The 72,089-nt window shown below is 48.4% G+C and overlaps 3 protein-coding genes across 3 annotated transcripts; 1 reads left to right on the forward strand and 2 right to left on the reverse strand.

Annotated features, from left to right (window-relative positions):
• Window positions 1-34,520: 34,520 nt before the first annotated feature.
• N7446_014166 (uncharacterized protein) lies at window positions 34,521-35,067 on the forward strand (the record flags this gene model as incomplete). Its single annotated transcript, XM_058522905.1, has 2 exons — window positions 34,521-34,692; window positions 34,748-35,067. 2 exons carry the CDS (start codon window positions 34,521-34,523, stop codon window positions 35,065-35,067), a joined length of 492 nt encoding a protein of 163 aa, XP_058364781.1.
• Window positions 35,068-36,178: 1,111 nt separating this feature from the next.
• N7446_014167 (uncharacterized protein) lies at window positions 36,179-36,701 on the reverse strand (the record flags this gene model as incomplete). Its single annotated transcript, XM_058522906.1, has 2 exons — window positions 36,179-36,363; window positions 36,416-36,701. 2 exons carry the CDS (start codon window positions 36,699-36,701, stop codon window positions 36,179-36,181), a joined length of 471 nt encoding a protein of 156 aa, XP_058364782.1.
• A 3,843-nt stretch (window positions 36,702-40,544) lies between these two features.
• N7446_014168 (heat shock factor family protein) lies at window positions 40,545-41,934 on the reverse strand (the record flags this gene model as incomplete). The annotated part of the gene is made up of 3 exons (XM_058522907.1): window positions 40,545-40,884; window positions 40,941-41,349; window positions 41,412-41,934. 3 exons carry the CDS (start codon window positions 41,932-41,934, stop codon window positions 40,545-40,547), a joined length of 1,272 nt encoding a protein of 423 aa, XP_058364783.1.
• Window positions 41,935-72,089: the final 30,155 nt, after the last annotated feature.

The raw sequence follows: 72,089 nt of genomic DNA on the forward strand, positions 1-72,089 counted from the left end.
AACATGCGGGATTATTCGCAGAACATTCCACGAAGGCTATGCTATTCCAGATGTAAGCTACTTTCCATGCGGTAATTCTCTCTCAATTACAATGTTGTCATATTATTGCCAATTTGGAAAAGTAAGACCTAGGACAATCATGAATACATATGCAACCCTTCACCCTTCTCTTGCGTTGTCCAAGAACCCTGGTACATGTAGATTGAGTCTGCAAGGGTGATCCCAGTCATCGAGGATTCTAGTCAATCGACCCCGAGATGATTCCAGTGCCTGCTCAAAGAAGCGCAGCCGAGACAGCTGCTTGTCGTGGCGAAGCTGAAGTCCGTCGCTCTCTTTAGTCAGGTGACTGCTAGCCTCCTTCAAGATCCCATTGCTCTGCTCTAGCTTCTGGCCATCGATGTGTTTGGACACGCACGACTCCCATAGGCGTCGATAGAGTCCGACAATTCGACCTGCTGGAAAGGCAAACCTGGGATCGTCGCGTTCGAGGTCTGCTAGCACCTTCAAAATAGGTTGAAAGGGCTCAGTCGCCAAGGTATGTCTTGTTTCTGCTTCCTGTTGCGAGGAAGAGAGCTGCGACGGTCAGCAAGAGCATTAGAAGCTGAGCCGCTTTACTTACCAGTGGAGGGACATGATCAGAAGCCTCCTGCGAATTCTCTTTTTCAGAAATGATTGGCAATGCACTGGGCTGTTGTTCTCCTTCTTTTTCCTCGTCTGGCGTGCTGTTAGGGGCATCCATCTTGATCGCAGGGGAACGAGTATCTGGGCAATAGCATGTCCACTAATTCTTGGAGGCTTTTATAGACTAGAGGACATCGGTGGCTACGTACTCAGTCTCATTTTCACCATAAAAGTCAATCAGCGTAGTCAGCTTTTCAATCTCAGCACTCTGTTAGCAGCCCATTCAATGGTGGCGTTGATGATCAATCTCGCGGTGTTGATGGTTGGTGAATATGCTTCATATTAGTGGCTTCTGGTGATGAACAGTCCAGGAAATATATATTCAATCACAACGCGTTTTCCACATTCGTTTGAGAGCTCAGAAATCCCAAAAGTAAATAGAGTAAAATCTAAGGACTGAAAAAGAAAATCGAAAAAACAAGGTATCCATCTCAACCATAATCACAAGTTCAAAAGTTGACTCCTGTCAACAAGGACGGCCAAGCTTCAACGGGTTGACGGGTCAAGTACGTACCCGCGCCCGCGCGACCGTGGCCTGACGCTTTCCGCAGCCTAAACGGAGAGAGCCAGACACAGCTCAGACAATCAACACTCGAGCGAGGCCAGCAAATTTCCATGTCCCTTAGATGAAAATGTGAGCGCTCTTGGTAAAACCAAAGAATGAACAGCTTCATTGCCTCAATATTAAGACCGTAGATTCAACGGTGACCCAACGTTTCTTAACCGACTCACTTTGACTCATTTTCAACATGACTTTAGCATGTTTTCTCGATGAGCATCTAAGATCGCACCACGAATTTCGCTGCTAATAGTTGCGGTAGAATGAAGGCATGGGTTGCAATAGGCCTCACTTAGGATAGACATCGTGTTCAATGTTTGCTCTCTAGTAGAGCCCGCGTGCTACAGGAGCCGAGAACCTATAAATACGTCCTCTTCCCCCAGCAATTTGTTCTCCATTACCATCACTTGGCTATGCAGAGTCGAGCAGGTCTTCGATTCTTGATAAGTTCTTCCCTTTGACCTACTGGAATTTCACTTTATTGACATCTACAGTTACATCGTGGACCGACAAGCTAGAAAGTGCTTGTGAGACGCGACGACCACCAGGTCCACTATGTCACTCATGCCAGCCGATCAAAGAAGCAGATTTGGGTTAGCTAGTCAAAGTACCTATGCAAACATCTGTCCACCATAGCAGCCGACCACTGTCCGCTCCTGAATATATCGATGCAGAAGAGCGGTCGAGGTAAGTCTGTCTTCGCGCGACCCTATCCGAGACTAGACTGACTTCAAAGACGGTGCGAAACAAAGATCCATGCATTCCATCCAATATACACCAGCCACGGTGCCCTTTCCCGTGTCGTTTTTCAGAACATGTGAGTCAAGCATTGCTTCGCCGATCGACAAGCTAACGATGGACAGGAAACCGTTGACAGCGCACCAGACTGAGTCCGAACCAGCTCTCCGTCAGTGCTCCGCGCAGGGTCATGGCTTACACGCCATTTCTGGCCCTATCACTTCAAACCATGCAACATGTCCTATGTGAAATACTGCAAACTAAGGCCGCGGGCAAACAGCAGGATGCATAAGCCCCAGACGTTCGTTGTGCACGACGAGGTGAGTGCAATATCACGCCTCCTGCTGCGCCGGGTCCGATGATTTGTGCCAACTCTGTGCCGGAGACACAAACACCACTGACATCTCTATGCCATTGCAGGAGCAGCCAGCCCATCGCCAACCGCGACAATTCTTGTGGCGAGTAACCTATTCCCGCCGAGTCAGATAAGACCCAGGGCCCGACGCGCCATCGCGTCTTCCCCTTCCTCACCGCCTTCACACCATGAACAGCGGAGTGCCTCAACCTCTCGCTGTTTGCACGAAGCTGTCTCCTAATACAACTGTACAAATTTTTGTCACACGTGAGTTCGTCATGCGCCTTTGCCGTGTTGTGAACTTGTCGGTTCATCCGGCGCGACTTCTCGAAGCGACAGCCGGAGAGTGTGACGAACCTGGATACAACATGGCATATTGGTGACTGTATCGCAGAACTGATTTGGCAGTGATCTTGTTGGTAAGCAGGTATGATCACGAATCTTGTTGATTATCTGTCTCAAGCATACACTCGGATTTTTCATGAACGGCGTAAAGTACAGCACCTTGTCCAACTGAATCAACACTTGCTGACTCGGGTCTCACCACAGGAAGACGCCGTCAGATTCCCATCACACGAATGCGAAGCGAGCAAATGTCTTGTCTGCTCAACCTTCCCCGCACCAACACCATCGCATGCTCTGTTTCTTCCACATGACTACTGGTGGCATCGACGAGTCGTTACCTCGACCTTCTCCCAGTCGGTTTGGTTCATCAGATCACGCGTTGGTGTGCCTACCTGATGCAAGACCCAATGGAGCGCATAGCAGTGTCTGACTCTCGGCATTTGAATACCCACATGGGATAGCCACTTGCGGCTTGGATCCCTGGCGTCCAGTGGACGACCATCGTTGTCCTCAGATGGCGTCTAGCGTTTTTTGAGCCTGAAAATCTGAAGATACCGGGAGGAGCAGATGTGGTGTCTTGCTAGAGCCGTATTTTCGTACACGGCGAGATTGTTCGTCGAGTCTGCTTGCGAGGAGAATGTGAGATGAAAGTCCCGTCATCTCTAGCCGAATCAACTAACAATAGCCATGCCAGCTTCAAATCGATGGACGAAACCAGGACGGCCAAACGAAAGAGAGGACCCATGACCCAAGAACCACGCCTGATAGGGTCCCCCTGATTCCTCTTCCTCTCCGCGTTGCTCAGCTTATCGACATATTCGAGCGAGCGGGAACCACTCGGACATACACGGAGCTGCATGCTATCAGGATTGTTTGCTTTTCCCTGTTAGACAGAAGCTTGGCGATTTCATTCCTAAGCCTGTGCTTTTCTATCCAAGCCCGAGCACTACGTGCAAAGCCCATACACCTTGAATGTCAGAGCAGCTGGAGGTCAGTCAAGTTATCCAGTTCCTTCGTCCATTGAGACCGTCGTCTAACATATCGCAATTGGCGGCGCAAGCAGGTCTTGTCAAAATCACAGACTGCTCTACCTCCCGAGCGCATTGTCCTTTGAGCATCGATGATGTATTTGTCACCGCGTCCAGGACGATATCCGGCATATTACTGTTTAAGCAATTCATCGTGACGGTGGGTTTGATATCTGTAACAGCACCACAAGAGCCCTCGGGTTGTAGGAACTCTGAATGTCCCGTACAGCCAATACTTTATTTTCTACCCGTAATAAACCCTTATGCCATATTTGCTTGAGGACGAATTTCAGCAGACGCCCTAGGGCCGGATGTGGATTACAGCATCCCTGTACGAATACCACGCGGTCCTGAGCGGCGATCGTGGAGAGTATCTTTACCAGTTCTGGTTCTAGATGGCTAGTTGGACTCCGATCGCACTTAAACTATTTCAGCAGCAGAGCATGCTGTGTCGCATGACTCAGGAATACGTTCACAATAGTAATGACCGTCGCTTTAATCGCCGGACTGGACTTCTTCGAGAGATTGGTTGGACTATGAATCGTAGTTACTGACGGGATATTATTCACAAAGATGTGACGGCTCTTACATGTAGAAGGAGCGGATCACATATTCCTGAGCGAAAGCTCCCAATGACATGTTGACCTCGAGCGAAAGCAACTCTCACTGAGAATGTAGGCGTTTTATCATAAGGTACGTTTGAGCGACACGCAATATTCATGTGGAGAAACAGCTCTGACTACACAAGGAATAGAGCCTATCGTACCATAATGTTTGCCCGCCATTCGTGTTTTCGAGCGAGACCTCATCACATGGCTCTACACTCCGTCGTTCTGTTGAGCGTACAGTATATTGCGTGATCATAGTTGAGCAACTTGTAGATTAAATCATCTCAACTGAGTTGGAGGCCGTAGTCAAGGCGTGACCAACAGGGATCAAAATTGCTTTGCAGGATCAAAAAAAAAAAAAAAAAAGCAATTGAAGTTTCTATGATGTGGGGGACATGGCAAGAGACCGCGTTGCCTCTGTGAGACGGTGACCAGCGCTCCCTTCACCGCCCGACCATTCACCACATCAACATTAAACACCAACATCAAACATCAACATCAAACATCAACATCAAACATCAACATCAAACATCAACATCAAACATCAACATCAAACATCAACATCAAACATCAACATCAAACATCAACATCAAACATCAACATCAAACATCAACATCAAACATCAACATCAAACATCAACATCAAACATCAACACATCAGCACATCAACACATCAACTCTCAACTCTCAACACATCAAAACACCAACACATCAACACTCTCACCAATTCTCACCAACATGTTTGCTCTACGCCTGAATGAAGGGTGTCAATTTCCGAAAGGACTATCGGATCGCAAACCATCAGTGCAGAACATTTGGGAACCCCCCCTTTGATAAAAATGACACTTTCGTTGTTATATAATGTTGGCCATTGAATTTGGGACTATCTATCTAGGGCTCATTCTATCTGTCCAATGATGATCCTTCGGAAAAAGAAACAGACTATGAGGAGGTTGGGCAGGTCTTTGCTTCTTCGAATACTGTTGAATATCGAATACTGGTCTCTAACACCACGAAGAGGTGCCTGCACATTGCTAGAGGGCTTGTTAACGCAGCAATCCCCTGCAAAGCACGTCTGTTTACGCAGAGCTCGTCCTGCGAAGCACATTTTTACAGTCACAGGGCTCATTGGCTGTGAGGGAGCACATTTTTACATACACAGGGCTCATTGGCTGTGAGGGAGCGCAAATCTTACATCGCTGGGCTCGTGGCAGCGACAGCCGTGGTCACGGAAGGTCTGGAGTACTTGGTTTCGCAGAGCCCATCCTGCGAAGCACACTTGTTGACGCAGAGCCCATCCTGCGAAGCACACTTGATCACGCAGAGCCCATCCTGCGAAGCACACTTCTTGACGCAGAGCCCATCCTGCGAGGCACACTTGTTGACGCAGAGCCCATCCTGCGAGGCACACTTGTTGACGCAGAGCCCATCCTGCGAAGCACACTTGTTGACGCAGAGCCCATCCTGCGAGGCACACTTGTTGACGCAGAGCCCATCCTGCGGAGACTCTTGTTGTCGCAGATGTCCCTGCGGAGACTCTTGGTGTCGCAGATGTCCCTGCGAGGCGCTTTGTTGACGCAGGACCTAGGCTGCGGAGAACTTGGTAATGCAGCGGTCTCCTGCAGAGAACTTGTTAACGCAGCGGTCTCCTGCGGGTCTCACTTGTCATCACAGCGCCCCCCTGCGAGGATTATTGTTGACGCAGACCTATCCTGCGAGGTAGTCTTGTTTTCGCAGCACCTCCCTGCGAGGATTGTTGTTCACGCAGGCCTATCCTGCGAAGCACCTTTCTACACTCGCGGGGCTCATGGCAGCGAGGGAGCACAGTCTTACATCGCTGGGCTCGTGGCAGCGACAGCCGTGGTCACGGAAACTCTCGAGCCCGCAGGCAAGAGAGGGACACTACGATGCATCAAAGTGTGAGGATCAAAGTGTGAGGACCGAAGTCCTGAGTTTTTTGGGCTGGGAATCCGGCCCCTTTTATAACTTTTCGGTCAAGTCTCTACCATGGAACCATTGCGCCGAGGGTAGAGAGGTCACTGTCCTTTGGTTGGCGTTGAAGCAAGTCGAACGACGTTGAAACGGTGTTTGGAGGATTTGTGGCCTATAGACTGAAGTTTCGACCTGGGATCATTTTTCTCAATCTTGCGTTGAGTATGGTGAACCATTTTCATCAACTGTTGAAAGAAAGCAACGCCGCAAAAATGCGATTCCTACATATTGTTGAGCTTGCAATTAAATCGCTCAAGGCGGTGGCATTCTACATCTTCCTGTTTTAGCCACGGTCACCTTCTTTCATGAGGGTTGAAGTGCTTCAACAGATGCCAAAATAATAGGTTGGAACTTTTCTGGCTGACAGAAACGCTGGACTGTGCCTGCGGTTGGCTGGAGGATCCTTTGGTCTCGCTCGAATCAGTCCTGTTCATCCTTGGCCCCGCGCCGCTGAATGTTGTTTCTTCCTTGTCTACTCGCAGCCAGCTAATGTTGCTTTACTAGAATCTCTACTCCCTTACCGCACAGATATTGACATACTCTCAAGCTCAGGATGAGGATTGTCCTTCTTTGGAGGGCATAAACAAAGCCCAGAGCTTATTGGAAAGTTTCCATAGGAAACCGAGCCTAGGACAACCATGTGAAATGTGCAACCAGGCCCACGAGCTAGGTTCGCGTGATCGCCACCCCCTCGCAAGATTGCAACGCTACTATCACATTGATGAGACTCTGGATACAAATAGCGCCCGACGGACCCATCAAACACAATGCGCGAATTTAGACAGACGCAGGTACGGTTCTGCGATGCAGATCCCAGCGACAACCCACGGGACACTAGTTCAAGGAGGTTCTATTTATGGCCCGGAGAAGAAGTGAAGGATTTGCAAAGGTCCAGACCGACCCACAAGCCCAAACTTGACGGCCGTCAGTGTCCGATCGAAAAGGACTCTGTTGCTTAGGAGGTACGGCCGAGGTACGGTCCAGGCAGGTGAGGTATTTGGAATATCGCGCGGAATTCTGGCAACAGAATGGTAGGCTAAATCCCGATCCGTGGTTATGTTTTCCTGGTTCCTGTCACAGGAGAATAATTCTCCTGTCAAGTGGCAAGTTGCTCCTTGTCTATCAGGTCTGTCGAACGTTCTAGAAGCTCTGTCTTCTGTCCTGCATAAAGCTTTCCCGTAGAGATTGTACTCTCTGAATCCGACACAAACCCCCTCAATCGTCAGTCCCATATCCCTAGCGGATAGCTTGTAGAAACTATGCCAATCATGGACAGAATGAGCTTATGTAAAAATATCTCCGGTTTTTGCACTAAAACCGAGGAACCGATTGGCTGCCGTAAATGGGTTGAGGTTGTGGGCCGGCCCTCCTGCGGCCCCTAAACTTTATCTCAATTACCCTCCGCAACTTGATTACGACTGTAGCGAGAGAGAATTTTTCTAGTACACTGCTGGTCTGTTCATGAGCAGGTCGAGACTGTCGTGAATCTGCCCCAATTCTATGGACTTCTTTTGGGCTGTAGGGCTTAATCACGAGCAACCGAGAACGCAAGTGGGGCAGAAGCCCGGGCCTAATCCTTCATGACGACCGCATTGTCTCACCGAGCAGGCGATTCCATGGGTCGTCCAAACTAAGCAATCGAATTATTTGCGGTTCCGCTAATGATCGTCAGCTGCGCTCGTGATTCCACGGTCTTGTCAAACTAATTTCCTCCTGACTTGGGTGTAGGTCAAAACAAATCGTACGCTTCACCCCAAGATTACCCTGCTTTCGACCATCAATCCAATCAAGTCCAAGTAGACGTATTACCTTGAGCCGACAAGAATGCCGTATTTCCATTTTCCCAGTGCCCCCTTGCTACCATGTCCTGTCTCCCTACGGGAACACTCATAGTATCGTGAATCCTTATACGCTGTCCGCAGTACTTCCCGGGCCACATAACACCCCGATGAAATCCTCCTGGTTTTGCATTACAAGGATGAAAATATGTAGGCGGGCATGTTCCAAGGTCACCACCATCGTGCTCAAATCCTTACCTTTCGCTTTAGGACTACCACTATATTGTTGTCATTTCGAAGAAGGGCGATTGCTCCTTTCTATACGGCATACATGGAATGGTATACAAACACGCTTATATTCCTCATGCTGAGGCTTTGTTGCTGATGACAGCCTTTGATATAGGAACATGCACCAGGGTCACTGTTCCTTCGACATCGCAATGTAGCACCCGAACCGATGAAATGCTGCCAAAGTGGACGTTCTGCTCGCCTGTATCTCAGCTTTCTGGCGGTACAGACACGATGTACATAGTCCCACCTCCAAGATGACGATCGTGTACTTTTAGACCGGTACGGAAGCGGTGCTGGCGTCAAGCGGTCTATGCGGGACACTAACAGATGATTGTGATTTCTCCTCTGGGCCAAAAATTTAACCTCCTTGATATACTGTCCCTTGGACCGCGATGAGATTCCAATCGTCGGTCCGCATTCAAGCGCAGTATTTTCGACCACTTAACGAATCATTTCACCGTCTATCCCTAGATACACGTCAACAGAACGTCGTATTTTAACATCAGGAATTTGAACCAGTGAGTAGATGTCATCTGAATTCACATTGCAGGAACCGTTCCACTTCCAAATTGTACATAGCCTCAATCCGGTGAAGAACTCTCTGTGTGTGTTTCGGCAGCGACAGAAATCGGTCTTTGAGACCTTCGAGGCGCATTGTTGACGAAGAAGCTTGGTTTTTGAAATTTCGTCTTGGCTGCGCTCGACGGCGCTCTGACTTTGGGAGTCTATCTTCCAGGAACTTCAAGAGACGGCGAAGCTTCTCCGCACTTGGAAGTCCGCCGATACAGAGAGAGAATTCAATGGCGACGCGGTTCATTTGGAGGAGAGATTCGCGATCCTGTGAAAGACGGTGGACAGCAGCGTGGCGGATGCCAGAAACCAATCTTTGCCATTTTTGTATGGTGCTAGCGGCTTGATGGCAAGAGCTACACTGTATCTTGTCCCGATGTTTGACCAAGAATTTGAAAAGACCGTGTAGCTCCAGTTCCTCTGGGCATGTCCACCCAACCATGAGAGACTCCTCTAAAAGCCATTTGTGAACGAATTGAAATGCATCGAATTCAAGATGTCGCTGTATGGCTTGGAGAATAAGATTTTGTGCACGGAAAGGGATGCTTGTTATTGGAACTCCAAGAAGTGAGTATAGACCTTGTAGGACTGTTGTTCGAGCCCATAGATTAGTTGGCGCGCTCCTAAATTTGTAACTTGAACTTACTGAAGATGGTATCGATCTTCCCTCGGCAACATTCAATCAATTGTTTTACCAATCTGAGAGCAGTGCGTTAGTAACAACTTCCAAATTGAGAAGATTTGTCGTGAGTTCTTACCGCTTACCCACAGGATGAGATAGCCAAGAAGATCTGGTCGAAGTGCCTCCGGCCACATACCGACTTACTGTGAAAGAAACAGTGCTAGTCTCGGACTGGCCTTGTTTGTTGGTCGCTGTATCATTCTGGTTCCACTGCATAGAGGCACTTGGATGCGATCGCACTTCATACGATTGGCCGCCGCGCGGAACATCCTTGGCTGTCAAAGCTTGGTCTTCCGGCAGTTTTGGCACCTGTACATGGAACGTTCCTTGTCGCTGGTGCCGACTTTGACGCCTTGGGCGTGCCATCCTGGGAAAATTGAGAAGACGATTGGTCTCCTTGGTGGGAGAGCAACTGGAATATTAATCGGACTGAGTTTTACAAACAAATTGCCATGTGCCTGAGTGAATTTAAGGGTCATTAATTACGGGATCCATGGAATCATTGTCTGCGTGCGACCAGGGTACCAGCAGAATGTGGTGGTAGCGTTGCAGTCTCGCGAGGTGGGTGGCGATCGACGAGGAACCAGATCCTAGCCCTTGGTAGCTCAACTGGTTCACATGGTTGTCCTGAGAACTGGGCTGGGGTTCCTATCGTTGGCTTTGCAACAAGGTGCAAACTTTAGTCCACTTTCTGTCTAAGGAAGACAATCATAATCTGGGATTTGGGGCTATTTTCGTCGTATCTGTGCCGCCAGGTAACATAAATCCCGTGGATGGCAAAATGAGTTGGCTGCAAGCAGGCATAGGAGATAAATTTCCCTCATAAAGTGCGGTGCTGTAGCATGGAAATAGCTGATTCAAGTGGTGCTCTGAAAAAGAAGCCAACCACGGGTATAATTGAGAGTGACTGCCGGCCTCAAAATCTCCCAAACTGTAACTTGAGCTTCTGTTGAAGCACTTCAACCTCCATTATCGAGAAGGTGGGACTTTCTGTGGCCGCAGTTAAATACAATCTCTGGCCAGCCCAGCAGAAAGAAGAAGCTTGAATTAAAGCAGCCTAGGCAGATCTTGACTTCTTCACTCGTCGATATATTAGAAGTTTGAACACAGCCGAAATCTGCCTCTGATCAACGTTGACCTTATTAACAGTTCAACGCCGCCACCTAAGAAGCACAGCAGTTACTCACATCAAAGGTCATCATATCGATTTAAAAAATCGTTATTCTTTGTCTTCGGGCAGCCTCGCTATTCGGAAAAGGTGTCACTTTTGCCTGCAAATACTCAAAGACATCCAGAAAAATTTGATTGTACTTCGGTATTGTATAAGAAAGCAAGATGCGAACGGGCTTCATAACACTAAGGTGTCATAGAACATCGAATCTTGACTATGATGGAAAGGGTTATTAGAAGCGTTCAATTTGGATAATGATTATTACGGCCACCTTTTCAACACCTCAACAGCTCAACACCACCTAGCTGAACCAGATGCTGCGACCCTTATTACATATATAACATGGTCGACTAAATTCTCAAGTGCCTTTTATTCTGCTTCAGGTTGTCTATCGCCTGATACATAACGACCAACAGCTTTTGGTCCGTTTAGCCCAAGCAAATTGGAGAAATCCCTTCATTCATTCTATTGAGTGACAGGTCAGCCATCTATCCAAGCATCTCGCGATGTCTCTTCTCTCTCTCCCACCGGAAATTATTTTGCTCATTTCAAGCAATTTGGATTCGCCAAAAGACCTTCTCGGCTTCCTCCGAACGAGTCAAAAGCTCTACCATCTCTTGATCAATGAGCTCTACCAACATAATATACGCTTGGACGGTGGATCGGCCCTTTTATGGTACGCAAGTCGTGGGGACGAACTTGGAGTCCGGAATATGCTTCGTGCGGGTGCGGATGTTAACATCCGATCACCAACTCGCGCACAGTCGACAGCTCTTCTGGAAGCGGTTTCTACCAAGCATACCAATGTTGTACAAGCCCTTCTAGAGAATGGGGCTTTGCCAGATGTGGCCGATGCCCGATCTAGACGACCCTTGGTTTTGGCGACAAATGGTCGTAGCGACGTGGCGATCACCAAGTTGCTCCTAGATCACGGCGCCATAGCCAGTTCCGTTGCGTTTGACAAACATGCTCCATTAAGGGAGGCTGTCCGTTCAAACCAGGAGTCCAAAGTGGCATTGCTTTTGAAGCATGGGGCTGATACACATATCTTGGACCGCCGAACTGGGATGAGCCTCGTGCACCTCGCGGCTTCCAAGAACGCTACCCCCGGAATTATCAACATCCTCATCGGCTCCGGTGTTCAATTGGAGTCTCAAGACAACATGGGCAGAACGCCACTTCAAGTAGCAGTTGACCATTCATGCACCCGCGCTGTGCGCCTGCTATTAAAGCTTGGCGCCAATCCAAACTTCAAAAACAATAATCAGTACTGGAAAGGGTGGAGCGCACTTTTCTACGCTGCAAGAAATCCAAGCATTCCAGGGAATGGCAGAAAAAGCATCATTCGAGCGTTATTTCTACATGGGGCTGAGCTCGATGCTAGAAATCACGCTCAGAAGACGCCTCTACTCCATGCAATCTCTAAGAGCGCCATAAAACAGGCGCAAGCTCTTGTCGAATGTGGTGCCAGTATTATGGCTACAGACGCCAATGGAGAAACGGTCCTCCATGTGGCTGCTTCCTCATCGAGCTGGTGTCCCAGTATGGTGGGCTGGCTTGTTGAAAACGGCGCTGATGTAAATTGGGTCGGGGGTACACATATTGAAACCCCAATTTTCTACGCTATCCGGAACGCTTTTAACCGACAAGGCATGGAATGTGTTCGGACGCTTCTGTTGCTTGGAGCTGATGTTCAATTTCAAAACAACAATGGGCTGACGCCTCTTTCCCTTGCTGTGCGCATGGGATCTATTGAGTCAACAAAGATTCTGCTCCAACATGGAAGCTGTGCTAATTCGAGAGACAAATATGGCAAATTCCCCCTGCATTATGCTGCCGAAGCACGGAATGTTCACAAGATTGTTAAACTTCTCATTCAATACGGGGCTCATGTGAACTCTCGGGATATGCTTGGATTCACGCCATTGCATCGAATTGTCGCCAAAGAAGAGACGTGGGAAGCAGCGGGGGAGTTGTTGAAGGCCGGGGCTGATCGATACGCCATAGCTGATGATGGAAAGTTTCCTCATGACATGGTTCCTGATGGCCCCTGGGCAGAAACGAAACGTTCTTTGATTCGTTTTTACATGTCGTGATTGGCGTCACCGCGCTCAGTCACCTCCGATATAATTCTTAAGTACTATTCATGTACCCCTTGCAGGAGGGCTGTTGAAATTGAGAATACTTAAAAAATTAAAACTGTAATAGAAATACGCTATCGCTAGTCATGGCAAAGATGCGCTTGTTGCCTGAAAAATAAATTTCGGGGACCGCACATGCTCGGGAATTACATGATTTGTTGGAGCCCAGATGCTGAAAGATGAATCCAATAAGGTAATCACAGCCTACCTTTAGTTCAAGGCCAGGTGCGAAAGTTGCCCTCCTCATCCAAATGACCTTCAAGGTAGAGCGCAATTCTACAGTTGGAAGCTGCTCCAATGGCCCTTTTCACATCACTAGCGCATTTTGCACGAGTATCCCTGTAGAGACGCTTGACAACCTGTTCGTGTCCATTCCGAGCTGCTTTGCATAACGCCGTGTCCCCGAATTTGTCAGTAGCGGTAACATCCAGCCCATTTCTTTCCAGCAAAAGATTTATAATAGCCAAATTACCATCGTAAGCGGCCAACGAAAGTGCAGTGTCTCCCATATAAGTTTTGAGATTGATGTCGGGGGGTGTTGTGTGTTCAAGGAGTAACCTTATAACTTCCGGGTGGCCCATCTCGGAGGCAACACAGAGAGGCGAGCTGTTCCAAAATTGCTGATTGACGTCGATGGTATCAAATTGAAGTAATCGGCGTACAACTTCCACATGACCCTTTTTGGCGGCATGGAACAGTGGAGGGGCCTGTTGCACGTTCACTTGTATGTCTTCCCTTGCAAGGAAGAGTTCCACCATGCGTAAGTTACCATTGAAAGCGGCGTAGGTCAGGGGGGCCATCCCTGGTCGTCGCGAACGTTGGGATCTAGATCCCCCTTGGCGAGAAGGACACATGTGATCGGTATGTTTCCCGTGCTCGCCGCATGGTGAAGAGCTGTCCTGCCAGTTTGACCGGCCACGTTGACGTCTACATGGTCTTCTGCGAGAATCTGTAGGGCTATAGCTGTGTGTTTTGCATCTGCAGCTAAGCAGAGTGCTGTTGCCCCATTAACATCTCGGGCATTGATATCCACAGCACCATATGCTAAAAGAAGCCTTGTGATCGACTTATTGCCATACTCTGCTGCGATGTGGAATGCGGTGCGACCGTAACTGTCTCTTGCGTTGGAATCTATACCGCATTTGGCTAGCAGACACTTGGCTACCGACGTGCATCCATGCTCTGCTGCGATGTGGAGAGCAGTGCAGGACTGTCTGTCCGTTGCATTGACGGAAACCTCTTCATAGGCAAGCAATTGTTGGACTACCTCCCTGTCACCCTTTTTCGTGGCTTGATGCAACAGTCTCTGACCATCTCTATTTCTAGAATTGGGATCTGCGCCATGGGCAAGGAGTAGGGCGATGACATCATGAAGGCTTGCCTGTACAGCCTGACGGAGCAGACGGTTTTTGATAGTGACATCCTCCAGTAGGGTCTTTCTTGAATTGGAATCTGAATGAAGGAGTAACAGCCGGGCAATTCTCGGGGTCTTCCGGGCAATGGCAAGGCTGAATGGTGAAAATTGTTTGTAATCTGGCGTTCGTATATCGCTGCCCCGTTCAAGAAGGACTTGCACCAGATTCTCATCGCAGGACGCGACAGCGTACCAAATAGCAGACCGGTTCTTGACGTCCGTTATATTCAGACATGGATTAAAATCCAGTAAAAGTGATGCAGTAGACAGAAGATTCCTTTCAATGGCATATACCAGTGGGCTCTGCCTGCGCTGATCTTGCCAGTTGATATCCACTCTCTTGTCGACAAGAAGCGTGCGAATAATTGTCTCGTTCTTAGTGCGCATTGCATGAAAAATTGGTGTGCGAGATTTATCGTCCGTAGTGTTGGCGTCCGCTCCGTAGTCGTCCAACATCATTTTTACAAATTTCGATTTGCCTCGGCGAACTCCCCAAAATAAGGCAGAGCTGCGTTGGTGTCGGACGTTGAACGTGTACAGATAGTTGAGGAAAAGGTCATTCGCTGCATGATTGAGACAAGCCAGCGCAAACAAATCTCTGGCTTGATCCAGGTTCTCCGCTATGCAAAGAAGCATTTCAACGGGAAGATCGAGGAGAAAGATCTATCCGTTACGTTAGTATTAACTCATACACCAAGTCGTGTAGTAAATAGTGGAGGCGGGCATACTCACATTGAAATGTTGGGTTGAGAGGAGCTGATTACGGCTTGGTTCGTGTGGAATTGGCCTGTGGGTGACTTGGATAGAAAGCTGAGAGATGGAAGAGAACGCTCGACTGTCTTATATGTATCATAAGATATATCTTGCGGCAATCTGTCTGAGCTCGGAATACAGGATGACTTGTTGTACGCTTTAGGAAATTGATAGGTGGGAATCAGGAACGATTTAAGCTCCCGGGAGGCAGGATCTACCATATAAGTATTCTTCTCACAATCAAATGTGGTGGATCTCGGGTGGAAAGAAAGATTCTTAGTCGTCAATAGATGGCAATGCTCTAGACTTCCCGGTGTACGGCCTGGTCATTAATGCGAGGAGTTGCTACCTCCTGGAGCAGCCGATCGGGCTCCCAGGAGGAATGGTCTTGTATGTGATGGTCTCACGGATACAGAGGTTGATAGGGTCGCGGATCAGCAATCAACATCAAGGACAACTATATCTGACGCTAGACAAGTCGTGGCTCAAGGAAGCAATAGAGAGAAGCTTCCTCGCGTTTAGGGAGACACATATGTGGAACAAAACTGGGGGCGCACCGAGTCATAGCCACGGTTAGCAGCAATGTGAGGTGCAGGACTATTCAGGTGTCCCACCAACATCGTATGCACCCATGTGGGTCCCGCGCAGACCACATCTCCGTCCGTATGCTTCGTAGGGCTAGGGGCTCCTTGAGAGCTGCTTCTTGGCTCCCACAAACGTTTCAGAGGCTCCCAGGAGCAAGAGAACTCCCAGGGCCCAGAGGTTAGTTCCTAGTACGGATGGAACCGTCTGCAGGAGCGTGAACAGTTCCTTGATGGTGATGATGAAGATGTGCATCTTGTATCTGGATACTGCGATGAGTATCTATTTGAATAGCATACGGACAGCGACAGAAAATACGCATAAAACTGATATCACCAATCAGGCCTAACAAGTATGGGTTTCCCGCTTACTTCTGGAGGCAGTAATGGGACGGCGAGCGACCGAGATAAAAAACACTTGCCGGTCCTACCCATAGCGAACGACCGAGCACGTGAAAGCAAAGAAAAATCTTGACATGGAATGCTCTTTTAATGGAAGAAATGGCATCTCCTACTAATTCATGTCAGCATAATAGTGAATCAATACAGCATTTGTGGGCTACAGGAAGCGTTATTGGGGCCGCGTCTCGTTCCCCGAAAATCGGCAAGTCGTGTTTGCTTCCGGGAAATAGTTTTGCCGGGGGCGGATCAGCTGACATCAGTCAAGTGGAGACAGGCCATCGATGCCTGTCGCAGGATATCACTCTCTTCTTTACTACACATCAATGGCTGACCCCAGCTTCCCAGATTACAAAACTCTTTATCTGCAGGCGGAAGAGAGACGGTGTCAGGAAGCAGAAGGGAGGCGGCAGGCGGAAGAGCGCGAGAAGCGAGAAGCAGAAGGGAGGCGGCGGGCAGAAGAGCGCGAGAAGCAAGAAGCAGAAGGGAGGCGGCAGGCAGAAGAGCACAATAGACCGACTACTTTCACGGAGCTCATTCAGCACTGCCATGTCCTTCTCTCCCGATCGCTGAGAATCGATTCACCATCCCGCTCAACAACTGGGAAAATACCTCTACCCACCGGAAAATACTGCCCGACTCGATTGGAACATTGGACCGACTGCCCAGAACAGCTCTCGGAGGTCTACAGGTCCGTCTGTCAATATCTTCAGCCCGAGCCGGGAGAGGCACCACGTCTATTTTCGTCTGTGGCTGAAATAGAAGGGCTCGGTCGTCGATTTGCTCGCAAACCACTTAGTAGCGAGCAAGAACTTGAGGCCTACGAGCGGTTTGGCGTGGAGGAACATGTCCACGATATAATCATCGAGCTGTGCAAACTGCCAGCTGCTCGTGAGGAATTTGGGCTCGGTGATGGAATCCAGTTCAGCAATCATACGAATTCCTTGAACGAGAACGACCCCGTTGAAGCTGACGCAAGCCAACTTCCGAGCACAAGTCACCCACGACCTGACCAGTTTTGCATAAATCGTGTCGACGGTAACTCCACCACCGTCCTGACGACGGTCGAGTACAAGCCACCTCACAAGTTGTCTGTTGCAACCTTTCGCAAGGGACTGCGACCAATGGACCTATGGAATGATATGGTCAGATCCAATAAAATACCTACCGACCAGGAAGCAAAGTTGAAGCACAGTGCAGAGCGCCTCGTCTGCTCCGCCATTGTGCAAGAATACCATGTGATGATTCAGGAAGGACTCGAATATTCATATGTGACAAATGGGCTTACCCGTGTTCTCCTCCGTATTCCGCGTGACCAGCCTAGCACGGTCTATTACTTTTTCTGTGATCCTCACAGCGAAGTAAACCCCGAAAGCGATACGGTTGTCCAGCTATGGAAGTCCTCTGTTGCGAGGGTGTTGTGTCTTTGTTTGATGGCATTTCGCTCCCCCATCCGTGAGCAAGAATGGAGAAATCGAGTGCGCCCAAATCTTCACAAATGGAAGACAAACTTCGATCACACGCGTTCGCAGATTCCGAGAAGCGAGCTACAGCAAATCTCCCACTCCGATAGCACGAACCCTGATTTTCCAAGTCCGGAGTCTGGTACATCCTATGGACTACCATCGTCGTCTCCGCTGCCGTCTCCCTCGGAGGGCCGTCGAGTGCATACACGATCTCAAACCACTTGTGCACCCTCAGAGATTCGACCGCGCTCGCAATCACCGGACTCGTCCGGCTCTGACGCCGATCAAGCAGCTGGCCATAAGCGGAGGATCAGCCAAGTCACGCCTTCACCGTCCGCTCGACGATCAAATCGCCAGCAAACGACTGGGCCTAACCAAGACGACCATCATCGACGCCGTGCCGCGCAATTCTGCACGCAACGATGTCTGCTCGGTTTGCAGAACGGGGATGTTCTTGATGAGTCGTGTCCCAATGTAGGCCATCACCGCCGGGGCAAGAACCTCGCGGCTCAGCATTTAATCTCGGCCACGGACATGATACTTTTACTGAAGAATGAGTTGGACGAGAATATAGATCGTTGCATCCCCCTGGGGGTTGCGGCTCATACGGTGCCCCATTCAAACTTACCTGCATGGAATATGGTTACACGGTCATCGGTAAAGGCACCACGTCAGGATTATGGGAAGAAGTTTCCCGCGAAGCGCAGGTTTATCGAGTGCTGCGCAAGGCCCAAGGATCCGCTGTACCTGTATTCTTGGGTACGATTGACTTGGCAAAAATCTATTTTCTTCATGGCGCTGGAGAAATCTGCCACATGCTCGTAATGGGCTGGGGAGGCGAATGCACAGCGGCGATGGAGCTGACGCAGTGGCTTCGCCGCGAGATACACAAATCGAACAAGGAAATTAGAGCCCTTGGTATAACACATGATGACCTGCGGCGAGACAATGTCCTTTGGAGTGAAGAGCTTGGCCGTGCTTTGATCATTGACTTCCATCGCTCTACTTTGAAATGTCGACCGGCTTTACAACGGTCGGGGGCAGCCAAACGACGACGACTATGTCAAACAGAGGCAGGAGATGCAAAACGTTTTCGTATCTCTTGACAACGGGATTTTCTTTTGATCTGTTGAATTAGCGATCTTATATATGATACCCAGATTTTCAATCTCATCCAGTCATTCTAAGTACTGTACAATAGAGCGAATCACAAATCTTAAACCTCGGACTGAATTCTTTCAAATTAGAATAAGAGAAACAACGACACAAGTTCTCACTGAGTTTGATTAGGCATCTTGCCATGGTCTTCCTCCTTTGATTTTACGTCAGCCTATACATATGCGCCCTGAGTGCTCGACACGTATCATCTATAGTCCTAATTACGGCGAGGAGCACGACAAGAGGAAACCGAAGTTGGAATGCGGGCAAGAGCGGTAGACGTGGTAGATGAAACAGCCTCTCCAAGCACACCCTTGGTAAGATCAGGAATAGTTGACTTGATGGCTGCCAAGGCACTGAATGTAGGTGTTCCGGTGCATGGTGGCTCACCTTCGCGAAGAAGATGATCCATTTGGCCATTGTGCTCCACAATGCTTCCTGGCCGAGGAAACCGAATATCCACGTTCTCTTTGGTGACGCAGCCATTTATGTTGGCGATGAACATGGGTGGGAAATTAGGCCTTTGCTTTTGTATGCTCTTGTGACATTGTTGCGACGAGGCACTAGCCACGGTGATTGGGGCACAGTTCATATACATCTCACGATTCCCAATACGATTGAACCACGTCCAGGCCAACGTATATTTCCCGGGGTTAATGCCTTCGGGGATTGCGAAATCGAGGTGAAGGGCATTGTCGGCAGTGGCGCCTACGGCGAGTTTCTCTGCCTTCGTGGGGCAGCCTCCTTCATAGGACTTGATGACCTTCCATTCAGAATCTTTGGTTGGCTCACGGTCTTCGGTCAGGCTCAGTTGGCATGAGCCGCCACCGTGTGTCGCGCTTCCTTTGAACTTGATTATGTTTTCAATGCCGATCTGGTAGACAGTCTCTGTTGAAGGAGCCAAGAATGCATCTGTGCGTAGTTTACAGGGAAAATCGCTACCATGTTCAGCGAGAGGAGAGTTGTTGAGGGTTTCCTTGCTGTAGGGCTCAGGGTACATCATGATCAGATGTGCGCTGACCGCCCGTAAGACGATCGCCTCCAACAGTAGGATATATCTAATGAGCATCATAACGGTGGCAGGTTAGCTTGATCTTCGCTATAATGGAGCACCACTTGACGGATCGAATCCCTTGTAGAGGTCTAAGAATTTGGAAGCCGGGGAGACGATTGATTTATAAAAGATAAGAGGCAAAAAACATAACCCACGCTGGTGGCTCATCAGAATCACTGTGAAAAGAAAGCTGATGTAAGTCAATCAAAAGTGTGCTCAGAATAGTGATGCCGCATATAAGTGCTTGTTCGAAGCTCATGAGTCCGATAGATTAGTGAGTTGAAAGCGAAAACTCATCACATATCTGAAACTTTGGTCAATATTGGCAAGTGCATGTGTTAACCGGATGGTGCGGCTTTGTTCGTAGTCTGCTCCAGGTTCATATCACAACATGATGAAATGAGCACATTAGGAATGCAAATTCCAGTTTGGCGCCGATACTTTTCGCTCCTATGAGTTGGACTGACAGTGTACTGGTGAGCCAATTTAACGATATTGGAGGGCTCAATTGTAATTCACCGGAGTCAACGAAGCTAGAGGGAAACGTGAAATCAGACCACACAGTAGTATAATGATCACAGGGTTCGAGTCTACTGTGTATGAGATTCTAGAAATCTTGGAATCAACGCTTGTTGTAGGAATATCTGAGATGCTGTTGACAGCGTTTGCGCTAGAGGCATCATAAATGTAGTCTGTATTGACGCAGCTTTCTGCGTCTTACTTACTTGCATCTTGATCATGCCAGGATCATGGCCAATGCCAAAGTACACATGCGCAATTGGCTTTATTTAGAAGTCCATGGCTAATTATGGTCTACTTTCAGTTCAAATTGAGCCTAGGAGATTCTGTCGTTCTCAATAAATTTCTACGCAGCGCTGGTTCTCTACAAGCTCCTTGAAAATACATCGACCATAACCAATCTCAGCCGGTAATATGTCTCGGAAACATAGAAAACCTCTTCCCCCGTTGTTGCCGGCTCAACCTTTTCCTGAGCCACATGTTCAGCATGATGCGGGTTCGAATCCTGTCACTTTCACAACTTTTACCCTAGAGGCACCTACCGAAGAAAGCCTACGCCTTGGTTGACTTGGCTAGGACCTGGACGGTAGACCCGGGGTAGGGGTAGCTACTGCGGTACGCAAATAAAGGCGGGTGGGGAAAACTGTCACCGGTCTAGCCTTTCAGCTTACCTTCCGAAGTACTAGCCGTTTAACTCGGGCCGCTAGGAAAGAAGGATGTCCCCTCTGTGGTAGCTAGATTGAGAAAAAGGTGTAACAGTTCTGCAAAGCTCAACAAAGTACGATCTGAGTTCCGGGGGTGCCCTGGATTGCATTGAACAAAATACAACATACTGAACAATTGGTCACTCGGTCGCTTTAAAGCACTAGGATAGACCGTCCGGTCATTTCTATTGGGAATTCGGCGTTAAGGAAGGTTTCTTGTGGTGCCAGTCCGGGTGCACCGACCTACATAGCTTACCGCACGCTTAGGCAGGCTCCATTAGGTATAAGAAATATCATCATCATCATCATCATCATCATGTTCAGCATGATGATATAAAATTCTCAACCGTCAAGCCGCCGACCGCAGCGACCGACCCTTTCTATTATCTGGACTCACAGGTCCTGTCAAACTGGTCCAACCTCGATGACAGCATATGGAAGGCTAACCGCACTGACGCTGCTTCGCTGCAACGTGACGATCGGACAGAGCATGGAGTCATCCAGGTCTACTACTGTTCCCCGGTTTCTCATCATCATACGCCAATCTTGCTCAGGGACCATGGCATTCCCAGCCTCTATCTTCCTCGGGAAGCAGACCACTCCCTTGAATCGACCTCCATACTTTGCCCGCCACCATTGAGGCTTTGTCAGTTGCGACGGATTGACTCGATCCCAATGTCCAATGTAGCTGAACGGCTGCCGGGGGCTGATTTCTCGGCAATGCAGAATATCGACCCTGCGCTGGGTTTTCCAAGTACTTCGACAACTACTCCTGAGCCCTTGAGCTTTACGGCAAATCTTGGCGAGACTGCTGAAGTCCGTCCTCGCGCCGCTGATACCGGTATCTCCCCTTGGTTTCTTGATCAACCACCAGGGCATTCCCAAATAGTCCATGACAATGAGCACGTGCATAAACGATCTTTCACTGCCTGACTGTCATGTCTATGACAAGCAATTTGATCATAAGCCGGAAGCCAAGGACCAGGAATTTGATATACACAAGCGAAAATTCAAATGCAACATCATTGGCTGCAGAATGGGCTTCACGCGTCAGGACCACCTCGAGCGTCATACAAGGAGCCACTTGAAGGAAAAGCCCTATGTCTGCTGGGTGCCTGGATGCCACCGTGCCTTTTCACGCCGCGACAGCCTCAAAGTCCATTGTACGAAGACACATGCGAGACCGGGTGGTCGCAACCGTTATGTTGCCACCCTCGACGAGACGAGCCCCGACTACGATCCAGATTTCCGTGGCTAGCTGTCGTTTGACGGGCGCCCACTCGGATTTCCAGAACCTACTTGCCCCCTATCTGAAGCTAAGCCTCAGCAACCATAACTTTGCGCAGGATTGAAAATCAATGGCTGATTCTTTCAGATAACAAACGAACGAAACTAAGTAGCCTGAGTAGATCCCCTTCATCCCGGCTGGTCTCCTTCCGATGTAGCTAGGGCCAGTTCTACGGTACAACACCACGTCGCTGTGTCGACAGCTTCAAGAGTGAAGAGATGGCTGTTAGATGAAAGAGATCTCTCCCTGCAGTGCATATAAGTGCCGGTGTTGTGGGATGGTAGACGGGTATATCTCACCGAGGATATCTCAGCGTTTATGGATACCTGGTGAAGCGGCCATACGGCCGACGGTGACGTTTCGTTTATCCTGGTGAAAAATCAACGCTTCACGAAGACTTCGTAAATTAGGCGTTTCTATTTTCTTTAATAGTTGACATTTGATTTATTGGTCCTCTGTCTGCCACATTGGAAAGAATGATTGGCCTCCGCCATTATATTAAACCTCCACCTCCAGCAACCCTTCACTGCCAGTTCAAACGCTGCTGCCACTTCCCCCGCGACGACTATACCAAGAAAGTTTTGAAACAGATGGACAAATTCGGTCAAGATGGTTCGTATAACTTTATTTCACCGCGTGCCTGTGCTCACAACAGACTAGATATCGACTTCGACCTCGACCTTCACGCAATCTGGCGTCTTCAGCCACAATTGGCTCCATCATACTCTCGTTATCGACACGGATAGCTCCACAGCGCACACGGGAACTCAAGAAAGGCTTTCTCCATGGTCCGCCTAACGCACCTCTGAGCAGCCTGCTTATCCTAGCGGCGGCGAGAGACATCCACATCGTGCCACACTGGCTCCCCTCCGGGGAAAATACATTAGCAGACGCGCTCTCACGTAACTCTCTTGAAGACATTGCTAACATTTGCCCCAATTGGCAGGACCTCTCGGTATTGAACCTCCCTCGTGGTTCTCTTCATGAGCTCCTCAGCTCAACGCCGGCCACCTGAAACTGCTCTGGAACGAACTCAGCGCCAACATACGTTCCGTTTACCTCTCTGTTCAGAGCAACTACGAAAAGCACTGCGCGCTACAAAATTTCTCCGTATGGCCGGTTTCAAGACAGTTATTGACCTCATGGCTAAGCTCACGACTCCTTGGTAACGCCAGCCAAAAGGCCGTCAAGCCTGACACCGCACTCGCCGACTAAGCCGCTCTCCGAGCCTACCATATCGATAATTTCCGTAACGATAAACTCTTCGATAACAAACATTTTCGACGTCTCATAGACGGCGCGAGAAGACTCAAACCCGTCACAAAAATACGGGTCAGAAAACCTATTTCTCGTGACACTATTACGAAACTATCTGCGAGCCTCGCCGCACTCCCGCCACAGCCATTGGAGATGTCTGCGTAGACCTCCGCACCGGCCCACAAAGCCCATAGCCCAACCCACCCCAGCCCATAAATGGGGCGGGTTTTGGGCCTGGCATTAGGCCCACTGGTAGGCTATGGGCCTAAGGTAGAAGCCCAATATGGTTTAATGGGCCCCCAAATGGGCCCCAAACATTGCAAACATGCCAATTCTTGGCATTTGCATAAGTTATGTAGACCTTCCTAGTAATTTTGAGTATTACAATTACCACCTGAGGCCCCTAATTGACTGAGATCTCATGGAAATCGACGCAATTCACTGTTTTATGAGATTGATGAGATTAACTGATGAGATCAACTGATGAGATCGATTGATTAGATCCCAAGAGGTAAAACTATCTACATGCTAATAATGCTCATACAAATCATCCTCAACATGCCTCCTCTTCCTCCCTGATGTCCGCACTTGAGACGGTGCCGCATGAGACGGTGCCGCATGAGACGGTGCCGCAGCGATAGTAGCATCGTCATCGTCATCGTCAACATCTATCAGATCACCGGATCTATCACCCTGCTCTTCAGCATCACTGATCGCATCAACGTCGACGACAGCTAGCACCTCAGCTGGCTCCTCGGCATCATCACCTGGCTTTTGAGCCGCCTGAGCCTCCTCCACCAGGATCTGAATCTCATCAGAGCCAAAGAACTGCTCAAATTCCTTCGCCTCTTGCACTTCAAGATCAAACCTTGACGTACAGAGGCACAACATCAGCTCTTCGATAGTTTGCGCCTTCAAAGAGCCCCGGCGATAGTGGCAGATATCGCGTGCAGTGTTAAACAGACGTTCAACTCCAGCACCTGTGGCTGGAATTGCAAGGTAATCTCTTGCAGGTGCGGCAATAGCAGGGAAGCGATATTGATTCTCTCTCCAAAAGGAGAGCGGCTCATCAGATATAGTTAAACCTGTAAGAAATTAGTATCATGAAGATAGGGATGGGTTTTCGGCCGAAAAACCATCTCTCAAGAAAGAATAAACATAGAGATTAACTTACTGCCGTCGAGATACTGCGTCATCTCATCATCTTTAGTCGGGCCTAGCGTTGCTTTACCAGCTTTGCCTTTGCGTTTGGAGAGAGACTTCGGGGGAGCCATCAGGCCAAGAAGGAAGGATCTTGGCATCGATCCAGAGGAAGACACTTGCGGGCTATTTAAAGTAGTAAGACGCTCCTGGATAGGAGTAAGTGCCTCACGGAAAGCCACTCGATACTGCTCACGGATCTCTTTGGCATCCTCCCAGTTATCAGATAAAAAGAACTGGAATCTACTATCCGGCGATAGCATCGTACAAACCGCATAGATATGCCCGCGCATATGATCCGTCTTCTTATAGTACTCCGACAGTTTTGAATGGCTTGCTCCGAGGGAGGTAAGCATCTGCTGTTTCCATGGAACACGTTTTCGTTGTAGCTGCGACTTGCACTTCTCAAGGTGTTCAAAGAGCTGGTTATAGATCCTGAAGACAAGAAACGACGTCGCCTCTCGTGTCTTCGAAAGGGCGAGCGTAAAGTCAAAGAATGGCTTTGTGAGATAGATCAGATAGTCAATTTGGCGCCATTGTTCATCATCAAGTTCGAATTCTGTACAGTTGAACTGACGACAGTATTCATTGATAGCAGTACGGAGTCTCTTCGCCCGGCGTAGCATCAGAAACGTTGAATTCCATCGAGTTTTGACGTCCTGGATCGGCATAAGTCCTTGCCCTGGAACTTTGCCTTGGCCTTTGTCGAGGTCGTGTTGGACTTTGAGGAAGTGATCTCGACGCTGAGGGCTCCCGCGGATATAAACAGCAAGAGATCGTATCCTCTTTAAGGTATGCGCAATGTCCCGTTTCTTAGACCTGGCCTCCGCATTCGCCTTAGCAAGGCTAATCTGTTGTTCCTCTGTCCAGACAGTCTCGGCTTGTTCATTCTTTGGGCGTGCTTTAAGTCGGTGAAGTAGTTGGTTCAGACTTAATTGGATGACATGAGCGAGACAGGGGACCCGGATGACGTTAAAACCAGTAGCCGAAGCCGAAGGCTCTTGTTGTAAAGACTGTTGTAGTGCCTTAACCAGAGTCTCATTATTCGATGCGTTATCGGTGGTTATTCCAAAGACTCGGTCCTTAATGCCATGTTCGGTAAGCGTCTCCATCAGAATAGCACTTAGGTTTGCACCTGTATGCGAACTGTGAAGGGGTTTAAAGCCGAGTAGCACCTCACGGTAGACCCATTCGGCATCGATGAAATAGCCAGTAATAGCCATAAATGCCTGCTGAAATGGAGATGTCCAACAGTCTAACGCAATCGAGATCTTTGCATGTTCTGGAAGCATTCTGAGTGTATCATGCTGTCGTTCTTTAACACGGCCAGACAGGCGACGTCGAATTGTATCAGCGGAGGGCACGATCGGAGGGCTTAGGGCGGATTGTGCCTAGATTCAAGACTTAAGATTTAGTTAGGTGACGAGGCAAATAGAGGCTGATTGGTAAAGACGGCGGATTTGGAGGACTTGGGCGATTTGACGCCTACCGACTGGCGTCTGACGGACTTACCTCTGCGATGAGCTCACGAAATGCTGGATTTTCAACGATTTGGAATGGAAGCCGGTTAGTAGTAATAAACTCCAAGATTTTACTCTCAAAACCTTCTTGCGAGAATGTCTGGCTATGACTACCCTGATCATGATGCTAGTTAGTAGGGTCTAGTAGAGCTAGGTATGATAGTATACCGTTTGAAGGAACCTCGTCAATTCAGCCCTCTGCCGGCGTCCACTTGTAGCCTTTTGGCAGGCTGAGGTCTGAAGATGACGGGTAATTGTTGTCGTGCCATGACGACCAACCCTCCCATTGGCATCCTTCTTAGTAGTATAAGGGTGCTCAAGAATTGCATCGCAACGCTTACACAAGACCTTTGGGTTTCCAGTCGCCGTATGGGCCACTTGCTCAAACTGTTTCCAGGTCTCCGAAGCGGAGCCATGCTGTGACTCCCAAGCGATCTTGTTTTTAGATCCATAGTCAGTCTCCAACCACCAGTTGACCCAATCAGTGTGATTCATCGCGTCGTAAAGGAAAAACTGGCCTCCTCTCCTACCAGGACCGACACGTTGGAAGCGTTCAAGGGGATCTAGGGCGATAGACGAAGGAACAGACGGCTCAACGAACGAGAAGCTATCAACCTGCCGAGAGGTGGACGGAGTAGCTGGGCAAAGAGAAGGCGTAGCAATTGACGAATTGTCGGGCTCAGTGTCGAACAGGCCCAACTGGGAGGATCTAAACTCCTGGCTTTGCGACATGATCAGGATGACAACTTGATAGTAGGTTCAAAATTGGATGAAGGGCTTCAGGGGAATAGCTTCAGGAGGAAGAAATCGACATACCTTCTTAGTGAGAGAACTGTCGACGTATCGACGCCGTAGCAAACAGATATTGTAAACAGAGATCACCGTAGCAGTCGACATTAAAACGGAATATCTTGATTCTAGCATCTGATTGGCTAGATCATGCATATGCAGTGAATTCAGCCCATCCAAAGCCCAAGAAAAGTCCATGGATAACCCATCTCCCCGCCCATTTTACAATTTGTTCGCCCAAAACATTTCACCCCATGGCTCATGAGATATCTTCAAACCTCTCTCATCTCTGTAATCCCCAGAATATTACGTTTCTGTGAAGACAGACGTTAAGTCTGAGAGATTGGCTATCTTTTGGTATAAATTTCAACTCTATAAACCTATAATTCATAGATTTGACCCTTGAATCTACAGTTCAACAGAAACATGCACCTACTTCTAATTATATGAGACATATATCTCTACATGTTGACACTTTGGAACTCTCTAAGTACCAGAATACTACGAAAACTTGGTGAAATTGGATTGTTTTTTGGATGACGCCGGTAAACTATAGTGCCTACTGTAGCTGGCTTCATCTACGACCTTACTTACTATGTCGTCGCCGTTGGATCTTGAGATCTTGATTCTTGGGGGAGTTGAACCCCCGGATTGGGAGTTGAAATACTAGATCAGGCCTGGTAAAACGTCGGGCCTATGTATGCCTTGTAAAGGCTTACAGACTGGAACATGCGTAAAAAACAGGCATTAATCAGCGGTTTTATGAGCGCCAAGATCGTAGTTATGCATAGAAATGGGCTATATTGGGGGCCTCATGGGCCCCCACTCATGGGCTATGGGTTGGGGCGGGCTATAGAGGTTAGGCCCACAGCCCACTGCTGGTTGGGCTATGGGCCTAAAGGTCGGGCCCATTTATGGGCTTTGCGGAGGTCTAGTCCTGACCATCCCTAAGCGGTATCCCAACGGGCGCAGTAATTCTTGGAGGGCGGATGGAAGCCTCAGAGACGTGCGGGAATAATTCAACCCAGCTTATGGTGCAAACCCAGTAGACAGTTGATTCACTAGATTCCTAGTGAGGAAGACCCGGTGAGAGGCAGACTTGTTGACCAGATTAGGCGTTGAGAATCGTTGATCGTTGACTTCCCTGCGTATCATGTATGCTTTGTTTGTAGCCCTGGCCATATCGATGCCAGTGAAACCATCAGCAATCCGATAAACCCATCATCAACAGGGTTGCAGTAAACATTTTGCAACGTGTACCGCGTTGACTCAACAATGGCGAAGCAGAGCCCGGAACACCACCGACATTTCAATTTGCGGGCCGCCTAAATTGAGAATTTTGGACCAACGTTGCTGTTTCTTCAATGTGTCACGGAATCCAACTTCAACACCCAAGGCAAAAGAACGGACGGATTAGTCAGGAGAGCAAGATACATAATGTCTGACGCATTGACTGATTCCTGGGACCCAGCGGTCGCTCTACCATAAAACCCTAACATCCGTCTCGCTTGGTTTGCCTATGATCCTATCTATACCGACGGGTCTCCTCGCCAGTAAAACACCTCTTCAGCGCGATGTTTTCAATTGGGACAGACTCAGACCCGTCATCTGTTCCAGTATCGCGGTCTTCGGTATGTCTTCCCCGGATGCAGTCAATTGATTCTCACCTAAGAAACGACTTACAGTCTTTCGCTGGCCACTCAAGGATCGTTGCTTTGGAAGCTGGACCGAGAAGTCCCTCGGCCAACCTCACGCGGTTTGCACCCGACCGCCGACATTGGGTGCTCTACGAGACCGCCCAGGAGCACGAATTCTTATCGTGGTGGCTGGAGACCGAATATGGACAACAACTGACCAAAAATGGACAATACAAATTCAGATGGTCGACTGAGTCGCGCTCCTCGGAGGTGTGGAGGCACTTTGACCAGGTGGCAGAGCTCAGGTCTGGTCGACCCAAGGTAGTGTGTCGGTCTTGCCTCACGCCGCTGAATCACCCACATCACCCACATCACAAATCTCATGGAACGAGCGCAATGGGTAAGCACCTGAAATCCAACTCTTGTCGGAGAAGCAAGCAGAAGGTGTCCGTTTCTGCTGTCACCCCAGGCGCAACCCAGGAGGCCCGTGCGGGCTTTCCCCCCGAGAGGAGCAGATTCACCAAGGCGCAGCTCAAAGAACAGCTTCTGCGGACAATTACATCCGCAAATCTTCCATTTGGGCTCACGGAAGAACCCACATTCAGGGAATTGTTGAACCTGGTCTATGCCGGACCTCAAGTTTTGGAGCTTCCCTCGTCAAAACAACTCCGCCAGCATATGCACGATGTGGCAACTACCTACCAAGAGTCACAACAGCAGGATCTGCCCGGGGACTCCAAAGTTTCGATTGCCTTGTGCTGTTGGAAGAGTCCACTCGGATGGGACTTCATGGCTATTACTGCGTATTACTTTGATAAAGAGTGGAGCTACCGAGAGGTGCTGCTTGGATTCGAGCTACTTTGCAGGCCCGAGACAGGGACTGACCCGGGTGATCAAATACTTGCACTGATCGGGAACAAAGGGCTGCTTGGTCGGATATTCAGCGTGACAATTGACTATAGGGTCGACGAGAATCTGGTGCTGTCATTACAAGAGACGTTGATTTCCTCTGGTGGTATCAGCCGTCTGCAGTGCTTTGTTGGGCTTCCTGGCACAGTGCAGGCCATCCAGCTCTGTCTTCGGCGGTATATCGAAAACATCACAAGCTCCCCAGAAAGGGAAAGGGTTGAGAATGTGCGAGCAATATCACACGCCAATGGTTGGACTGAACCTTCAGATGGCGAAGAAATAATGTGTGTTTTGGAAAAGGTGAATTTCCTCCGTCCTCCTGACGAGAAACAGCTCTGAACCTTGTGTCTTGCAGATTCGATCGTTTGCAAAGTTTGTCAACGAGACCCCCGAGAAGCGCGATGAATTCTTGTGTCTTCAGCCCCCAGGGATTCGACTCTTGCCGTTGGACGATGCAAACGCCCGCTGGAATTCGGTGTTTTTGATGTTGAAGCGAGCCAGCAGATTGCGAAGATTTATCGACCAGTACTGCCAAGAAAGGGGGAATTTACGGTACAAATTGACGAATACGGACTGGCGCAAGGTTGACTACGTCCTGCAGCTGACAATGCCATTCATCCAGTTCACTACAGCCCTCCTGGCCTCGAAAGAGGCGACAGTCCACAAAGTCTGTTTCGTGTTCAAGATACTAATGACGCATATCGACCAGTCAGCTGAAATATTGAGAAGAAAATCAGCTCCATGGAAGCGAACACTACTTGAGGCGTCGCTTGTCATGAAGATGGAACTTGGAGAAGTCTATGAAAAGACATTTCAAGACTTTGGGGTCATGTATGGCACTGGAACTTTTGTTGCGCCCCAATATAAGGTGTCCGCATTCGATGGCGCCTCGTCATGGCAAGGCTTGGGCCATCCCGAGCGCTACATTGAATATCTCAGGATCTTTCACCTACAGTATCGGCCGCAAATGCCCACAAGCTTGTCTTGTGTGAATGGACTGTCTTGCTCTCCGCAGTTATTGGGGCTCGACCGGCTTCTGCATCCACTAGCTGGTCTGGCGGGTAGTTCAAGGAGTGGGCAAGACGAAGTTGATCAATATCTTCGCGAAGGTCTGAACAACTGCTCACTATACTTTCTGCTGACTACTGACACACAACAGGGGTTGTCAATACTTCGCCATGTGCTTACTGGAAAGACCATCAACACGAGTGGCCTGTTCTCACTCGACTGGCTCGAGATCTACTCTCCATTCCGGCTACAGGTGCTGGCACAGAGCGACTTTTCACAGTTGCACAAAAAATCTGCTATGCGCGTGGGGAATATTTAGATGAGTCGGCCATGCAAGACCTAGTGATGTATGCGTACTCGGAGGAATCTGAAAGAGGGACGCAATTGATCAGCCGGGTAGAACGTAACAAGGCAGGTAACGAAGAATGGGAGGAGTTCGAAACAGAGGCAGAAAGGCCTGAACCAATCAGCGAGGATGAGTGGAGCCCAGCTGAAGCGAGTATTGACGAGCGCCCAGAGGACGACGAAAACAGCGAGGCAGACACAGTGATTCTGGAAAGCGCACCTACGGATGACCTGGGCCAGGATATGGCGGATGAAGGCGATGAGGACTCATTCCTGCCCCCGCCTGTCACGCGGCTCATCAATAGCGTTCGAAGAAGATTCTCAGGCGGAATGACAGTGATCTAGCAGGGCGTCTCATCATTCTTCTCCGGTTTTTGTTTGTTGGAATTCACCCTGCCTATCCTGCAAGAACGATACTCGCATTACAACTTCATTGTGGCTGATTTATAATAAGCCGCGCCCATGGAAAGGAGAAAACGTCATATCAACAGATCCTGTGGAAAGCGCGTATGCAAGACAGTCAACGTTACAATTATCACTTTTAGCACTGCCAGTCTTGTTACGACTTCTGAGAAATGTGGTGGCCTTTAGCTTACGCCCCTCCCCATCATGGGTTCATCAAAACTACATCGTAGCAGTAGTCTAACGCCAAAATAAGCACGTATTTCAACTTTGAAAGCAGAACACATGATACCATGCAGCTCTCAATTAGATCTTACTTTGCGGTTTAACACACGAGATAACGCGACTATCTCAAACAGATCAGCGGACGCGTCCATATTATATTGTCGTGTTAAAATATGGTAAAAGTGACAAATCAGTTTGACGATAATCAACATTTCTAATTAATCCCTGAACGAATGATATAAGTATCATTATATGTCTTGCTGGCGCAGTCGAACGTAGTAAGACTGTCAACCGTTGAAAGTATGCAGCTTTTGATCATCAAAATGACCGGTTGAGCGAATACGGGTCTCCATTTCAGGCTTTAGCTGTGCATTAATGTTAATACAGTACAGATGGATTAAGAGAGCAAGATAACCTGTTGAGGCCGCCAACAATCAAGCTGATGGAACTATCAGCAAAACGTGTTGACCTTTGCTTGTGCAAGTATTGTCGGGATATATCCTTCTGTCAGAACACGCGAGCCGTAACTTACCGCTAGCGACTGATAGATCACATTTCTTTGCTTGGTGTATGTAATCTTGCGCTAAGCTGCGGCTCTGGCGCTGAGACGGATTCAGGGGTAGTTGGAAAGAGAGGAGACAGAGACAGAAGAAGGATATACATGAATCAATCAACTTTCGCTTTAGGAGCATGAATACTGTTCACTTAACTGCGTACACGGTACCTAACTGGTGATACCAACAAGTATAAAGACACTAGATGGGAGAATGGTAAGAGTTTCCAGATTTGCCTAATTCATGTACGTCTCTGCCACTCCTACGTCATTCCTCCGTTTAATGGTGCGGCGGTTCTGTCAGCAGCAAGCCTCTTGCTTTAATATCCTGTTGTTATTACCTTTGCTGGCAAATTAGCATCGTGGTAAGATTTTACAGCAACCCAAGTATGGCATTACGAGATGAGGTTGTTAGCGTACGCGATCCTCTATCGTCTGCACTCGGGCAAGATTGTACAACAAACGAATAGTGCATTATTACCATCCCAACGTTCAAACAAGCTGGGATGAATCTTACTTTCGATTCCGATATTAACAGAGGTTTTGACTAGTACAGGAACATGGGTTATAGGTGGCTGCGCTGACAAACGTTTGTCTTGGGGACGTAACTCTGTGTAAGAAAAAGGGATAAGAATGCATAGACTCCTTTAGTAACGAAGAATCACAGCCTTCAGAAACACAACAGGCAAACTATGGACGAAACCTAAGTTGGGAAGGTGCTGGAAGATTCCCCCGTAGACACGACACTCAGAGAAGCCCAAGCTTTTGCAAAATCCAGGCCCGTTTGGCACCTTTCATGGTTGCCCCATTCTTTTTGAGATATGCTTTGGTAAATGGGAGGCCTTTGCAATCAGGACGCCCGGCGTGTTCCAGCCACGAAAATGGTGTCCCGTACATATCGTCGAGAGCATTGACTTGGGCTCCATTTTCTACCAGAATTCTCGTTGCGTTGTAAGAGCCATACTCAGCAGCCCAGGAAAGAGGGGTACGTTTGTTTTGATCGCGATCGTCAATTGGCGCACCAATATCCAGAAGTCGTAAAAGAAGCTCAGTACAGTCCCCCATAGCGGCGTAATGAATCAGAGACCTCTTGAAAGGGCCCCTTGGGTTGCATATGCCCCGGGATTGGACCGACTTCTGAGTTGCTTCGAGGAAAGCCATGATGTTCTCGTCCAGCGCATTCATCTGGATATTTTTGAGGCGCTTGAATTCACCATCCATGGTTGTGGTGGATTGAGAGGACATGGCCTTTAGACACTTCGAAAAAGCCAAAGGTCAGGGTCGCGAGAGCCCGTGACCAAGCTAAAGGATCATAGGCTATATATTAATGGTGGGAGAGGATGTTCCATGTCTCCCAAAGTATAAAATATGAATATGCTTTCTGCTATCCATGTGCTTTTCGGCGGGTTCTATTTCATTTTAGTGATGCAGGATGCTACTTGGAAGCACAGGAGTAAAGTTCAAGGGCATTCTGTTGTATCAGTATGTGTTTCATGGCCTCGACAAAGTGCGGCTGCCGGCCGCAACATACAGTATGCAGCGGACTGTTGGGTTGAAGAGACGAAAAGGCTAACAAAAAGCCAGAGGCAACTCACCCGCACCGTGTTGTAGTGCCTCAGAAACATGAATTGGATCGTTCAACACAGCGTGTTGTGGGGACCAAGGCTGGGCCTACTTCCGGAACAAGACCGCCGACCACACACGCGGCCTGATACGCCTCGTAATTGGATACATGGGTCCTCGGTTATGAATAGCATAGATCTATCAGAATGGACAAAGACCAAGGTCGAAATCTATGGTTGTGCATTTCGCGCCCCGCGTTATCGTAGACGCGGCAGGTCACGTCGATAACAGCCTCATACGCCGCAAGAGTCCACCATGTATACTCAACCCACCACTTCTCCGCCCACGGGACGGAATAAGACTTTACAAGCAGCCGTTGGTCTTCAGAGGCCCTATGTGGTGTGAGCTGGTGAGACGTTGAAGATATTACCTCAGAATTCAGGAGCTCATCAGTTCTGGAAGTTTGCCCGCATGTTCTAGCCATAATATGCCGAGGAATATTGGTGAAGCTGACGTTGCCTTAGTTGGGATAAACTAATACAATGCCCTCTTGACTGCATAGTCGGCCTCAATAAGCAACTGTACTAAAGTAATGATCTCCGATGCACCTCAACTTTGGCCAGAAGACTGACATTTTTAATTCAATAGTTGCCACCTACAGGCAACCTGAAGCCTCTCAGAAATCTCAGGATTATTCTATAAAAGCCTCTGTTATCCTTCCTCGTTTTGCTTGACTACACACAACGCCAAATCAATCGGTTAAGAAATACAGGACACAATACGCAACACACAATATTTTCGAATTTTAAGTTCCTGTAATTCGTCTAAGACAAGGAAAATGCGTTTCTCCATCGTTATGATTCTCGCCAGTGCCTATGCAAGCGGATCTCTCGGCGGCACCCTTGAGATCATTGATATTGATGGTCAATGCGCGATATGGTCCTATGACAACCATGGCTGCACGGGATCTTCAGCATTCTTTGGCCAGCTTGAGGGAGAAAAATGCTCAAGTAAGTGGACTTCTGGCATAAGAGTCAGCAAAAAGAGTTACTAATAAACTCGCAGCGGTGAACGAAGTCGGAGACCGTACCCATCGCTACCCTGTGCACGGGGTGGAGGCTTGTGGCACGGAAGACAATTCGTCAGCTGCATGGATTCAGGTGAAGGATACGGGGGTGGTCACCTTCTCCAATCACCAGGGAGAAATGTCGTCATGTACATTAGACAACGGACTCAATCATGGCAGCCGATGTATTGCTTCTGACTCGGGATTTTCCACCAAGGCGTCCTCCGCTTTGACGACACCGAGGTCTTCGTCATCAGTGTCGGAGTCATCCTTGACTACCTCCAAGACCGCACCTTCTTCTGATTGTTCCGCGGATTGAGGAAATATGAAGAACAAGTGCAACTCTCGGGATGTACCAAACATACCCTTCACTACTTTGCAGGTGCATGGAATTTTTGGCTTTCTATTATTTATGTTTTTCAATGTCTGGTTTCATTTCCTTTTTGAACATTATATGTATTGAGGGCAAATTAGACGGAGACGTGGACAGCAATGCATTGAGTTAGACTGGATGGGTGTTCTGATAGATTTATGCTGATTCATAGGTTGTGATTTGATTCTGCATTTTGTCCTTTAGGTTCAGTTGGGAGAGGAGTAATAGCTTGTGCTATAGCTATGCTTTGCTTTCCAATTTGGGCGCTTCTCTTGAAGACTTCCATCGATATGATAGTATTCGAGACCTTGTCCCAATCCGACGAAAAGCAAATAAGGGACTTCCCATTTTCGGAAATTTGGGCCATGGTGATTGAATATGCCCTTTGATGTTGCAGGTTAGTTTGTGCGTTATATTGTCGTCCCAGGGATTGAACATACATATAATATGACGCTTCTTGAGTTTTCCGACGGTCTTCGAGCTCGACGACAAACAGCTCGCCAATCACGGGAACACGGGTAATGCAAATACCAATGACAGGCTCAAGAGGTATCTTGTTACCTTGAGAATCTGCCAGAATCTGTTCCGAATTCGCATGGTTTGCTTGGAGCGATTGCCTGCTTGTCCTAGCGCATTGTTTAGTCTTTCAATTTCCTTTCTTATCACTTGGACCGAGGAATCACATACAACAGATCGCCCTGTTGGGAGTAAGAAGCTATGTCGATGGAGAAACCGTGCTTGAGATTTGCAAGTTGGGGTTGGGTTGTATGCAACTCCCTGCAGTGGTATTCGACCTCTAGCACCCGCACGTAAAGTGGGTTTACGAGTGCAGCCTTGCTACTAACATCGACGGGCGTGGCGTACGTTCTTGCTACGGTATTTTTCCGGAAGCCAACATATCCCGGACGACCGCTACGGAACGTGCTATGACTCGTGGATTGCTGATTCCGCAGTGCAAATATTTTTATCGGCAGGGACTCTCGCAGGGCGGTCTTTGGGCCGATGGCTCGGTTTTGGGGCCCTAACAAGGAGTCATCAGCAAGCTGGTAACGATTTCTCAGTTCTGGACCGTACTCAAGATCTCTTGAGAGTTGTTAGATTGAGGGTCCCCAATTGTGAATAACCGGTCGACTATTGTGAAACAATTTGTTGTATAAAGCTCCCCGCTAACTTTGTCGAGTACTCTCGCAAGGTCCTGGTGGTCGTAGTTTCTCATAACGCATGCTAGGACTTCGGATTTCTCTGGGCATACATTAGTATTAGTGTTAAAAAGAGTGCACGACGTAAGACTGACCGGATTCTTGCATACCTGAGGCGTCTTTGAAGCCCCATTCAACGCTAGTGGGCCACCACCTAGGTTCCTCTTCCAGTCTCGATTTCACAGCAGCCAAAACCTCGTCATTAATAAAATTCCAATCAACGGCGCTTGGCCACCAATGTGGTTTGTTTTCCAATCTCAGTTTCGCAGTCGCCAGAAAGTGGTTGTAGAGCACTTCTCTATCGTTAGGGCAGCGTGCTTGGAACTCTCCATAATATTGGTCGGCGTAAGTTGGAACCGAAAAGTCGACCTTTGCGTCCATTGTGTTATTCATGGATGGGTAAAGTTTGGACGTCCAAATAGTAGGAGGGCAAGGGATTGTTTTAAACACAAGAGCAACAGATCAATCGTAGGGAAAAGTCACTGCCCTGACCTAGCTGCCGAGCTAGCTTGGAGGGCATGAAAGCTGGACCATTCCTATTTGGAGAGCCGCTAGGGGCCTGAATCCCTGTTTGGGTTTCGCAGGCATAAGCAACCTATAATCAAATTGAAGGCTTCCGACTGCAATGCGGTGAATCCAAATTTTTCTTGGTTTGGTTTATCGCACTTGGCTGCTAGTAATGGAGCAGTTTACCGGATTGAGAATTTTCCCCCTGCATCCTTCAACTCCTTCCTTACGAAGACTCCGGGTCCACGTATCATGGAGCCGATAATTCCATGAATTTTGATCTCAAATGCCTACTGTCAAGGCTGACTACGTTGTTTGAATCGCACCCACATGGCGCCTTGTTCACATTCCTCGTAATTATATTGAAGACTAACGCCTGGCGGGGCCCCTCACAAAAAGCGTGGCAGCTCCTAGGATCAGTTCGGCCGATTCCAACATAAATTACATTAACTGTGTCGTAAATGGAACAGGAGTGGCAGCTTCAGAACTAGATTGCAAGCAGGTCTCGCCAACCCATGGGTGTTGGAAGCCTTGAAAGGGCGGCGCCATCCTGGCCGATAGGCTGTAGCCCTCCTGAGCCAGGAAGTGTTGGTGTTCTGTGTGTACGTCTAGCCCGAAACCTCGAAATTGTCTTAACCAATACACGTCCGGCAATTGTTTACTAGCCCCACCGCCAAGGCCTTAGCGCGACTCACTCGCGTCGCATCCAATGGAATAGCTCTTACGGGGCCAAAGAACAACATCAAGCGTGTATTGGTCAAGGCAACTACGAGATTGCGGGCTAGACGTCGTAATATAAGTAGCATGTACGCTCCTTTGTATATCCTAACAAACTTCCTGCACATCATCTATCAACTGAAAGAACTTGATGTTCATATCGGCTTAGCTCATGCAAACATCCCTCAAAACTGCTACACCGCATACTCTCTGCAAGCCTGGCCACGATTGCCCCACCGCATCCAGACATGAAGCCAAAGGCATGGGTATACAGATTCCCAATACCCCAACGATATCGTAACGTCATCGGGTCTATCTTCGAGTTGGTTATGACGGAGAGCGAGTATTACGAGCTAGCCGAACCCTTGTTGAGTGGACTCACCGCCACGGAAATCTCTTTGATAGCGCACCTGTTCGGAGTCACAGAACAATTCCTCTAGGCCAGCAGATATCTGAATCCGCTCAGGGAGTAGGACCCTTTCATGGTCTACTTTGAGCCACTGATCAAGAAGGGACTGCAAGTCTTAATTCTTGGTAACGATATTCTGGATTTAATGGAGAGAATCCAGCGTCCGGCAACGTACTGGGGCAGTTGAATTGCGGAGGTGGAGACCAATGGCGGACTCATACATACGCCTGAAATCTGGATCGTGGCAATAACCCCCAACCAGCCCACGTACGAAGCGCCAACAAAGCTCGCGACATCTGAAGAGCCATTTGACGCCTTAGTCCAGCCTGTGGAGAGCAAACCCATGTACAGAGATCCCGATACGAGAATGCCCGTGAAGTGGTTAAAGGGTACGGGCGTATACTTGAGACATCGACGTCCTCAAAAGGAGACTCAACGGTCGAAATACATGTGTACCGTGGAATCTTCCTCTTTTGCGATCGATTGGGATGATCTTTACCAAGACATACGGCCCGGCTCTACCCTACCCTACATCGACGCTTCAGGAGAACCCCACACGATCAAATTTTCAGAGCATGATACGGCGATGGAATTCAAGTCGGATACCCATACTGAAGATCGCTCGGTTGTTTTGTGGAAGAGAATGTACGGTCCAGAGGCGAACGCGGTGTTCAATGGCAGGGTGCTAGACAGAAATGGGAGGAATGTTTTGGGAGAGGTTGAGTTTGCTTTCAAGTTCCCTTTTCAGAGTAACATATAATTGGGGATGACATTGTAAGTTACAATCGAAAGTCAGGCATCGAATCCACTAAAGCGGAACTGCTTAAGTCAGTTCCTGTATGGTATTCAAGGTTGGAGGGTGTCGTCATCATCAAAAAAGAGTGGTTATCATCCTCTCAAGGCAGAAGGTGGCACTGAGGAGCCTAATTGTGGAAAGAGTAGGATGGGAAGCATGTATTTATGAATTTCTTCACCCACGACGTCACGTCCGGGTCAAATGTTCTTCCGCGAGGTGCACTAATATGGTATATGCAGCGACCAATCCAACCCCAGAATACCTGATGCAAGTTTTTAAAAAGGCAGAAGACCCTGGGAGCTCAGGGTGATTCCAGGGGCTGGGTTACTCCCAAGACATCGGACACATTTTCCGGGGCTGTCGAACAACGACTTACTCTGTGTAAACATCGATCAAACTTGGTCTTCGTAAAGACTTCAAAGCGGTGACTCTGGAAATACCATAGCCCCAGCAAATCGTACGTAGCTTGTAAGACTATCCACCATCACTATCACGAAACCGGTTACATTCCTGTTGACGGCCCTATCAGTGCCAGGAACACACATCTTGGTCCTAGGAGTTCTCTTGCTCCCGGGGGGCCCTAGAAACGTTTTTGGGAGCAAAGAAGCAGCTTCTAGGAGCCACGTAACCCCCAGGAAACGCGATGCAGCTTCTGGGGTCTGGTATCCCCACCTCGGGGAATCAAAGCAGCGTTCCTGTTGACGATTTGTTTAATTTCTGGAGCGATGATTTGGGCTTCTAGAAGTGATCGAATGACGAAGATTTCGACGCAGTCTGGTGAATGTGTCTTGAGAGGGCTTTCCGCGACCTCAGAAGGCAAGCTATTGATTCTAGGACCCTAAGTTAGTGTCCCAGAGGCGTCGTAGCTTCCAGATCTGGTGGCAGGGATATTCATGAAGCATACAGAATGAACGGAGATATGATCTGTGGGACCCACATGGTGCCTCCGTTGCTTCCTCGCGCTACGTCTTGTATCTAGAGTCGGAATTAGCTTTCCTGGATATTGATTATTTATCAGGAACACGCTGTCGTCATCAACGGATGCGTGAGACCCTCACACAGCTGCTGAATGAATAAGGAACGGCTTTGGGGAACACATCGCCTGGATCTGGGAGCTGTTGCACTTCTGGGGCCTTGCTGCTGGGTCCTAGCGTCATCTCTGTCTGTCTCTGTAGAGCCGTCACAAGATCCCTTCACTGCGCTCGAGTCTGAGTCATTGACTATTCAGAGAAGGCCAATTCATAATACCAGAAACTACGCTTAAGTTTCGATGAGCTAATGAAGCTATCAACAAGAATGCGGCTTTGGTTCTCTGAGACGAGAAAAGAAGGCCTCAGAAGTTACGTCAGGTTTCCTGCGGACTATTTGGCTCCTAGAAGTGGCTTCTGTGCTCCCAGGAGCTGTACCAGAGCCTTCAGGTTGCGAAAAAGGCCTAGAAGCTGCCTCGGGTTTCCAGGTGGCTATAACTCCTAACGGCGGCTTACGTGCTCCCAGAAGCCATAACAAAGCCACTGGGAGCAAGAGGACTCCCAGGGTCAAGATGACGAACTTCTATCAGATTTACCAATCAAGTTACGGAAATCCCGTCTTCCAAAGCCTGACATCGCTCTGATTCTAGAATCTGTTATTAGGGGAATAGCGCGCACACAGATGGGAACGAACAGACGGTACTCCTTTTGTCGTATCTATAAAGGGTCTAAACCAGCGAATCGTACCAAACGTTTGAGAGCATTAGCCTTGATTGAAGTAGAGAAACAGCTACTGGCATAGCCTATTTCACCACTGCGATAATTTTTTAAACGCTATCCCTTTTCCGCTTTCTTTTGATCACTTTATAACGAGGCCCACCTTGAGAACTGCTTTTATGTAAAGGCGAAGGAAGTGAGGGGCTGTGACTCATCTCTCGAGCCGGTCGTATGGAGCTAGGCTGACCACGAATGAATGAATTGTGATGGTAGGCACCCCCAATTTTGTGAAAGCCATAGTAATAAAGCCGTCGGATAAGAGATTGGTAGCTTTTTGTGGACATCTTTGCAAGCATGTGTGGAGGAAATATGCTTTCTTCGCCGACCAAGACAGATTTCCCATCTTCTGACCAGCGCATGACTTCCCAACTGTTTGGATCATCTAGAATTCTTTCACATGTTAGTTAATAAACGCACATCCAAGCCCCGGTATATGCTGCACTTACTCGCTCAGATTTTGAATAAAGTCAGATGTGTGTAACCTGGACTCAGGCCTTGTGCCGTCTGCATGCCCAAAGTCATCGTGTTGAGTAGGATTCCGCACAGTGGCATCTTCTAACGGAGCTTGATCATTCGGGTCTTCGTTAACTGGCTGCGCCGATCCGGCTTTGCTAGCATAATGGATAGGTACAGGGATGGTTGGTGAATCTCGGTATCTTATGCTGTCACCTTCTGCCAAGGGCCCTGGACCAAAAGCTCCTTGAGTTGGAACAAATGGCTGAGCAAAAGGCTGAGCCCCGTCACAGATTGAAATTTTACCTCGGTGGATGGCGTGGTCCCTACTCTCAAAAATTTGAGACACTAAACCCCGATGATTCCGGAGACGTTGTTCGACAAGTAAGATTTGTGCCAAGACTATAATAATCGGTTTCAGCTTCCCATATAACATCGTTAAGCCATATTTCCAAGACACTCACCCTCGTCTATTACTTTCCGAGCACTGGAAAGCTCCTGCAGCGCAGTCTCGCTCGACTGAAGCTCCTTCGTGCAATCGTCTCTGTCTGGCCAAGGGGAGAGAAACCGCCAAGGCCGACCAGACCGTAAGAGTTTGAGGTCGTACTCGGGCAGCTCAACGCTGGAATTGTCAATTTTAAGCTGCGTTGGGCCCTCAAAATTGGGACCTGCGAAAAGCACAAGCTTCGTCCAAGTCAACGGAGGCCCTTCGGTCACGTGTGGTGTTGAGGTTGAGAAAAGGCTCTCTAAGCTCTTGCTTAGGCTAATGCTGGCCAATTTTTCTCCACGGCCAAGGGCAATACTGCCACCCTCATTTATTGTGGATAAATGGTTCGCCAATTCGGTCGAGAATTCGGAAACAGAGAGACTGGCAAGTCTAAGAGGATTGAGACTTTTCTTATCAGGCCGAGCGACGAAGTTGTGTACTATTTTAGCAATAGTTTGATGGTTTCCATCATCGGCCATTTCGTTGAAAGGGGTAGGCATAATTACACGACCACGACTTTGAGCGTACAGTACCTTAACACTTAATCGAAAGTAAAAAAGGAGAATCTGCGACGTCGTAAACGAATCTTTCATTTCGGAATAACGACTTTCCGTTACTGTACCCACCGCCAAGATTTCAACTACGGGTTCCACACTCGTGTATTCGGTCAGAATCTTCGGTTTTGAGACAAGCTCCGCTGACAACAATTGGAGCGTGGTATCCAGTTTCGGAGACCCAGGAGATTCTCGGGCCAACACATCGACAATATCTGGGCAAAGCTCGTGTCTCCTTGACTTGCTCAGATGATCCCTTTACGACACTTGGGACTACGCGGTACAAGTGCGTCCACTGTTCATAGACGGCATGTAGTATAAGTATAAGAATGAAGCAATAGTTGATATTGAGCCTTCCTCATAACCTTTTCCTTGCTTCTAGAAAAAGGTTACTATTATTTCAATACCGATGCCGCTTTCGAGAAAGAAGAAGTAAAAGTCGAAAGTGATAATCTGCCACACAATGGCCCACTAGTACAAGATGGATGGATGGGGTGGATGATACACAGGAACACAGTATGGCGCCTGGCAGTGCCACAACTGACCGGGATTTCGCATCCCCGGAGCCCCTGCCTCACTTAGATTCTACCTCCAGTCTCCATTTCGGATTCGACGCAGCCCCCCGTGAGTTCCAGGTTATTTTTAGGGATCTGCAAAGGCGAATAATAGGCCAAGCGATATGCGGAATATGCAGGCAACAGCGACTATATACTGTACAGTGACAGTTCATAAGTTGTGAAACCCGGGCCCACACCATTTTGCTCATATAATATTCTGCTCCACAAAACCCTCATGCATCATAAGTAATACTGCGCACGCCGCAACTGGCTCTCGATCATTGCCTGCAAACAATAGGACACCGTCTTTAGCAAAATATGGATTAAAAAAAGCGGCGAAATAGGTTGAAAATTGAGGAATGCAGGAGATACGATGTTCACTAGCGCGTTTCATGTAGGCAGTATGGGCTATAAATGATAGGTTCTATTTGGGACTGTTGCGTGAGAGCCCCTTGCGTCGGGCCCACGATATCCCGTGCTGGACATCGCACACAAATATCGCCTGGCCTTCCCCTCCCTCGAAAAGAACATCGCCGTTTCGAGGGAGAGCCGGGCTCTCTCCGCGACGGTTTCTTCCCGCCCACCGCGGAACCCCCTCATGTATATACCACGTATGCTCCCACATAGCTATTTTTCCTCCTAGAATATACGGAGTGCTACGGGCCCGCCTGCAGCCCTCACGGCGCTGTAGCCCTCCGTCAACGAGGCCTACATCGCCAGTGTTCAGACCGCAGGTGCCCCGTGCGGGCCAAAATATCTCATCCGTCTCCATTTGTGCCTGTGTAGCAATGGTTAGAATAGAATATAAAAAACACACTCTCAAGTACTCAATTGGCTATGCCCGTAGTAGTCCGTACTGTAACGACCACGTTCCGACATATTCAAGTCCGACAACCTGCTACTGTAAAACCTCCAAGTCGAATACTAATACGGGGCTGGCCCTCTCCTTTGGAACTTGACAGTGGGAACTAGTCCGCAGACAACCCGCGAGATGGGTTCAACTTTTCGAAGTCTGATGTTTAATGGATTTAATATCATGAGAATAGGTGATATGGCAAGATCAGTTCGCTTGAGCATTCAAAGAGAGGCATAGCCGCGTAATAAGCCACAGGTCGCGAAGTCTACTCTGAGGAGTACACAGACCACTTAATCTCAAATTCGCCTTCCGTTGGTGCCAACACACGCTGACGGGGGTGTATGTCAGGAGTGAGATGCAACCGCGCTGCAGCTGTAGCGCTGGACGACAGCCTAGAGATTACAGAATCATCACAGGTTCAGGTCGAGCCGATATGCCAATGGTCGGTATACGCCGCCGAGCTGATATATATATATATTCGGGATCTTATGTGCCATCGTCATTATAAGCATGCCGAATTCTCATAGAAAGAGCCGAATCCGAAACCTCATGTGATCAAGGGCTCAAGTCTGTCAGATACAAACAGAAGAGACCAAGATTGAAGCGTGAAATATGGATGCAATCAGGGAGCATAGGTGCATCAACGTGTGCCCCGACACAGTGTAGGGCTTGGGTGAACGTTGACTCAGGACTTGAATAGACCCATGAGAGTAGAACCACCCTCCGATGCCGTTAACCAAAGCCATAAAGATATAAGAGGCTGTCAGTCGAGATATACCAGAAAAGACAGCATTGTAGAGCGAGACGCTGCATAAAACCAAAGCTCCAAACCCTCCAATCACCAGCACTCGTTCTCTCTTCTCTCTTGGCCAGGTTATCAAATAAGTGGCACAGACCAGCCCGCCCAGTGTGACCCCCAGAAAAATGATATTGTTGTTCCCGTTATCAGAAGCCTCTAAAAGCAAGACTGATACAGATGTCCCCCATATGTGAAGAATAATTCCAAGGTGGTCCAGTAGGAAGTAGGAAGAAGGGAGCTGCTTTCCTGAATCCAGCACGTAGTGACAAAAGGTAGAAGTCCCAAAACAAATGAGATTGACTAAGAGAGAAACCAAAGCTGTGGCCTTATTCCTTACGGACGAAGGGCACTGAGACATGTGGTAGATAAAGCACAGTAGGATGATACTGCCACGTAAATGGAATCTCGGGTCGACAGAGCCGTCGGTGTGCACGAGTGTGCTTCGGGGCTTCGAAAAGCGATAGCTGGTTTCCATGTCGACGGAATAAGTTGTCACAGAGAAATTTATGGAATGAGTAATTTATGGCAACATATAGGTACAACAAGGCGAAGTATTTTCGAAGTAGACGGGATAGAAAGCCTTTAAACCGGTGGCAGGGCCCGGGTAAAGAAGGACTTTTCATGGGAGACACATTTTCATTCCATTACAGTATGCTCAATCTCACTGTCATCGTGAAAATCAATCAACACAGTCGGCTTTTGAAAATGTCAGTGCTCTGTTAGCAGCTCATTCAATGTTGTTGTTGATGATTAATCTCGCGATGTTGATTGTTGGTGAATGTGCCTCATATTAGTGGCGTCTGGTGATGAACGGTCCGGGAGATATATATTCAATCACAACGCATTTTCCACATTCGTTTGAGAGCTCAGAAATCCCAAAAGTAAATAGAGTAAAACCTAGAGGACCGAAAAAGAAAATTGAAAAAAAGAGGTATCTATCTCAACCATGATAACAAATTCAAAAGTTGACTCCCGTCAACAAGGACGGTCAAGCTTTAACGGGTTGACGGGGTACGGACAGAACCACACACAGCTCAGACGATCAACACTCGAGCAAGGCCAGAAAATTTTCATCTTCCTTAGATGAAAATGTGAGCGCTCTTGGTAAAATCGAAGAATGAACCGCTTCCATTGCCTCAATATTAAGACCTCAGATTCAACAGTGAGCCCACGTTTCTTAACCGACTCACTTTGACTCATTCTCAACAAGACTCTAGCATTCTTTTCTCGGTGAGCATCTAAAATCATACCAAGAAATTCGCTGCAAATAGTTGAGGTATATGTTACATCAGGCCTCACTTAGAATAGACATCGTGCCCTTCAACATTTGCCACCTAGCAGAGCACGTTCGCGACCGGAGCTGAGAGGCCTATAAATACGTCCTCTCCCCCCGAGGTTTTTTTTACAATTCCATCACTTGGCTACGCAAAGTCGAGCAGGCCTTCGGTTCGAGGCACCTGATAAGTTCTTCCCTTTGACCTACTGGAATTTCCACTGTACTGACATCTATACTGTAATTACGTTGTGGACTGATAAGCTACAAAGTGCATATGAGAATGAGATTCCCATCAGCCCCATGCCAGCCGATCAAAGAAGGAGATTTGGGTTAGCTGGTCAAAGTATGCGAACATCTGTCCACCATAGCAGCGGACCACTGTCCCGCCCCTGAATATATCGATGCAAAAGGGGAATTCCTATACAGGTATGTAGATTTCAGCGCGACCCTTTCCGAGACTGGACTGACTTCAAAGACGATATGAAACAACCAGATCCTTGCATTCCATCCAATGCACGACGCGCAAAGCCACGGAGCCCTTTCCCGTGTCTCCTTTCAGAACATGTGAGTCCTGCATTGTCTCGCCGATCGACAAGCTAATGATGGACAGGAAACCGTTGACAGCGCCCTAATGTGAGTCCGAACCAGCGGCGCCGTCAGTGCTCCGGGCAAGGTCATGGCTTACACACCTTCTAGCCCTGCGACATCAAACCATGCAGCATGTCCTATGTGAAATACTGCAAATCAAAGGCGCGGGCCAACAACAGGTCGCATAAGCTCGAGAACCTTGTTCTCTATGGTAAGGTGAGTGGATATCGCGGCTCTTGATGCGCCGGGTCCGATGATTTGTGCCAAGTCTGTGCCCCTGCTGCGCCGGGTCCGATAATATGTGCCAAGTCTGTGCCTCAAACACAAACACTGCTGACATCTCTTTGCCGTTGTAGGAGCAGCCCATCGCCAACCGCGAAAGTCTTGTGTCGAATTACCTATTCGGGCCGAGTCAGACAAGACCAAGGGGCCGACGCGCCATCGCGTCTTCCCCCTCCTCACCGCCTTCACACTGAACGCTGGAGTGCCTCAACCTCTCGCCGCCTACGAGCAGCAGTTTCCCAATACGACTGTACAATTTCTTGTCACACGTGAGTTCGTCATGCACCTTTGCCGTCCTGTGAACTTGTCGGTCCCGGCTTCCCTAAGCGACAGCCAGAGAGTGCGACAAACTTGGATTCAACATCATGTCAACATGGCATATCGGTGACTGCATTGCCGAACTGAATTGGCGGTGGTCTAGTTGATAAGCTGGTATGATGACGATCCTAATTGACCATCTGTCTCAACCGTACACTCGGGGAATTCTTCATGAACAACGTAAAGCACATTACCTCGTCCGCTGGATCAACACTTGCTGACTCGGATCTCACAACAGGAAGACACCCTCATATTCTCACACACGAATGCGAAGCGAGCAAATGTCTTGTCTGCTCAACCTTCCCCGCACCAACACCATCGCATGCTCTGTTTCTTCCACATGACTACTGGTGGCATCGACGAGTCGTTACCTCGACCTTCTCCCAGTCGGTTTGGTTCATCAGATCACGCGTTGGTGTGCCTACCTGATGCAAGACCCAATGGAGCGCATAGCAGTGTCTGACTCTCGGCATTTGAATACCCACATGGGATAGCCACTTGCGGCTTGGATCCCTGGCGTCCAGTGGACGACCATCGTTGTCCTCAGATGGCGTCTAGCGTTTTTTGAGCCTGAAAATCTGAAGATACCGGGAGGAGCAGATGTGGTGTCTTGCTAGAGCCGTATTTTCGTACACGGCGAGATTGTTCGTCGAGTCTGCTTGCGAGGAGAATGTGAGATGAAAGTCCCGTCATCTCTAGCCGAATCAACTAACAATAGCCATGCCAGCTTCAAATCGATGGACGAAACCAGGACGGCCAAACGAAAGAGAGGACCCATGACCCAAGAACCACGCCTGATAGGGTCCCCCTGATTCCTCTTCCTCTCCGCGTTGCTCAGCTTATCGACATATTCGAGCGAGCGGGAACCACTCGGACATACACGGAGCTGCATGCTATCAGGATTGTTTGCTTTTCCCTGTTAGACAGAAGCTTGGTGATTTGATTCCTAAGCCTGTGTTTTTCTATCCAAGCCCGAGCACTACGTGCAAAGCCCATACACCTTGAATGTCACAGCAACTGGAGGTCAGTCAAGTTATCCAGTATCCTTCGTCCATTGAGACGGTCGTCTAACATATCGCAATTGGAGGCGCAAGCAGGTCTTGCCAGCAAATCACCGATTCCTCTACGTCTCTGAGCTCACTGTGCTCTGACCATCTATGATGTATTTCTCCGCGCCCAAGACGATATCTGGCATATCACTGTTGAGCAATTCACCGTGAAGGTGGGTTTGATGTCTGTAACAGCACCACAAGAGCCCTCGGGTTGTAGGACCTCTGAATGTCCCGTACAGCCTATACTGAATTATCTACCCCAATAAGCGCTCATGTTATATTTGCTTGGGGAGGATTTGAGCGGATGCCTGCTAGGGTCACACGTGGATGAGAACACCCCTGTACAAATCACCAGGTCCCGAGCGCTGATTGGGGAGAGTGTCTTACCAGTTCTGATTTCAGATGGCTCGTTGGGCCCCGATGAGAAATCAATCATGCTATATCAGCAGCGGAGCATGATTTATCGCATGTAGTGGGGAATAAGCGTAACAGAAGGTAACGACCGTTTCTTCGTCGCTGTAGTGGACTTCTACGAGAGATTGGTTGGATTTACTGGCGGGATATTATTCACAAAGTTGCGACGGCTCCTACATGTAGAAGGAGCGGGTCAGATATTCCCGAGCCAAAGCTACCAATGACATGTTAACCTCGAGAGAAAGAAACCCTCACTCTCGCAATCGCTCTATGATGTAGGCATTCTAGTGTAGAATAGGTTCGAGTGACTAGCAATAGTCATTTCAAGCAATTTTTTTCGCGACGCAAGAAACTGAGCCTATCGCATAATCATCTTGGATTGAATCCGTGATTCGGATTTACGAAATACGTCACATGGCTCTACACTTCCTAGTTCTGATCTTGAGTGTACTGTATATTGCGTGATCAGAGTTGCACAATTATTTCGAGGCCATAGTCAAGGTGTGACCAACAGGGATCAAAATTGCTTTGCAGGATCCAAAAAAAAAAAAAAAGGCAATTGAAGTTTCTATGATGTGGGGGACATGGCAAGAGACCGCGTTGCCTCTGTGAGACGGTGACCAGCACTCCCTTCACCGCCCGACCATTCACCACATCAACATCAAACACCAACATCAAACATCAACATCAAACATCAACATCAAACATCAACATCAAACATCAACATCAAACATCAACACATGCAATGCGAGAAGTTGTGCGTCAGCTTGAATCTGAAAATCCGGGTATCAACAATTAGCGCTTATCACTGGCCGTATACAGCCTTTGCGATCCGCAACATGATGACTAGAATATTCAGTTTGCTCTCAGCGTATTCCAAGCTGCTTCAACCTTGTGCTTTTCTGCCAATTTAGATCTCGCTTGATACTGCATAGCTGCCAACGGCTGATGATTGGCTATCGTTCGTGTCATCAAGTGTGGTTTCCATTCCCTCTGATTGCAACGAACTCAGTGTCTGCGTTGCTCCAGCAATGCCCCTTCTCATCTCTGTCAACTTATCACGCAGCATCTCGTTTTGCGACTCAAGAGTCTGCATATCGTGGCGGAGGTGGTTGGCTTCAGCTCGGAGCGTATTACTTTCGTGATGACAATCATCTAGCCGAGAACGAGTGCGTTCCAATTCCACTTCGATGCGGCTGTTAGCAGCCTTAAGCTCGCATATCTCTGCCGTGAAAGAACCATCCATTATTTCTTCACGGAAACCCTGGGTCTTTATGCTCCGTCAGAAGGGCTATACAAATGGAGACATCTAGCAACGGGCTCACCTCCTTTGGAAGGCCGCATGTATTGGAATGCGGATTGACAGCTTCGAGTGAGGAACCGAGCTCCTTCAATATTTTCTGGTAAAGGTTTATCGTGGCACTACTTAGGTTTGATTTGAGCAAAGCGGCATTCGTGTTCGTGACAGACCAAGCGTATCCATCTTCGGGCCACGGTTGAAGACGGACTCGTTCGGGAGGGACGACGAGGTGAAGTCGGTTAGCTAGGCATATCAGCTTGTGTGGGCAGCAGAAGGGGTTGGTAAATACATATATGAGCCGCTAAGGCTTCTCGACATTGTTTTCTCAGTTGGAAGCGTTTTTGGTTGCTGCTTTTAGACATTGTAGTACTTTGGTCATTCAAAGGATCAAGGGAAAAATTCCGCGGGATTTTATTAAAGAAAAAAAATAAAAATAAAAATAAATACCTCTTGCATTAGATACCAAGTTAATGTAGGATCAATGATTCGTTCTTTGCTCAGGTAGAAAGTGGTGCTCATGACCTACTGGTGGCCCACTTTCGGAGTGTGGGTTTTCATTGGATGAGATACATCTTGTGATGATTTCAGCGTTGAGAAACAGTTGAAACTTCCGGAAAACTTCCACTCCCCGAGCCCTCATGTATAGTGCTGGGTGCGTGAGTCGCGCACAAATACTGCGACCCTCAATTTACGCGTGAAATACCTTCAATTATAACACTTGTTGGCAAAACACAGGACTCTGTTTGGCAGGGCTCACGATGCTGCGCATTTCTGCCCTACGATATGGGCTGTGAAAGCCGGAATGGCTTGATAGAGGGTCAAAAAAAATGATGCATTGAGCAGAGAGTCAGGCTTGATCGCACATTCCACGGGGATTTCATTTCGTCTAGAAAACATATAAAAGGGGTCAAGTCAAGCCACCTGAATGTCCCGATCGGCACGCGATCTTCCTGATAGAAATGGCACCAAGAACTCGCCGGTCTCCCTGTCCAAAGTGCCAGTCGCAACGTTTGCACGGACTCGCCGAGCTTGAAATCTTCGCGAGCAAAGGCAATGCAAACGAGCGTCCATTGTCGATATCATGTTCCACCTGTCTCGCTACTTCCACGGTCGTCTAGCAGACTCCCAAGAAAAGGCAGCCACAAGAACACGCGCAAGACACGAGCGATTTCTGAGCAAGAGGCAACACGACTGGATTGGATGCGACGACTTCGCCCTAAGCCCCATAGACGTTACTAGGTCGGACAATCTCAAGTCGACCATGGCTGAACAGGTGGCATATCGCAATATCTACTTTCTTCCTTGTATCGTTGAATAGATGGAAATCTTTCACAAGCAGATACGTACGAGAATGCAGGTTTTAAAGCTCGAAGGTTAAAGGCCAGATAGTGGGTCCCTACGTAGGAAAAAGGGTGTTTGAGAAGCAATGTAAGGTTTTGATATACACAAAACGGCCAGTAGATAACAGGACTATTGCTCTGCTTTTGTGGTCAATGCTTTACTGTATAAATTAAAATGCATCTTCAAACATCTCGTGCAGGAAAGGGAAATGCTTGGCGACTTGGGGATTGGGCAACCTAGAAGCTACCAACAAAGGTTGATTACCATTTAACAGCGGCTTGCTTACAGGACACCGTATATATACTCTCTCTGACGACCTTTTGAAAGTAGAAGGTGGATTGAAAACGGTCGGAACAAAAATGTCACCCCAATCCCGACATGTTCGACCCGGAGCGTTGGACATCCGGGGATGCCGAGTCCAAGACTAAGAACTGGCTGGTGTTTGGGGCGGGGCCTCATGATTGTCTGGCGAGGAAGTACGTCCGCTCTCTATGGCTGGTATGATTGGAAAAGCGGCGTAGAACTCGTGGGAGCATCATGCTACCGAAAGGTCGGAGGAAACTCGGGTTTTTGCTACTTTGTTTCCAATGGTTGGTTTTTTATGCTCACCCGGGTTTTCTCGTTGACCTTTTTTATTGGGCTCGCCGGTGCTAACTTTTCTCTCTAGGATGAATGTCCGCTGGTTTTTAAGAGGAGCTAGATGTTGGAGGAATTTGTTACTTTTTTTATTATTTATTACTAATTTATTTTTATTTTTTTTTACTGTGATAATCATCTCTCTATTGATTGGAATTTACTTGTGGGAATGATGTTTTGTGTCTTGATCCACTGGTGGGGGCAGCATGGGGGCATCTCAACGTGATAAACAGAGATTTTTCACACAATAATTTTGACTTTGGGGGGAAATCTGGAGGGTGAAGTGAAAGTAATCCGTAGATAGTGTGGTAGAATCTGTGAAACACTCCTTGTGTTGGAAAAAATATCTCGTTCATTGTACTCTAAAAGGGAGTAGTTTTATTGGAGTTGCCTCACAATGCCCGTAGCCTCACGTGATATCTACACCGACACTACTGAGGGCCTCTTCCTCCTACAACTGCCTCACGAGAGTCAGTTCCTTACCTCTGCGGGTAGCTCGTCATCTCTCACGCAGTCAAGTCTTGATTTTGTCCCTCCCGCCTTCCCTCTGTATATAGAATCCACTACAATACAGACATATTGCCTCCCTACAAGGGAGCGCGAACGGGCCCTATCTGACGCTACGGTCTACGACCACAGCGACAGGTGACCCGTTATGGCCAAACTACACTCATCTTGCTCCTCTTGACTGCGTGAGGTCACCAATAAAGTAGAGTTTCATTATCGTAAAGCATGTATACAGTCGCCAAAAATCAACAATTTAATCTATATTCTAAGCAAGCTCCTTTTGCTCGACGGCTTCCTTCTCCGTCATCCAAACGTCCACCTCAGCAGCCTCACCCTGGGGTAAGTGACGAGCCATGGACACAATGTCCCATGGAGTGGGTGCATCTCGGAAAACATGGTTCAGAGCCTCCAGATTGCGGTTCATGGTCTCGGGGTAGAACAAGTAAACTGAGATGGGGATCAGGGCCGAGATAATGGTATACACAATGTAGTATTGGTAACCAATGGTATCAAGAGCGACAGGGGTGATCATGACAACCACGAAGTTCCACAACCAATGGTTCGCAGTCGAGATAGCGGACATAGCGACACGAAGACGCATAGGAGCAACTTCGGTACAGTAGAGGAAGTTACCACCGAGGAACCCAACGGGATAGAAGGAGTTGAACAGGAAGATGAATACCGCCGACACAATCGAGGCAGTGTGGCTCTCGCCGAAGCTGTTGGTGATGGCGAGAACCATCATGCAGACAGACATACCAGCACCGGACATCATGAAGATCTTTCGGCGACCGAGACGGTCAATAGCGAAGAAGGCAATGAAACTGCACAGAAACTTCCAGGTCATCGCGCACGAGGACAAAATGCGAGCCAAGTCACTGTCCATGTGGAGGTTCTCTTCGAAGATAGTTGAAACGTAGGTTGAGATCAGGTTACCACCACACATCTGCTGGAAGAATTGCAGTGCGACACAAAGGCAGAATCGGTATAGCAGACGCTCTTCGTCAGGCTTGCTGAAGCTGAAGATATCCTTAAGCGAGGCGCTGTCGACGGAAACTTCAAGGGAGGTTTCGATACCGGAGATCTCAATACGGACGGCCTCATCGTCATCGGGCAACCCCTTGTAGGCAGCCAGACTGTTGGTAGCTTCGTCGATGCGGCCGACACACACGAGCCAACGAGGAGACTCGGGGAGGAGGAAGACCGAAACGAGGACAACCAGAGAGAAGAAGAAAGAAATAGCTAGCGGGACACGCCATTGCAATGAACCGTCGATCTTACTCAGACCGAAGTCGATCCAATTGCATAGGGCATAACCTAAACAAATACAAATACCATCCACGACAACGTGCTGTCCACGGTGTTTGGCTGATGTACACTCAGACTGCCACACAGGGACGGCAACACTGAATTGGCCCACACCAAATCCGAGAATGACACGGCCGACGACGAATTGAGGAAGGCCATAGGCTGCAGTCTGCAGCACTTGGCCGATGATAGTGAGGATAGCACCCAAGAAAATGGTCCAGCGGCGACCGAGACGCTCACCGAACCATGTACAGGACAGGGCTCCAAGCAGAGCACCTAGTTGGAAGGATGCAATAACGGCACCCTTCTTTGTAGAGTTTGTTGCACGCACAGCGCCCTCGGTGTCAATGGTGTCAATTTCCGGGAACACCTTCACCCAGCTCTCGAGAGTAGCGAGAGGGCCCAAGCCTGACTGGTTATAACCGAAAACGATGAAGGCAGGTGCAACGATAAGCAATGCCTGCGCTACGCGCAGGGCTTTACCTCGAAACAACATGGCCGAGATGGATAGCTGAGTAGAGGAGAGTCACTCTGGCAAGGGAAAAAAACTCAAGGAAAGGTTGGTCTCGCCTAGGGGTTTATATACCCTTGGTCCCTTTGCTGGCGCCGTGGAGACCCCGCATCATGTAATCGTCTTAATTTCTGGCTGTGGGAGGACACAAAGTCCACAGTGGATCTATGTGCCCACCGCTGCTGGTCAGGTTCTTCAAACTCGAATGTGACTCGGTCACAGCGCCGACTCCGCGGTAAGGTTTTGATCCCTGGTAAGAGAGCTGTGCCGGTTTGCCACTCCCGAGCCAACAGACGCCTGATCCACGGATGGGAGCCAAAAATCTAGGGGTGTGGCGGGCTGACCTTGGTCAGAGGATCATCCTGCGAGAATCGGAGGTATTCGGCAGAGGTCTCTTCGCAACAAGTTCTCGTTGAGGGGGCCGGGATACGGGCGGAAATATTCTCCGTTGACACCATCGTATGCCGCGGAAACGCAGCTTCTGTTCTGGCTCTCGGCGTCAAGCGTGGTGTTTCGGTGAGTCATTGCCTAACTCGGGCCAGAAATCGGAGGCTCTCAAGGCTTGTCTCTGGCTTGTTTTGGTGTGCCCGCGCCCCAGAAAACGTGGACATGCCTGGCGGCTTGGCTCAAGCCCTACACAATCCCCACCCAGCACGGTCACTTTCCGAATGTGTTTTGAATAGTGATTGGTAATAGCGAATGGCATGAGGTTGGGTAATCGAATTGCGCAAACGAAACAGGAGTCTGTCTCGGGCCACCTCATCTCGGGTGGAGACTTGAAGATTCGGAGATGGGGTACATCCCGGGGCCCCGGGTTGAGGTCGGGATAGGACGAGGTTCCTCTTGACAGGCAGAGTTGGAGTTTGCATCAGACTCCAATTCTACCGGCCCAGTCATGTCACCGCTTTTGCTTTGCCGTGGGCTTCAACGGCAATATAACCATTAGGATTTGGAATACTTTCAAGTCCCATCACTTCGCGTCCTGTCTATCCCTGTAACGCCTTATGCGATACCAAGACAGTGTCGATATTCGCTTTATCACGAGTGTTGTCCAAATATCCGATCGCCGCAAATGTTGATCCTGGCCCACATGGGGCTTGCCTTTCACATTTTGATTGCCCCAGCACGCCGAGTTGCCGGGTTATTTTCGACTTCAATTCGTTTAGCCTTCGTATCCACACTTACCAGGTCATTCAATGGTCATCCGAGCCAATTATAGTATCAATTTGATGCATCTGGAGCTGAGCTTCCGACATCACCCTTCGGGAGACCCTGACTCTAAGTCAATATGACGTGCGATACCTTTCAAACGCGGAGACAAGTGGAGGTCATGAACAAAGAAGTTTTTTTAAGATGCGGAGACTGCGTCGACGTTATGATCGCAATTTCCCGAAGTTCGAGACCGTTCGGCCCCATTTTCTGTGCCCCGGCTTCTGGTTTCCCCAGAGTGACTAGATACATGCATACACCACTTGTCAACTGACTTTGAACTCTTCTTTGTCTCATCATAATGCCGTCAGAATGAATAACTAGATAGCGAGAAACAGTGCCGGAATACCTTCCTTGTTGAGTTATCCTAGACTGAAAATATATTGGAAAATAGTTTCTAGACATTGGTTTGACTTCATGATTATCCAGGCGTATCTCCGATAACACCCGTACTCTTGATCGTCCTGGGGACAGCTTGGTTGAGGTTCCGTAGTATCTTAGCATAAGTACGCTAAACAGTGGTAGGACCCCCTTTCGCAGTCAGTCGTAATCCAACTTGATCGGAACGGCGTCTCCCTTTGAAAAGAAGGTCAATCCAATAAAAATAAACCACAGATCTTCAACAGACATACACTCACCTGGCGAGAGATGGATTTATATGAAAACAGGAGTCACGTCGGTTAAATCCTTGAAGCTCAGAGAATCTTCGAATAGATCCCGATAGACCAACTATAAATTTATGAAGGAAAGCATGGAAGTAGGAAGGAAAATAAGCAAACTGTTGGCACTGGGCGGGTGGATGGCCCCTGTCAAAACTCCGCTTTTTTGGGAACAGGCATCAAGTAGCCCGAGGTTACTAACCATTTGCCTCACCGGTTAGTTTCGAAGTCTGAGCCCCACTGCTTTAAAATGTCATATAAATTACCTTCATACAGATATATACCTTCCTAACCCCCAGCCAGGTGACTATGGAGTTAATACCGAAGAGCTCCTAGGTTGATAGTGCAAGAAAATTATTTGACAGCATAGTGGCCTCTTACGAGAGATGGATTTGACGGAGAAGGGAGAGTGCAATGGGGTTGAAACGGATTGGAGTCTAATTGCAGCTATGTAGGAACATGACAAGAAATTGAACCTTTACATACAAAAGACAAAGAGAATCGGGACTGAGGAAACCTATAGGAGGCAGCTGTAAGTAACCGCTCCACTATCCTCGACACATTCTTATTTCCCGTCACGGGTTTGCGACTTGCACTAGGAGCACGACACGCCATAGTAGTACATCCCGGGCACACCGTTCTTAGACCACTCTTTCTTAGTAGTACTCGAATCCTTGGGGCACTAGACTTTTCCTCACGCATGAGTGTAATCCCTGTCTCTGTAAGTGCTACCGTGGAGCTAAAGCAATATTCAAAACAAATGCCTCACCTGATTTCCCGATGAGGCATTTTAATATTACAGTTCCTAATAGTTATCAAGCCGACAGAGCATCTTTAATCGTCTCTCCGCTACCTATCTCGCAGAAAATTACGCTAAACAGTCGATTTACAGGCCCTTAAAATCAGGGAACTGTTTTTTTTTAAAAAATGAAAATGCAATTTTTCGGTTCTGAAATCTGCCAAGTGAAGTCAATTCTGAATAAGCTAAATCCGGTCAGCGGTTTAGGGGGGCAAAATGTGTCTCCAAATCAGTGCAGCAGGAGTAAGCCAATACGCACTGCCGCACACATGTATTGGCTGCAATCTGGCAACTATATCCCCACTGTGCCCCATCCTTTCCTTATTACTCCAGCCTGGTATTAAGTGCATAACTCATTAACTTTTATTAGTAGGTTCAAACCAGATACCGAACAGGCTTCGAAACGGCTAGCTCGGGCACCACGACCAGAATCGCACTGCATACTTTTGAGCCCTTGCACAGCTTGGTCTGGCCTGGGCTATCTGTGACTTAATCTACCTTGAAAGTGGCGAGAGGGTCTCCACTTGACGGATATGAGACTCAACTTAACAGTTACCCGCATTAATCCAGGTTCTCGCAAGCTCAACAGGCTTCTCGACGAATGATCAACGCGGGCGGTGATACTGTACTTCTGGGACACCTTGCTAACACCAGGCTGCTTCTGGGGATTTCCCTGTCAGCCCTTCACTGCGATCAAGGGGTTATACCATTTCTTATTTCGGATTATTGCAGTGGAGGATAAGGTACTCCGTTAATTAAAAATTAGGGTTGGCAGCTGTCACTAGCGGAAAGATAAGAGTCTAGCGCACCTGGCCTACAACCATAAAGTACTTTATTCTTACCGGCTTTACTCTAACCCCCAAGATGGCGACTGGGATCAGGCCTGAGAATAGTTATTTTTTTTGCTGTATACCATAGTATACTAGTCTAGTATTAGTATAGTATCCTATCAAGACCAGTGGGGGGCAATAAGACCGCTAGACTAAAAAAGCACCATGGGCAAAATTTCTAGTTGTTACCGTCATTTATACCTTTGACATATCCCCTTCGCTGTCAGTTGCTTGTCAGTTTAGCGTCCTTTTTCTGCCCCAAACAACACAACCGCACCACATAAAAAAAAGGACGAAAGAAAAGAGATTATTCAGGTGTGCGCATAATAATGCTAAAATTGATAGGGTTCACCCAGATTGATACTTTCAGTGGGTTTCTATGCCTAGATTTAATATTTCTTTTACATACTCAACATAATTTCGCCAGTTAACGTTGGCTACTCCTTTGATTTACAGTACTTATGGCCACATATGCGTTAACTTTGTCCACGATATGCCTAATAATCAAGCCAACGTTGAGTATTTTCCCTCAATTCCCACCCTTGTGAGCAGGCACTAGGCCCTCTCGTGTCGATAAGCATAGCACCAGAGGTTGACGTCGCTTGATAATATTCCCTGTGATCTATTAAGGTGTTCCCGTATTCCGAGATGCCAGTTCAACCTCCAATTTGTTGATCTGTTCTTCGAGATCCCGAGCCCGTCGCTCCGCCACTTGAAGGCATTGATTTTGATATTGAATCTGGGCTTTGAATCCTATCCGTTCATCCTTCCCCATTCGTAGCATACCCCGCATCTTGTGATTCGTAACAAGCAGTTCGTGATTCATATTAAATAGCTTGGTGTATTCGGCATGGATTTGGCTCATTATCTTCTCAGCTCGTGAACTGACGTGGTGAGCTCCCTGTTCTGTAAAGCGAGGGTTCATCGCCTCCCACGCAAGCTTTGGGGTTTGTTCGCGGGCGGGCCTGAATGAGCGTTTGGTGGAGAGACAGCGATCGAAAAGCTCAGTAATTGTTCCCTGGGGAGGCATGTTGGCGTATTGGTGTCTGTAGGACGTTTGCATGCAATGTGTACTCTGAAAAACTTGGAGGTTGAAGACGTATAGAATAGAATAGCCTTTTTATGAGTTACGCACAACCTTTATATACCCTAAAGGAAGGATGCACGATAGACGCCAGAGGAGTTAGACATCTCCTTTCTAGGCATAGTGGCTCCAGGGATCAGTCCAAAGCCCCTAGGAGCAAAATAGCTGTTCCCGGTCCTTTACGATTGAGATCCGGGAGCTCAGGCGTGTCGGGGACCCATAGCTGTGCTCCTGGGGACGGTTCCTGCATTCCTGGAGAGGAGCCAGCTGGTCTCAGAAGATCTCTGATTTCGTCGGCATCAGGAAGAACACATAGTAACCAGAAAAACTACTTACTTTTTCCTTTCTCTTATTCTTGACTTTTGTTTCTGGTAAATTAAGCCTACCATTTCTTGCGCTTAGACACTAATTACTGTCTATATCGCCTACTAAAGCTAGTTCAGAGTCACCACCATTCTAAAAGGATCCATCATATGACTACTTGACTTCGGTAGAACCCTTTTTACCCGGACTCGAACTCTTCCCCGTTGCGTTACCGAAGTCTGATCACTACGAGGTAATAGTCTAGCCGAATGTTCTCCGGAGGGTCACCACGATATCTCCGACACAACCTAAGTGAGACATAGTCTACCCCGTTTCGAAGTAAGGTTCGCGAAAGAATGAAATGAGAAATAGGTGACGACCCTTGCGTTTCGTCTGACCGCGGACATCGACTGGTGTCTGACTTTCTACAGTGGTATCTGGCATTGGGATTACGCCTACTTTCGCCACCTTTCACCATATCAGGCCACAGATTTCCGTACATACTAGTACTGAGAGAACCAATTGAACGAATTGATTTAAGAACCCACTAGAAGAACGCTGTTGAAGGCGTCCCATACTCTCAGGGGCTAGTGTGGCGTGTTACGACGCGGGTACGTATTCCGAACTGGCCCGGTTTACCATACAAAAACATACGGGGGAGTGGGTAGTCGCTGAATCAGCCAGCCCTTAGTGGTAAAATACTTAATTCCATGCAGTCTCTGGGGTATTCCTAAATGGCACCTGCTTTTCCGCAGGGTCGCTTTCGGAATAAACTTGATGCTAAGCTTTAGCAAGCTTTTCAAGGGAGTAGTTTTATTGGGGTTGCCTCACAATGCCCGTAGCCTCACGTGATATCTACACCGACACTACTGAGGGCCTCTTCCTCCTACAACTGCCTCACGAGAGTCAGTTCCTTACCTCTGCGGGTAGCTCGTCATCTCTCACGCAGTCAAGTCTTGATTTTGTCCCTCCCGCCTTCCCTCTGTATATAGAATTCACTACAATACAGACATATTGCCTCCCCACAAGGGAGCGCGAACGGGCCCTATCTGACGCTACGGTCTACGACCGCAGCGACAGGTGACCCGTTATGGCCAAACTACACTCTTCTTGCTCCTCTTGACTGCGTGAGGTCACCAATAAAAGGGGTGAGAAAGAGGGGTTGCGGATCGGTCCGGGGCGAATGATGGCTTGACAGTCCCAAAATAGACCCCACTTGCTGACAACTTGTAAATAGAAGCATGCAGCTAGCTATTCGTTGAATGTTCCGAGCTTAGCTCCAAGTGGCCGCCTGACTTGAAGCACAGATGAGAACCAGATGGTGGTCTTAGGAGTATCCGCCAATCTGCCCAAACTACTTACATTTCACTGCTTCATGGCTCAGGCTAAGAGGCACATTATCTAGTCATTTTGTCATTGTCCCGGCCTATCCCGAAAACGCCGTGGTAGTATAAGCCAGCCGGTCAAGCTAACGTGCGTATAAAGACAATAGTACAACAACTTATTGTTCCAAAATGCTACGCTAGCTGCGTTACTTCGGTGAAATATAAACTTTGTTTCGTAAGGCCGCGTTAAGGACGCCGAGGAAATTATTCGAGATCCAGAATTGAAATGCAGCCGAGACTTCCAGGCTACTGCGTAGCGTCATTACTACCGAGTCAGTATCTGTCAATGGAATGCCCAGACCTCTCGGTGCAATGGCAGATCCTACCCAATCTTTCCAACTGGCCCCTAACTACGCAGACTTGCTCTGGATGCCTGAACAAGCGACTTCATTTTTTGAAGCTCCCGCCTGCTTAGTAGCGATGTTGCCTATCGAGAAACACGATCAATAGGCGAAGTAGATCCAGGGTATAACGAAAATTATGACTTCCAACTTCAAAGGTAGAATAGGCTATCGTGCTGCACAAATGTCGGCCAGTCTATGCGATGCATAAATGTGGTAGAATTTGAAGTATCAGGGGCGGCGATGGTGTGCAATAGATTTCGTTGATGTGATGGCGAAAGTAATGTCAACGAAAGGAATGGCCCAGTGAAAATTAATCATTACGCAAGCCATTCGAAGGGAAAAGAGGGCGGTGAATAGCAAATTAAAGTACGGCACTACGGCAGATCGTATGGTAGATTGGATGGTAGATTGGTTGGGGGATTTCTTACATGGTGAGGGAAGTATTATGTAGTAACACGTTGAGGAAAACATGCGTTGATGATTTAGCAGTGGAGCTTTTACATCCAACAACACATTGTAGATATTAGTCTGCTAATCTATTGGTTGATATAATACACTAATTGAAATGCGCTAACTGTGCCTCCGGCGGCGGACGAGGGGATAACGGTCTTCTCATTTGACACTGCCGAGTTAGACGCTGACCAAAGTCTATTGATATTTGCTAGCCTAAATCTCATTTGCCACGGAGCTGCCCGGAAAGTTAGTTTTTTCGCATCGGTCCTAATAAATGTCAACAAGTGCCATAGATTTTGTCTTTCTGGTGTTCTTCGCTACCCCAGCTCTCCCTCTCCATCTTCCAATTAACACCCAAATTTATCTTCGGTTCCTTTCCCAAGCAAAGAATATATATTACATTCGTGCTCAGTTCCTCAGTAGCCTCTCTGATCTTATCGAGGGGCCATGGACTCCTTTTCCTTATTCGGAGTTCCTGAAATGCTCAGGAGGTCGTTTACTCTAATTCATACGCAAGTGTCTCCAGTTGTCAGTGTGAAGTTGTTTCGGTACGGTATCTTCCTCTTCTCCACTATCGCAATTGCAAAGGCAGTCCAGGTTCTGCTCTGGTCTATCTGGCGATTCAAAGCGCCTGTGGACCTCCCAGTCCTCAATTTGGAAAACTCCGATCTCCAAAAAGCCACGGACAAGTGGAAATACGACTATCGAGGTATACTACAAGAGGGCTACAATAAAGTGGGTAAAGTCCCCCGTTCTTTCCGTTGACATTTCTCACGAATCTACCTAATCAGTTCAAACACGGGGCATACCAACTTTGGACGCCCGATGGTTTCGTGGTCATACTATCCCCAGAACTTCTGCCTGAAATTAGAAATTTGCCTGATACGATATGCGACTTTTACTCCGGTGTTGCAGCGGTACGTCGACCTCTTCCACGATTACGATCATGCCTAAGAAATAGCAGTCATTGTTAGGAGAACATAAATTTCTTGACTTAAGTGGCTCACTGCCAATACAAGGCCTGAAGAAAAATCTGACAGCGAATATTGGTACATCAATTTCCCTGTAAGAATGGCGTCTTGGTTGACAATCTCCTAGGGCTCTTGATCCCGGGTATTATGGATGAGCTATATGTCGCAATGGATAAGAATCTCCCCAAGAACCCGGGTGCGTAACGCTCCTAAATCAATTCTTTTGCCGAATACTGAAGAGTAATTCACCAGAGTGGACTGCTATGCCATGTGTACCGGTCGTGACACAGATAGTGACTCCGCTGATCGGTCGTCTATTTGTCGGGCAGGAAACCTGCCGCTCCGAGGAATGGATGAATACACAAATTACTTTTAATGGGGCTGTTCTCACCGCAGCGCAAAAATTGCGGCAAGTCCCTTATCTTGTCAAGCCCCTCTTTGCGCCGTTTGTTCGAGATGTTCGCATTTTGTTGCAGTGCCTTCTCATCGCACGGAGATTACTCACACCGGTCATTACGGCCCGTTCGCTTGGGAGAGCAGTTCCTACAGCAAAAAGGCCAGAGGATCTTCTCCAGTTCGTTATGGAAGGCTCCGAACTTGAGAATCCCCCAACATCTATGCCACGTCAGGCGGAACAGGCTCTTATTATCTCATTCGGAGGAAACTCAGCTATCTCGTCCGCAACAGCGCACATCCTCTATGACCTTGCAACCTACCCTTCTCACATCGAACCATTGCGCGAAGAGGTCAACGCCATTTGGGATGAACTTGATGGGCATTTGACCAGGCAGTCTTTGTCAAGAATGGTGAAGTTGGATAGTTTCATGAAAGAGTCGCAACGTCTGAATCCGGCAAATCAGTGTACGTCGAGTACCACCATTTTCTGCGCCTCATCGCTGACGAAGACTTAGCAACAATCAACCGCGTCATGCGCGCGGATTATACACTCTCGAATGGATTGCATCTGCCCAAGGGAGTCCGGCTTGCCGTACCTTCGTCGCCCGTATCTCTCGACCCCAATGTTTGGGAAAACCCGGAACGGTTCGACGGATTCCGATTTTCTAGACTTCGAGCCTCCCGCCCTGAGAACGCGAACAGGTTTCAGTTCCCGACGCCGTCGTCTAAATCCCTTGATTTTGGCAGCGGTAAGTGATTTATCCGATCTTCACGGTCTGTCTCAGACAACGGATAGAGCTCATTAAATCAGGACGGCACTTGTGCCCCGGACGTTTCATTGCTACCGTCGAGATCAAACTTATCATGAGCTATATTCTTCGGCATTACGATTTGAGGCTACATGAACCATCGAAGGGTCGTCCGGAAAACGTGATATTCGGCCCCAGCAACGCTCCTAACCCAAATGCGAAAATCGAGTTTCGGAGAATACGGGAATTGCCAGCAATTCGAGTGTAAAGAGGGCGAGAGAGTGCTTAAAAGCAAAGCATCACTCCGATTATGCTAGAAGCGCTGTGCGACCACCTACTCGGAAGGCCGGATTTATACCTTCAGGAGATTGAACCTTTCTTTCTTAATGAATTCGACTTCTCTGTACCCAAGTCCACGATCAGCGATGGCCTGCACCGAAAAAATGATGGAAGGCAAACGAGCGTAACCCCAATTTACTTGGTAATTGCTGTCATCTCATATCAAAATTTTGCTCATAGCACCTCGTCTACGTGGATGAATCTAGGTGTGATAAGCGGATAGGATTCGGCAGAACCGGCTGGTCGCCCCTTGGTACGGCTCCTGTCCAAGTCTCGAAATCCCATCACGATCGACGGTATCAGAGCAGATACTCCTGCATATCCACAAGACAGAATCTTTCTCTCCCGTGTGTTCCAGGGCTCGACAGATGCCTTATATTTTGAAGATTTTTAGTGAGGAACTTCTACAACATCGTGGGGAAATATTCTGAGCCAAAATCAGTTTTCATCATATATAATGCATCATTTCATCTCCTGGTAAACTCAGTAAGAACGAATTGAAACAGACCATGATTGGACAGCGGATGGAGCAAACGAAATGTAGATAAGGGTGAGGTGAGAGTTGTGAAAGCAGGATATGGGGGCCTTTATATACTCACCTCAGCCAAATTCCGTGGTCAGCTAGGAGAGTAGTCTGTCACTCCACTGAGAGGTGCGTAGCAATCACACGGCGGTATCAAAGCCTTGACAACAAGCTCAGGCGGAGTTGGAAAATCTCTGGAGTCTAGCTCCTGGGAACGCCAAAACTGTTCCTGGTAGTTATCAAGGATATAGATGAAGCATGCGGAACGGATGGAGATATGATCCGCACGGGACCCACATGGTGTACGTGGGCTCCCCTGAACGCGAGGAAGCTACCTTTCTTTTGCTTCCTCGCGCTACGTCTTGTATCTAGAGTCAACTAAAGTTGTTCTTAATATCGATTGTTCATCTTGAGACACTATCCACCTCTATGTATACGTGAGACCCTCACATTGTTTCTAGGAGCCACGTAGCCCCAGGAAACCCGATGTAGCTTCTGGGGTCTGCTATCCCCACCACGGGGAATCAAAGCCACGTTCCTGTTGACGACTTGTTGATTCCTGGGGCGATGATTTGGCCTCCTGGGGGATCCAATGACGCAGAATTGTGCGCAGGTCCGGTGAAGGTGTTCTGTGAGGGCTTTCGGCGATCTCGGAAGGCAAGCTATTGACTCTAGGACCCTGAAGTAAGCTCCCAGGGTCTCCACAGCTCCCAGGGTCTCCACAGCTCCCAGATCTGGTCAATGTATTCCCAGAGCCAGTTCCGTATCCAGTCAGGAACGAAAAGTGAAGATCCCAGGGGTAGACCTCATTTTCCTAGAAATAGAAATAGCCCCAGGATCTCGAGAGTATTTCCTAGGGGATAAACAGCTCCTAGAAATGCTTTTAAGGTTCCCAGGGTCAACATAGTGATTTCCACAGTTAATTCAACAAGCACAGAGATCTGTCAGTTGCTCCAGCCCCACGAGTTGCGTTTTGTGTCAACAATCTCCGCCTTATTCGACGCGGCTCCACTCAGCTGAATCCGTGTCTTTTTGTCATCGCTAGTAAGGTTACTATGTCAGATTCGAATTGAGCGACGCAGCCAGTAAATTTTGACTAAGGTCTAGTGGTGTCCAGCACTTGCAAAGATGAACGGCCGCCTTGTAATCTGAACTCTAAACAATCGGGATCTCATTTCTTGCTAGGCTTGCTTCAAAAATCTATATCAATGCTATGGCGACAGTTGCTGATCACGATGCCGAGTGTCGGTCAGGTGCACTCACATGCGGTTGGCCGTCGCTTGTTCTATTTCCATCTTACCTCGCCTGCACCCTACGATCACCCACGCAGAGTGGAGAGTCGTGCCGACCGGCGAAGCGGTGCAGAGGTGGACGGGTCTCCCGGTAGATGAGGCCCTGCTAGTCTGGCTGAGCGACGGGGCCCACTAGCGGGAGACGATTCGATTGCTGTGTGAACGGAATGTGTCTCAGCATCCGACGAGGGGATCCGTAAAGGGCGAATCAAGGCATCTAGGGCTCCTTCGTTTCGACTGTAATCATCAGTATCCTGGTCGCAGAATAAAGGTCATCCACACTTACCACACACAGCATGAGGTGCTAAAGCCTGTATCTCGCTTTTCGAACCATTCTTCCGCGCAGGACAGATGACAGAGCGATGTACACTGACGGCAGCGCAAGATCACATGCTCGTTCGCATGGTCTTCATCATCGGCCAGGCAAAACACACAGTGGATGTTGTCGACCTGTTCACTAGGGGCGAGACTCTGGAGCGTCAATTCTTGGAAACCCGCCCGGATATTAGCGACCGACGCCAGAATAGCCGGTTGGGCCGGCGAAACACGCCATGGAACGCTGTTCGTCCGCAGCATTGTGGAAGTCACAAATGGATTGAATGGCTGCACTGGCTCGGGGTTGGTTGACAGGGGCACCGGTGGTGGTGATGACCGGGTGTTGTCTGATGCAGGGCGGCGCCTGGAGGCTGACGATGTCTGACGCTGGCCCCCATGTACAATGACTGATGGAGAAGCCATTCTGGAGCCATGTGGTACTCGCGCCTGGTTGCGGACGGCGGCTTCATACCACTGCTGGCCAACTTGGTCGGCCTGCCGTTGCCGGTGCCATCTCGCGCAGAGGAAGACTCTGGCGACATCACAGAGCTTGGACTGCAACGTTGACAAGTCAAATGGCTCTCTGGCGAGAGTGGTCAACTTTTGATGGCCGATCTTGGTGTCTTCAACTTTGATCGAGTTTTTGCACGGCTCGCCTTTTTTCGTCATGCCGCAACAGGAGCCAGGACCGCCATTGGGGCTGACCTCTATCTCACAAACAAGAAACGGATTCCAAGGCAGCATGGTAGTTATTGAGGTAGTCGTCAAAGGCAGAAAATGCTTCGGATTGTGGTGGTGTTGGGCCATCACTGCGGCGTTCCCTCGCCAGCTTTATATGCCATCGCGTGGGCTCCTTACCTACATGGCTGCGTGGCTGCTGGCATGGAACACTTCCTTGAAACATTCGGTACGTCGAAGAATGCATTCACACGCAGTATGCGCCGTATACAGCCGATCAGTGGCCTGCATGAAGGGATATCATTCCAGACCACTGCTGCAATCAGCTGCACATTTGACTATCCATCGCGGGGACCATACATTGGCGAACAGATTGGCTACTGCGGTAGGCAGCGAAGTCGACAAATGCTGCGTTAGGTTCTGGGTTGCCTATGAATTTCGAAGTGCGTGATAGGTTGTGATTTGTTCTTATGGCGCTAGATGCAGATGTGGGTACGCAGAGATAGATTCAGTTCCCATGCCATCGACACACTACCAGGAACAGTTTTGGCGTTCCCAGGAGCTACACTCCAGAGATTCTCCAACTCCGCCTTAACGTGTTTGTCAAGGCTTTGATGCTGCCATGTGATTGCTACGCACCTCTCAGCGGAGTGACAGACTACACTCCTAGCTGACCACGGAATTTAGCTGAGGTGAGTATATAAAGGCCTCCCATATCCTACTTTCACATCTCTCACCTCACCCCTATCTACATTTCGTTTGCTCCATCCGCTGTCCAATCATGGTCCGTTCAATTCGTTCTTACGGGGGTTACCGATGAGCTAATACGTTACAGCCAAATATCAGAGACCTGCCCAACGAGCTTTTGCTGTGGATTGCCGTATTTGGACGGTAGTGCATTATTTGCCCTCGCAAAATCATGCAAAGACCTTGATTTTAGACTGCAGCCCAGCATCTGGAAATACAACATCAAATTTCAGAACAGCAATCTGTTGCACCTGGCCATCAAATACGACAACGTTGGTCTTGCGGAGGTTTTGCTCCGGCACAACGCCAACATTAATGCATTTTACCGAGGCAAAACTCCTTTAATGAGGGCGCTCAAATACTCTTCCGCTGCTGTGCGGAACCTCTTGCTCAGTCGTGGAGACCTACACATCAACATTCAAAATCAAGCGCGGGAGAGCGCCCTGTGGTATGCTATCCACTACGATACCTTTTCCGCCGTCAAAAGTGTCTTAAATCAACCCAACTTCCAGGTGGACATCAAGCACAAACACGGCCGAACGGCGCTCCACCTAGCAGTCTTCGCAGGCCGAATAGGGCTCGTGCATCTGCTACTTTCTAGAGGCAGCGACCCTGATCTACAGGATGATTCGGGCCACTCGCCATGGGACTGGGCATGTCGCTTCAATAGACCCGTGATGGAAATGATTTTTTCAAACGATCCGATGGCCAAGGTGTTTCTTGGTACCAAATCATCACAAGAGGCTGAGCTACCTCTTCACCAAGCAGTGGCCTATGGGTCAGTAGAGGCTGTCAAAAGACTTCTCAGGCAAAAAAATCTGGATTTGGACATCCAGAACCGAAAAGGCTCTACGGCGCTCCATCTCGCCGTTCAAAACAAACGTTTGGAAATGGTCAATTTGCTCCTAAGTCACCCCCGTGCCAACGTGAACTGCGAAGATAAAGATGGCAATACGCCACTTTGGCTGTCTACTTACTCGTCATGCGACGAGATAACCGAAAGGCTGTTGGCCGAGAAAGACATCAACGTCAATTTTGTTGGAGGCCGCGGGAGATTCGAGACGCTGTCTACATCTCTCCACCACGCCGCGGCCAGGTTGGATACCGTGCTCTTACGACGGCTGCTTGCGGTGCCAGGGACCAGTCTGAATATCTGTGTTGGAGGCCACTCTCCAATCTCCGTGGCTGCATATCACGGTCGCGTGAACACGGTTGCTTGTCTACTGAGTATGGAGGGTGTGGAGATCAATGGAAGGGATGTAATAGATCCGCCTATTTGTCGAGCGGTTGCACATGGCCATCTCGATGTGGTAAGACTCTTAGTGCAGCAAGCGCACGTCTGAACATCAATGAAAGTACGATCGCAACTCACGACACTGCTCTCTGCATTGCCGCCAGTGGTGGTGACTTGGAGATGGTCCAAGCACTACTAAGCCATGATCGGATTGATATCAACATCAGGAATCGATGGTCTGAGGATCCATTGATGTTGGCGGTCAAGGGTGGGCATTCCTCGATTGATGATGCACTTGTAGTCAATCCCAGACTGGAAATCTTCAGTTTGAAGCGATCGCTGGATCTAGCAAGAAATGATTGCATCCAGACGGCCATTCGAAGCAGAATAAAAGACGCCAACACTCCTCAAACATTGTTGAAGCGGTCTCCAAGGAGAAGGTTCGGTGGTCTGTAAGAGCTGGCGACATCTACTTCGGGTAGCTGTCATGATGCAATGCGGGACGGCCGAGTTAATTGACACTTTCTCCGCTAGCTACACTGCCCACACTGTCATTGGACCCGTAGTTTTTCGTTTATAATGTATTGGGTCAATAAAAGCGACACTAGAACATGCGGGATTATTCGCAGACACATTCCACAAAAGCTGTAATATGAGTTCTCGAAAAGATATAAGCTTCTTTCCCTGCGGTAACTCTTCATTGCAACATCGTTGGATACTGTACATCATTGGATACTCTCCACATGGTAAAAGACATAGGACAATCAAGAATTTAGAATCCTTCAACCTTCTCTTGCTATGCCTGGCAGCCCTGCCAGGTTGAGTCTGCAAGGGTGATCCCAGTCATCGAGGATTCTAGTCAATCGACCCCGAGATGATTCCAGTGCCTGGTCAAAGAAGCGCAGCCGAGACAGCTGCTTGTCGTGGCGAAGCTGAAGTCCGTCCCTCTCTTTAGTCAGGTGACTGCTAGCCTCCTTCAAGATCCGATTGCTCTGCTCTAGGTTCTGGCCATCGATGTGTTTGGACACGCACGACTCCCATAGGCGTCGATAGAGTCCGACAAGTCGAGCCGCGGGAAAGGCGGACTTGGGATCGTTGCGTTCGAGGTCTGCTAGTACCTTCAGAATAGGTTGAAAGGTAACAGGAATATCCTGTATAGCTAGGGAAATACAATGGATGTACTAGGCGATTGGCGCAACGGAATCAAAAAAGGGGAACTACCCAAAATGATGAGATCAAAAGAGTGTTGATTCCTGCTTCTCCTATCTACTGGGATCGAGGGGGTTAAAATACCCTCGAGAATACCTGGTATCGAATCCTCTAGAATCCCAGAGGTACCGTTTGGGTCAATACGATGCTGATCACCATTTTCCTGACAAAAGGGCTCGGTTGCCAAGGTATGTCTTGTTTCTGCTTCCTGTTGCGAGGGAGAGAACTGCGACGGTCAGCAAGAGCATTGGAAGCTGAGCCGCTTTACTTACCGGTGGAGGGACATGATCAGAAGCCTCCTGGAATTCTCTTTTTCAGAAACGATTGGCAATGCACTGGGCTGTTGTTCTCCTTCTTTTTACTGGTCTGGCGTGCTGTTAGGGGCATCCATCTTGATCGCACGGGAACGAGTATCTGGGCAATAGCATGTCCACTAAGTCTTGGAGGCTTTTATAGACTAGAAGACATCGGTAGCTAGGTACTCAGTCTCATTTTACCATGAAAGTTAATCAGCGTAGTCAGCTTTTCAATCGCTTTTCAATCTCAGCACTCTGTTAGCAGTCCGTTTAATGATGGTGCTGGTGATCAGTCTCGTGGTGTTGATGGTTGGTGAATGTGCCTCATACAGTCAACTCTCGCTTATACCACGGTGGGATATTGCACATTCTTGATAATAACACATCCCTTGCTTGGATGGCCCCTTCATTCCAGTTTTTTCCATATAAATTGACAGAATATAACACATTTTGTTTTACCACACTTTCTTCCTCTCAAATCTGCTTAGTCAGCGCAATCAACCAATCAGAATGCCTCAATCTACAAGCTCTCCTACCCTCCCGACCCCACCCAAGCGCGTCAGAATGGGACCAAAGCGTACCAAATTGGGTATATCAGACGCGCAGAAACAGGCACTACGGGCATTTTGGTCTAATACTAGCCCAAAGCCCACGCAGACTGCATGTGCTAAGTGGTTTGAGGACCAATTCAAACAAGTGATTGACCGGTCAACCATATCAAGGATCCTTTCATCCAAATACAATTATCTTGATACGGGCCCTGCAGGGGCAAACAAACGATCTTCATCCTCTCGTTGGCCATTATTGGACCAAAAGCTATATGACTGGGCAGATAACCATATTGGCAATGGAATACCAATAAATGGCCCTTTGATCCAAACTAAAGCAGCTGAGCTTTGGAGACAAATACCGGAATACAAAGATCGGACCAAACCTCAATTCTCTGAGGGTTGGTTAACTCGCTTCAAACAACGCCACTCTCTTCAATATCATACTTTCCACGGAGAAGCTGCCTCAGTCCCATCCTCGGTACATGATCAGATCAAAAGCACCAAATCGATTTGCAATCAATTCAAACCGTCCGAAATCTACAATATGGATGAAACTGGCCTATTTTGGCGACGTATGCCAAATGGTGGTCTTTCAAAGGGAAAAATTGCTGGCAAAAAGCTTGATAAAACACGAATCACTATTGTTGTTGCATCAAATGCGGATGGTTCCGATCGAGTCCCTTTATGGTTGATTGGCACAGCAAAAACCCCTCGCGCACTCCGGGGGTTAATTTCCGAGCTCTGGGATGTGTTTGGCGTCACAACAAGGCAGCATGGATGCGTCATGACATTATGGAGGACTGGTTGCGATCTTTCTATGGGCGTATTCCCTTAGATAAGAAAGCTTTGCTCCTTTTAGACAATGCTTCACCACATGTTATTGGACTCCAGCGAGCGCCACCACCACCCCGGATTACGGTTGTTTTTTTGCCAGCAAACGCAACTTCAATTTATCAACCCTTGGACCAAGGTATTATCCAAAACTTGAAGCACCATTATCGGAAGAAATGGATGCGCTATATGATTGCTTTTCTTGATCGTGGGATAGACCCAAAACAAAGAATGAGCATTTATTATACTGTTACCTGGGTAACGCAAGTTTGGAGAACAAGTGTATCAGACCAAACGATTATCAATTGCTTTAAACAAAGTACTTTGATTAGTCCAAAGTCTATACCTATACCTGAGTCCGCGCCCGAGTCCGCACCTGAGTCTGCACTATTTTCCGAGCCCGGATTGAGTGATGAGATTGAAAGTCTATATAATCAAGCAATTGATAAGCTTGGTGATAAAGATATTGTGCCATTTGACGAGTTTTTGAACCCTTCGGACGAAGACATGTTAGAAGATGGGACTGAAGGGCGAGATGAGACCAATGAGCAAGATATATATATTGCCCCAACAACCTCAGAAATTCAGGATATTGACATTGATGGGCCCCCACCTGAGCTTCTGTCTAATTCTGCTATATTGGACAGCCTCCAGGATATCCTACTATGGGTTTGTAGCAAAGAAAAGGGTACCTCGGACCATATTAGACAAATTGAGAGCTTAATCAGCGACTTTGGCAGGATTCAGATTGATGAGAAACGTCAGGTGACTTTGGATCAGATGATGGGATGGAAGACTAAATAGGTATTAGGGCTTAGAGTTACCTCAGTTCCCTCAGACCACAGCCAATGATGAGACAGAATTCTGCCGATTCTGCCACGCTAACCCGATTGGGTTGCTTCATCAGCCCGTGGTCTGAGCCGGGAACCCCTTCCGTACATACAAGTTTCCGGTTCTCGCCAGCAACCCCACCATTTGGTCAAGGTGTGTTTTCTCAAGCTCTCTGAGAGTATTTCTGACATTGTTAGAAAGAATGGCATCACCGGATTTGCCCAATATGATCTCTAGATCGCGAAAGCGTGCTCGACAATCCTCCCTCGAGTGGCCTTCTTCCAGTTCACCATTACAAGAACCACCTGCGTCTACTCAGCGATCTCGT

This window comes from Penicillium canescens, assembly GCF_028828765.1.
Source record: "Penicillium canescens strain IBT 15451 chromosome Unknown utg000014l_segment0_segment0, whole genome shotgun sequence".
Lineage (NCBI taxonomy): Eukaryota > Fungi > Ascomycota > Eurotiomycetes > Eurotiales > Aspergillaceae > Penicillium > Penicillium canescens.